The sequence below is a fragment of the Nicotiana attenuata genome, unplaced genomic scaffold (assembly GCF_001879085.1).
Source record: "Nicotiana attenuata strain UT unplaced genomic scaffold, NIATTr2, whole genome shotgun sequence".
In the NCBI taxonomy this organism is placed as follows: Eukaryota; Viridiplantae; Streptophyta; class Magnoliopsida; order Solanales; family Solanaceae; genus Nicotiana; species Nicotiana attenuata.
This window is the reverse complement of record NW_017674521.1, coordinates 32,922-93,892: the sequence shown is the minus strand read 5'-3', so window position 1 is coordinate 93,892 and position 60,971 is coordinate 32,922. Positions and strand designations below refer to the sequence as shown.

General features: G+C 44.0%; 1 pseudogene; it reads left to right on the top strand.

The window, feature by feature from the left end:
* Positions 1 to 502: 502 nt before the first annotated feature.
* On the top strand, positions 503 to 50,930 carry LOC109218809 (annotated as a pseudogene).
* The last annotated feature ends 10,041 nt before the right edge of the window (positions 50,931 to 60,971 follow it).

Sequence of the window (60,971 nt, the reverse complement as noted above, 5' to 3'; positions counted from 1 at the left end):
AGACACTTAGTCTCTTTAAGGAAGGTTTGGTTTGGAAAAGTCAACCGGATGTTGACTTATGAGTTAGAAGGCTCGGATGTGATTTTCGGTGATTCGGTTAGCTCCGGGGGATGATTTGTGACTTAGGAGTGTGATTGGAAGTGATTTTGGAGGTCTGGTGTAGAATTAGGCTTGAATTGGCAAAGTTAGCATTTTGGCGATATCTGGTTGATAGGTGAGATTTTGATCTGAGGGTCGGAATGGAATTTCGAGAGTTGCAGTAGCTTCGTTAGGTGATTTGGGATGTGTGTGCAAAATTTCAGGTGATTCGGAGGTGATTTCGTTGGGTTTTTGATCGAATGCGGGTTTCGGAAGTTTTGGAAGAACTTAGGCTTGAATCCGATGAGAATTGATGATTTTGGTGTTGTTTGTGGTGTTTTGATGATTGGAACAAGTTTGTGTGATGTTTTGGGATATGTTGGTGCTTTTGGTTGAGGTCCCGGGGGCCTCGGGATGATTTCGGATGGATAAACGGGAAGATTTGGACTTAGAAATGCAGCAGAAAAATGCGGCAGCAGTGCAGGGTGATTTTGTTCTTCGCGATCGCGGAGGTCTCTCTCGATCGCATAGAAGGTTTTGGGTGTCTGAGATTTTTCTTTACGCGTTCGCGGTCAGGGAGGTGCGTTCGCGTAGGTTCGAGACCTGGAGCATTGCGTTCGCGGGCTTGCCTCGCGTTCGCATAAGAGGGATTTAGGACCCTTGTCATTTGTTCTTCGCGTTCGCGTAGCAGAGCCAGCTGAAGGTCCGCGTTCGCGGGTTGGTCACCGCGTTCGCATAGGGGAAATTTGGGTTATTGAGATTTTGTTCATCGCGAACGCTGAGGTTGGACCGCGTTCGCATAGAGTAAATTAGAGCTGGGCAGAAGGGTTTTATTAAACATTTCCTCCGCGAAGCTTAGTCTATTTCCACCATTTTTGAGCAACCTTGAGAGCTTTTTGACGAGGATTAAAGAGGCTTTCGACTGGGTTTGATTGGAGGTGAGTCTTATGACCTAGAAACATCATTTAATTGAAGAATCAACACTTAAATTCATGGAAATTTGATGAAAAAGGGAAGAATTAGGGCTTGACTTTTTGAATGAAAAATTGGGATTTGAGGGAGCATTTGAGCTCGGATTTTGGAGCTTTTGATATGTATAGACTCGTGGCGAGATAAGGAGTCCATTGATATAAAAATTTCTGAGTTTCGAGAAGTGGGCCCGGGGCTCGGGTTTTGTCAATTTCGGATTTCTTGATGTTTTTCGACCATTTTCGATTGGGTATTATTCCTTTAGCATATTGTGACGTATTCGTTGTGGTTTGGTCAGATTTGACGCGCGAGGAGGTTGATTCGAGAGGCAAGGGCATAGCGAGCTAGACTTTTGGCCGGCTCGAGGTGAGTAATAGATGTAAATGATGTCCTGAGGGTTTGAAACCCCGAAATTTCACATCGTAACGCTATATTGAGGCGAGACACGCGGTCTACGACGAGTGCGGGTCGTTTGTTATTGGGAATTGTGACTTGGTCCGTCCCGGGCGATGTTTTTACCATGTTTTGGCTAGAATTTAATTGAGAATCATCGTTACTTGGATTAAATTCTATATATTTGGGCTTCATGCCAATTATTTGAATCCTTCAGGGATTGATATCACTGTTTTCGCATATTTTTGCATATTATTTGATCTCAGTCCAAGGTTTTAAGTACTGTTTTGCAAACTCAGCCATCTTTCTAAGATTTGAAAACTTAAATGATATTTCTAAATGATATTTTGGGCTGTGAACTACTGTTTTACAAATGCCCGAGGGGCTTATGATGATTTCTGGACTGAGCATGGATCGGGTTGCGCGCCGCAGCAGTATTACACTGATATTGAGGCCGAGAGCCTGGTTGATTATATTGATATTGAGGCCGAGAGCCTGGTTGATGCCACGAGATGGCTTGATATTGCGTTTGGGCTGTAGGAGCCTCTCCGGAGTCTGTACACACCCCCAGTGAGCGCCGTTGACGATAAATAAATGGATAGCTCGGGCTGTACACCGCAGTGGGTACTAGATTGTACCATCATATGCATTGCATTGCACTCATGCATTTGTTCTTTATCTGTGATGCCTGCTTTAGTGTCTGTACTCGGATTTCATCGGCTTTTTGCTTCATTGTTAAATGTTCTGAACTACCAGTTATAGTTTACTTTGTATTATTCCATGATTTCTTATTCTCAGCCTTTATTTATCTTTATTACTCACTGGGTCGGAGTACTCACATTACTCCATGCACCTTGCGTGCAGATTCAGGTACCCCATAGGCTGAGTGAGGATTTGTTTAGCTGAGCAGCAGTATCCGGGAGTATCGAGGTAGCTGCATGGCGTTCGCAGCCTTGATCTCTCCCTTCTATCTCTATCTTTTATTCCGCATTTCTTAGACAGACTTGTAGTAGGTTGACATTCTGTATTAGAGGCTCATATTCGTGACAGCGGGTCCTATTTGGGACCATGTTGCAGTATTTTGTTAAACTTCTGCATATTTTATCATTATTCCTAGATTTTTAACATAATGGCTTAGAAATTTTCCCCTGTGTTCTATATCTATAATTTGTGGAGATTGGGAAATGTTGTTGAAAGGTCGGGCTTTCCTAGCAGTGTGTTTGGCGCCATCATGACCGGGGTTGGGTCGTGACAATAATGAAGTTTTTAATTTATAAACATATAATTTATATGAAACTTGGGCAACAGAATTATTTAAAAAACTCAACTTTAATTTTCATCCATTTATTTGCGTCTCTTTATATTCTCAAGTACATCATGTTTGTTATTTTAAAATTTTACTTATGAGTTTTTTTTTTGGTTACACATATCCAATTTTCATTCTTTTAAATGCATCCCTTTTATTCCAAATTCAGTTTTGCAATATACTTTTTCCTAAATTTGAAATTGGAAAACGGCTAACAATTAATATTTATACTTAAAATTTGAAGATGACAATATTGATGCTGATATACCAGGTATGTCCTTGAATTAACCACAACTCATAGTCATACATACAAGTTTATTAAATTATAATTTATTCATCAAGGCCATATGCAATCCAATGTACATATTCACGATGCAAATGAAGATGACGATGTTTTTGAAGGTATTCACATATATTAAATTTCGAATTTTACGCACTAATTATTATTATATTTAGAGGATGAAGTTGAGAGCTGGATCACCAATGAAGGTAAGTATGTCGTAATTTCAAGTTACATATACAACATACTTTTATTTTCTATGTAATAACTTCTTTAACTTTATCTCTTTATTTTACTCTCATACAACCAGAATACTGGGATTGGAGATGCCAATTATGAATGTGAATATTGTGGGGCTTATTTCTGGTTTGAGGAAAGAGTTGAGAAGAAGTATAAAAATAAAAAACCTGTTTTCACTTTATGTTGTGGTCGTGGAAAAATCGAGCTACCAACTCCAAAGGAGCCTCCTTCAATTTTGAAGAATTTATTGTTTGCATCAGGTTAATAAATAAATTCATTTCATTAAAAAGATTGTCACGACCCAATTCCCGAACCCGGTCGTGATGGCACCTCTCGTGAAGACAAGGCCAGCCAGAACAAATGAAACACCTCCTTTAAACAATTAATTAACATAAACAGAACTAAAACATGTTTAAGATAGCCATAATTACGGAAACAACGATAATAACAAGGAAAACCATCCCGACACAGCCCAAACCGGGGTGTCACAAGTCACGAGCATCTATTAGAGTATAATTACAACTACAAGGCCTAAAATATACAAAAGAGAACTGATAAACATAAGGAAGAAATTCGGTGCTGCGAACGCTAGCAGTCACCTCGCTAAACTCCGATAAACTTAGCCTCCGATCAACTCAAACCCGCTACCGGGTGAACAAATACCTGCATCTGCACACGAGGTGCAGGGAGTAAAGTGAGTACTCCAACTCAGTGAGTAATAACAATAAATAATGGCTGAAAGCATGAAAACACATAAATGCACAAGGCAATTCTATATCAGGCAATAAATTACTTAAAGCAGTAAAACCATAAAGAATCAAATGAAATATCCTTTTAAAAACAGGTAAATCAGGTAAAACAACAAGTAAATAGTGAGTAGTAATCTGCCCCTCGGGCCCAGTATCAATCGCTCAGAACAGTATCAGCCCCTCGGGCTCAGTATCAATCACTCAGCACATTATCAGCCCCTCGGGCTCACTCTCAGTTACTCAGCATAGTATCAGCCCCTCGGGCTCACTCTCAGATCATATGGGTACCCACGCTCACTGTGGGTGTGGAGACTCCGGAGGGGCCCCTTACGGCCCAAGCGCAATATCAAGTCACCTCGTCATATAACTTAAGGCCTGAAAGCCTTCTCACATCACACTCAAGGCCTGAAAGCCTCCTCACATAACACTCGAGGCTTGAAAGCCTCCTCACCTCACTCACATATATCCTCACATATGGCCCTCGGCCTCACTCAGTCCAGAAAATATCATAAGCCCCTCGGGCATCAATAAAATAGTAGTGCTCAGCCCAAACAACAGTGGAAATATCATTTAAGTCTCAAAGTTCAATTAAAGCAACTGAGTTTGTAAAACAGCATAATCAACAGGACTGAGTTCAAGTAGTATATCAAAATAGTGAGGAAACAGTGAGAAAAATCCGCAAAGGATTCAAGCAGTCGGTATGAAGCCCAAAATATGGCAATAGGCCCAAGTCATGTTGATAACAAATACATTTCAGTCAAATACGCGGTAAAAATATTAATCGGGACGGACTAAGTCACAATCCCTAGTAGTAAACAACCCTGCGCTCGCCATTAAGCGTGTGTTTCACCTCAATACAGCACTACGTTGTGCAAATCCGGGGTTTCAAACCCTCAGGACATCATTTACTATCATTACTCACCTCGATCCGGTCCAAAATCTAGCCCGCGATGCCTCTCCCGCACGAATCGACCTCCGGATGCTCCAAATCTAGCCACAATCAGTACATAATCATTAAAATATGCTAAGGGAGCAAAGCCCACTCGAAAATATCCAAGTTAACATCAAAATCCCGAAATTGCTCAAACCCGGCCCCCGGGCCCACGCTTCGGAATTCGACGAAACTCACAAAATCCGACAACTCATTCAATCACGAGTCCAACCATACCATAATTACTAAATTCCGATAACAATTCGGCCTCCAAATCTTCAAATCTTATTTTCAAATCCCTAGGTCCAAATCCCGAATTTACACCTCAAAAACATGTAATCTAGTCGGATTATTCGATGATAATTAAATATTATGGAGTAGAAATGATCACAAGTGACTTACCTCAAGATTTCCCATGATTTCTTGCTCAAAAATCGCCCAAAACCGTGTTCTTTCAAAAAAAAACGTCAAAATGAGCAAAAAAACAGAACAGCACTAATACACCCGAATCTAGTCGCTAAAAGCCAAATCTGGTCGCTAAAAGTGCCAAATCTGGTCGCTAAAAGGTGCACACCTGATCTGATGCACCAGCAATCTTTAATTTCACTAAAAATGCTCTAACTCCATCATACAAACTCGGAATTCGATGATTCTTGTTCCTATGAGTCACAAATAATAATACAAACATAGCCCTTCAATCCAAACTCAATTCGGAGCTCATTTGCTCAGTCTGATACCCATTTCGCTCGTTAAACAATTAACTCATGTTTCGCGTCAAAAACCCAATCGCAACTTGATGAAATTAAACCAAACTTTCCAGATCACTCCTATAATTCATTGTCAAAATTCCGGAAGTCTCGAAATCAAATTTCGATCTCTAGAACTAAAAATGGACCTTTGGATCATTTCATGCTTATGCTCAAAACAGCAAAATCTTCCAAAAACTCCTCCAAAACATATCCGAGCCTCATGGGACCCCGACCAAACATGCCAACACACCCCATAACATCATTCAAACTTGTTCCAACCTTCAGAACGCTCAAAACAACATCAAAACATCGAATCACCCTCGGATTCAAGCCTAAGAATTCCAAAACTTCCGAATTACTCTTTCGATCAAAAACCCGACCAAACGACGTCCGAATGAACTGAAATTTTGCACACACATCAAAAATGACATAACGAAGCTACAGCAACTCTCGGAATTCCATTCAGATCCTCGGATCAAAATCTCACCTATCAACGGGAATTCGCCTAATTACTAACTTCGCCAATTCAAGCTGAATTCTACACCGGACTTCCAAAACCAATTCCGATCACGCTCCTAAGTCACAAATCACCTAACGAAGCTAACCAAATCATAAAAACTCCGATCTGAGCTCATAGACAAATAAGTCAACTCTTGGTCAAACCTTCCAAATTCAAAGCTTTCAACTGACACTGTTCTTTCAAATTCATACCGATTCCCGTGAAAACCAAAACCAATGATCTGCATCAGTCATAAAACATCGTACGGAGCAAGTCATGCCCGAGAACTGGCGATCAAGGTGCAAAAGTTCAAAACGACCAGTTGGGTCGTTACGTCCTCCCCCACTTAAACACACGTTCGTCCTCGAACGTTCCCAGAGTTGTTCTAGAACCCAACCAATAGCTGAATAACCTTACCAAGCATATATCCGGGGGTGATCCCACGTCACCCTATCTTATATAGGTCCGATAACACATTTTAACTAAAATCACACAATCCAGTCTAGCCCATAAATCATAGAACCACATTTTACTTACCGAAATCGTTCACAAGATCAGAACCTCACATCTATATTCAGAATAAGTCTGAACCCGCTGTAATACCCCATACCTGCAACCTCAGGTGCAATCATATGATATACCACATAACTCAAACACTCGAAATGATAACTTCTATTCACAGCAGCTATACACAACACCCGAGTACCGGTAGAAAACCTCTTATCAACTAACGTCTTATTCCAACACTTCTATATACTGCTAATGATAAATGAAACATGCAATAAACCGTAACCATCTCTCAAGTCAACCATTCATGAAGTCACCTCCCTTTGGCTAATACCACAGCAGATTTTCGAACCGAACCTCGAGTTTATCCTTCCAACAAGCTGAAATCAAACCCGTTCGTACTCATTAATGACCCCAACGATCACCTCGAATCCAACACACCACTCTGGTGACATGATACATCAATACAGGCCTAAGCCACAACTTGCATAATTATTACTATAATATGAGGTTGTTTATGGTGTGTATTGTTAGATTTTCAGGTAAATGATGCTACGAAATGATTTGAATTGAATTGAAGTGGAATTGAGCAAAAGAGGGTGAAAATATGCAAAAGTCTCCAGTGAATTCCGCATCTGCGAAACAGTGATCGCAGAAGCGACCTCGCTTCTGCGGATAGAAGCACGCATCTGCGGTAGAAGACAATTTCCCAGGAAGCGCATCTGCGGTAGGATTTTCGCTTCTGCGATGGCGCATCTGCGCTTGGTGAACCGCATCTGCGGTGGCAGTGTTCATTTGGATTTTCGCTTCTACGTTTGAGTTCCGCTTATGCGGAGCCGCACCTGCGATGAGTCTTCCGCAGGTGCGGAAATCGTGCATTAGACCTGGGCAGAATTGGCATTTCACAAGTTCTCACCCCAAATCGTTTTTATACTCGTCCAAACAGATCTTTTAGGAGATCTTTGGCTTATTTTCAGTTCTTAGGGCTAGAGAGAACAAGTTTTGGAAGCTAGGGCTTTGCACACACACTTTGGTCTTGAAGATTGAAGCTTTTGGTTGAGAATTTCTTACCCATTTATGTTGTTTTCTTCATTTCCTTGCTTTGTATTGTATATCTAAGTGTGTAGTATTTTATTCAACACTTAAATCTTGTTTATGGAAATATTCATGTTTAAAGTGTGGATTAAATACCTTGTTGTGCTTATGTATTGAATGATTTTTATTTATTTATGAAGTGAGTTGTTGTTACTTTAATTATTCTTGTTCTTTAATGTTTCCAAAGGGATTAGCTAACCCTAGGACTCGCCCATTAACTCCGAATTAATTTTGGAAAAGATAATTTGGGGTTGGGAAAGATTAATTAACAAGAACTTGAGGTGTTAACCCTCATTTTTTAGATTCTACCTTGGGATAGGATTGAACTACTTGTAGCCATTCCGGGTGTGCTTAATCTCTTAATTGTTTTAGGGATAATTCAATTAGGAAGTCTTTTTAGTCTTCGGAAGAAGCTAATTAAGAATTATTACCCGTGGCTAATTAACATAAACTCGCTCATATTTGTAAAATCATGAAATACATTGGATCGTTACTTGAGTGTAATTCCCGATGCAACCTTACTTGTAGCCATTGATCATTTTACTTGCTTTCTAGGTTAGTTTACATTTCCGCATTTAGATATAAAACATTTTCAAAACCAAGTTCTTATTGTTTGGCATTGCGCGATAAGCGATAATTTTCTTACATTCCTAATCGCCTACACATTGTTCCCTGTGGGATTCGACCCCGACTCATAGTTGGGTAAATTATATTGCATGCGACCGTGTCTATTACTTTTTAGTAGTGGATTTGGACGTCATCAGAACGCGAAGAAGGAAAACTGGGGGGGTCCAGGGGCAGGCCTACGCGAACGCGAGGGGGTTAGGACGCGAACGCGGTGGAGGGGGAATAGAACTACGCGAACGCGGGAAGGGGGCCGCGAACGCGTAAGAGCGAAACGATAAAGCACTGCGAATGCGAGCCTGAGGCCGCGTTCGCGAAGAACAAAATACCTGGGCAAAAATTGCAGAAAATCTGCCAACTTTCCTAAGTTCAAAAACACCCCGAACCACCTCCAAATCACTCCCGAGCCCTCGGGGTTCCTAACCAAACACACACACTAACTCAATAACATCCTACGAACTAACTCGAGCGATCAAACCGCCAAAATAACATCAAAATCATTGAATCAAACCCCAAAATCATCATTTTTCATTCTAACTTCATAAACTTCAAACTTTAGATATTTAGGTCCGAAACACGTCAAATGACGTCCGATTTCGACCAAACTTTACAGAAAGCGCTTAACACATATTTAAGACTTGTTCCGACCTTCGGAACAAAAATACGAGCCCGATACCATAGTCTTTTAATCAATTTTCATTTCCATTTTCCTTCATAATTCCAGAAAAACAATTTCACAGAAAAATTCTTTTCCTCGGGTTCTAGACCTCGGATTTCGATTCCGGGCACATGCCCGAGTCCCATATTTTTCTACGGACCCTCCGGGACCGTCAAATCACGGGTCCGGGTCCGTTTACCAAAAATGTTGACTGAAGTCAACTTTAATAATTTTAAAGCCACATTTTGAAATTTTTTATAGAATTTAACATATAATCTTTCCGGCTACGCGCCCGGACTGCGCACGCAAATCGATGCAACTAAAGGTGAGTTTTCAAGGCCTCGGAAGCACGAAAGAAGAGAGAAATCCGGTGATGACCCTTTGGGTCGTCACATTCTCCACCTCTAAAACAACCGTTCGTCCTCGAACGGACAAAAGAAAGAAGTACCTGAGTCGGGAAATAGATGAGGATAGCGGCTCCGCATATCAGACTCGGACTCCCAGGTCGATGCCTCGGGAGGCTGACCTCTCCACTGGACACGCACTGAAGGAAAACTCTTCGACCTCAACTATCGAACCTGCCGGTCTAGAATGGCTACCGGCTCCTCCTCGTAAGACAGGTCCTTGTCCAACTGGACAGTGCTGAAATCTAACACGTGGGCTGGATCGTCGTGATACCTCCGAAGCATAGACACATGAAACACTGGATGCACGGCTGACAAGCTGGGCGGCAAGGCAAGTCTGTAAGCCACCTCTCCCACACGATCAAGGATCTCAAATGGGCCAATAAATCTAGGGCTAAGCTTGCCCTTCTTCCCAAATCTCATCACGCCCTTCATGGGCGACACTCAGAGCAAGACCCACTCACCAACCATGAAAGCTACATCTCGAACCTTACGATCCGCATAACTCTTTTGTCCCGACTGAGCCGAACGAAGCCTGTCCTGAATGATCTTGACCTTATCCTAGGCCTCCTGAACTAAATCTGTACCCAATAACCGAGCCTCTTCCGGCTCAAACCATCCGATTGGAGACTGACATCGCCTACCATACAACGCCTCATATGGAGCCATCTGAATGCTGGACTGGTAGCTGTTGTTGTAGGCGAACTCTGCAAAAGGCAAAAACCGGTCCTACGAGCCTCCAAAATCAACGACACAGGCTCGGAGCATATCCTCCAATATCAGAATAGTACTCTCGGACTGGCCGTCCGTCTGAGGATGGAATGCTGTGCTCAACTGAACCTGGGTGCCCAACTCCTACTGAACTGCTCTCTAGAAGCGCGAGGTAAACTACGTACCCCGGTCCGAAATGATAGATACTGGCACCCCATGAAGGCGAACAATCTCTCGGATGTAGATGTAAGCTAACCTCTCCGATGAATAAGTGGCTGCAACCGGAATAAAATATGCTGACTTGGTTAGCCTATCAACAATGACCCAAATAGCATCAAACTTCTTCCGAGTCATCGGAAGTCTAGTAACAAAATCCATGGTAATCCTCTCCCACTTCCACTCGGGAAGCTCATCCTCTGAAACAAACCATCAGGCCTCTGATGCTCATACTTGACCTGCTGACAGTTTAAACACCGAGCCACATATGCAACGATATCTTTCTTCATCTTACGCCAACAATAATGCTGCCGCAAGTTCTGGTACATCTTCGCGGCGCCCGGGTGAATAGAATACCGAGAACTATGGGCCTCCGCTAAGATCAACTCTCGAATCCCATCGACATTGGGCACACACACTCGTCCCTGCAACCTCAAAACACCATGATCATCTAAGGTCACCTTCGTGGCACCTCCACGCTGCACCGTGTCTCTCAGGACACACAAATGGGGATCATCAAACTGCCGATCACGGATACGTTCCAACAATGAAGAACGAGCGACCGTGCAAGCTAACACTCTGCTAGGCTCAGAAATGTCCAACCTCACCAACCGATTGGCCAAGGCCTGAATATCCCAAGCAAGCGGTCTCTGGCTGACCGGAACATAACCAAGACTACCCATGCTGGCGGACTTCCTACTCAATGCATCGGCCACCACCTTGGCTCTCCCCGGGTGGTACAAAATAGTAACATCATAATTCTTCAATAGCTCCAACCACCTCCGCTGTCTCAAGTTCAACTCCTTCTTTTTGAACAAGTATTGCAGACTCTTGTGATCAGTGTACACCTCACACGACACACCATATAAGTATGCCTCCAAATCTTCAAAGCATGAACAATGGCTGCCAACTCTAGATCATGGACCGGATAATTCTTCTCGTGGATCTTCAATTGCCTCGAAGCATAAGCAATGACTCTGCCATCCTGCATCAATACCGCACCAAGCCGAATACGGGAAGCATCACAATAAACTGTATAGGGTCCTGAGCCTGTGGGCAAAACCAATATCGGTGCCGTAGTCAGAGCTGTCTTGAGCTTCTGAAAGCTCGCCTCACACTCGTCTGACCATCTGAACTGGGCACCCTTCTGGGTCAATCTGGAAAAGCCAAGGTCACGGTCTTGGCGTGACAATCCAAGATAGCATGATACGGGGACAACCAATCCATCCCTAATATAATGTCGAAATCCACCATGTCTAAAAGCAATAAATCAACACGGGTCTCAAGACCCTCAAACACTACCACACAGGAACGATGAACTCGGTCGACCACTATAGAATCACCCACCGGTGTAGATACATAAACAGGGATACCCAAAGCATCACTAGGCATAGCCAGGTAGGGTGCAAAATAAGACGACACATATGAATACGTAGACCCAGGGTCAAATAGCACTGAAGCATCCCTATCACATACCAGAATAGTACCTGTAATAACAACATCTGAAGACTCAGCCTCTGGACTGGCTGGCAAAGCATAACACCGGGGCGGGGCCCCACCTCCCTGAACCATATCTCTGGGACGATCTGCTACTGGCTGACCCCTACCTCTGCCGGTCCGAGCTCCACCTCTACAGTCTCTACCTCCACCTCTATGATCCTTACCCCCGCCCCTAGCTGGCTGGGCAAGCTGTGTATCACCTGGTGCCTGAATCATGGGGCGAGGACCCTGCTGCTGAGAGCTATCCGAGGCTCGAGGGCAAAATCTGACAATGTGACTCGGGTCACCACAACCATAACAAGCCCTCGGCTGCAGAGACTGCTGGCCCTGACGACCTGTATGTCTCCCCGGAAATCCTGAACGTGCGGTGCACTGATGGGCTGCTGATCAGAATAATGCTCCTGGGAACCACCACCGCCTGGAGTACCATGAGAAACCTGGAGTGCTGACTGAAGGGGTCTCGGTGAATGGCCTCTACCATAAGAATCCCTACCTCCAGACGAGGTACCACTGAACCTACCAGAATGACGAGGCCTCTTATCCGACACCTGACCACCTCCTCGTGCAAGAGCCATCTCCATTCTACGGGCCGCATTGGCCGCCTCCTGAAAAGAAATCTCACTACCAGGTCCCATAGCCATCTGGAGACGGATCGGCTGAATCAATCCATCAATAAATCTCCGCACCCTCTCTCGCTCTGTGAGGAGTATAACAATAGCATGGCGTGCCAAATCAATGAACCGCGTCTCATACTGGGTGACTATCATGGAACCCTGCTGGAGGCGCTCGAACTGCCTGCGAAGAGCCTCTCGCTGACGGATCGGCTGAATCAATCCATCAATAAACCTCCGCACCCTCTCTCGCTCTGTGGGGTGTATAACAATAGCATGGCATGCCAAATCAATGAACCGCGTCTCATACTGGGTGACTGTCATGGAACCCTGCTGGAGGCGCTCGAACTGCCTGTGAAGAGCCTTTCGCTGAGTAGCTGGGAGAAACTTCTCCAAAAACAACTTTACAAACTAATCCCATGTCAATGATGGTGACCCTGCTGATCTGGATAAACAATAGTCCCTCCACCAAGTCTTGGCGGATCCTGCAAGCCGAAAGGTGGCGAAGTCGACCCCATTGGTCTCCACAATACCCATAGTCCGAAGGATCTCATGGCAGCTGAATAAGAAATCTTGTGGATCCTCTGAAGAAGCACCGCTGAAAGTGGTGGTGAAGAGCTTGGAGAACCTATCAAGTCTCCACAAAGCATCCAAAGACATAGTCGCTCCATCACCGGCCTGGGTCGCAATACCTGGCTGAGCTGCCACAACTGTCTGAACCGCTGGAACATGAGCCTGGGGAGCTACATGCTCCGGAGTACGTGTGGCAGGAGTCTGAACTCCTCCTCCAGCCTGAGAAGTGGTTGGTGCTGCAGGAAGCAAACCCTCCCTAGTGACACTCTCCATAAAGCCTGCCAGTCTGACTAAAGCATCCTGAAGATCTGGGGGACCATGACCCCTCCTGGGACCTGAGTTGGGCCCACCGGAGCTGCTGGGGCTGGAACCTCCTCATCATAGTCAATATGAGGCTCCACCTCTGGGACTGCTGCCCAGGGCTGAGCACTGCCCCTGCCATGGCCTCTGGCACGGCCTCGGCCTCCGCCCCTCACAGGAGCTGCTGCTGGGGGCTCGGGCTGCTGCGCGGTAGAAGAGGAAGCACGTGTTCTCGCCATCTGCGAAAGAATAGAGTAGAAAGACAATTAGTATTTGAGAGGCAGAATCACACGACAAGAAAGAAAAAAAGTGAAACTTTTCCTAACTCCGTAGCCTCTGGGGATATATACAGACGTCTCCGTACCGATCCCTCAGACTCTACCAAGTTTGTCCGTGAGTAGCGAGACCTATGTAACCTAGAGCTCCGATACCAACTTGTCACGACCCGGATTTCCCACCATCGGGAGTCGTGATGGCGCCTACTATCGGAGCTAGGCAAGCCAAACCTTTTAAACATTCCCTGATTTAACCTCAACAAGAACAATATAAATATAACGAGTCATTTAAATTAAAGCGGAAGTCTTTAAAACATAGATAACTGAAAACTCAAAATGCGGAAGTTTAACATTTCTCTACCCAAGACTGGTGTCGCTATCTCACGAACTACTAAAGAGTGCTACAAACAAGTCTGAATAGAAATACATAAATGTCTGTCTCGGTACAATGAAAACAAACTGAAAACATAGAACGGGACTCCGGCATGCGAACGCCAGCTAGGCTACCTCGTAAGTCCTTGGACTGAAGTCAGCTCCCGATTAATATCCTACTGCTGTGGTCCAAAAGCTGCTGTGGTACCGTGATCTGTGCAAAAGAGCACAGAAGTGTAGCATCAGCACAACCGACCCCATGTGCTGGTAAGTGCCTGGCCTAACCCCGGCGAAGTAGTGACGAGGCTAGACAGGACTACCAAACCAACCTGAGCAGTTCAATATATATATATATATGCCATAAAAGGAAAGAACAAAGAAATTAAACAGTTAAGAGGGAGGGGAGCATACTATGGGGGAAATACAGTCCGGATATAAAGTCAACAATTTAAGTAAGCGACAGGGCAATAACAATAATTAATGAGAGCAGGAAAGTCAACAGTTGCATGGCATCAACCTTCGTGCTTTTACTCTCATCCTCACCAAAGGTAATCAAGTAAAGTGCAGGGCATCAACCTTCGTGCTTTCCCTCTCATACTCTCAAATCATGGCTTCGTGCAAATATAATCAAAACATGGCACGGAATGACCCTTCGTGCAAATATAATCAAAACATGGCACGGAATGACCCTTTGTGCAAATATAATCAAAACATGGCACGGAAGGACCCTTCGTGCAAATATAATCAAAACATGGCACGGAAGGACCCTTCGTGCAAATATAATCAAAGCATGGCACGGAATGACCCTTCGTGCAAATATAATCAAAGCATGGCACGGAATGACCCTTCGTGCAAATATAATCAAAACATGGCACGGAATGACCCTTCGTGCAAATATAATCAAAACATGGCACGGAATGACCCTTCGTGCAAATATAATCAAAGCATGGCACGAAATGACCCTTCGTGCAAATATAATCAAAGCATGGCATGGAATGACCCTTCGTGCATTATCACTCTTCCTCACCCAAACAGTAATCACAACCAAACGGGGCGAGGGGATAAACAAATAATAAGAAATGTCCCGGCAAGGGAATTACACAATTAACAGCTAAATCCCGGCAAGGGAGCAACAACAATACTTTCACATCCCGGCAAGGGAGATAATCAATATACTCAAACCATCCCGGTAAGGGATTAATCACATCTCTTTCTATTTCCTTCATTTCTTACTCAATAGTCTTTTTATCGTTCGAGCCAACGCTCCAAAGAATTTACAATTCATAATTAGTCTTCATACTCTTCACATTGCATAGAATTCACCAATTAACATGGAAGAGTCATAACAATATCAGGATAAGTACATACAAGGACCCACGGTCATGCTAGACACCGGTGTATAGATACTCGTCACCATGCCTATACACCGTACTCAACATTTAGCAATTAGCAAACAACACTCTAATCCTATTCCCTCAAGCCAAAGTTAGATCAAGCACTTACCTCGGTCCAAAGAATAGCAATCAATCCTCAAATACCGCCTTTCCTCTACAATCCCACTCCGAAACAATGATATCTAGGCATAATTAATTCAATAATATCAATAAAGACTCAATGGCAACATCCCATAGCCTAGATATGAATTTCCTAGCATTCTTCCAAAAATATCAAAATTCGACACCAGGCCCACATGGTCCAAACACGAGGCTCGGACCAAAACCCAATCACCCATAACCCCACGAGTTCAAATATGCAATTTGTTTTAAGATTCGACCCCAAATTGAGGTTGAATCACCCAAAATTCTCAAAACCCTAACTCTACCCAAAACCCCTAATTTCTACTTTGATTTCATGTTTTAGGCCTAGGAATTCACTAATTAATGAAGAAAAACGAAGGAATTAGGTGGGGAATTACTTACCCAAGTGACCTTGAAGAAGGGAGGCTTCAATGGGGTCCTAAGGCTTGAAGGAGAAGGGAGCTCGTGAGGAAAAAGTGAAGAAATCCCGTATGCTACTGTTCTGTTTTAAAAAAAAAATCACTGAAGGATTTAACCCTATGCGATCGCGACACAGGGGACGCGTTCGCGATGAAGAGGAACTGGGGGCATCGCGTTCGCGATGGGGAGATGCGAACGCGAAGAAGGAAAACTGGGGGGGTCCAGGGGCAGGCCTACGCGAACGCGAGGGGGTTAGGACGCGAACGCTGTGGAGGGGGGGAATAGAACTACGCGAGCGCGTAAGAGGGTAACGACAAAGCACTGCAAGAGCGAGCCTGAGGCCGCTTTCGCGAAGAACGAAATACCTGGGCAAAAATTGCAGAAAATCTGCCAACTTTCCTAAGTTCAAAAACACCCCGAACCACCTCCAAATCACTACCGAGCCCTCGGGGCTCCTAACCAAACACACACACACTAACTCAATAACATCCTACGAACTAACTCGAGCGATCAAACCGCCAAAATAACATGAAAATCATTGAATCAAACCCCAAAATCATCATTTTTCATTCTAACTTCATAAACATCAAACTTTAGATATTTAGGTCCGAAACACGTCAGAAAGCGCTTAACACATATTTAAGACTTGTTCCGGGCATCGGAACCAAAATACGAGCCCGATACCATAGTCTTTTAATCAATTTTCATTTCCATTTTCCTTAATAATTCCAGAAAAATAATTTCATAGAAAAATTCTTTTCCTTGGGTTCTAGACCTCGGATTTCGACTCCGGGCCCATGCCCGAGTCCCATATGTTTCTACGGACCCTCCGGGACCGTCAAATCATGGGTCCGGGTCCATTTACCAAAAATGTTGATCGAAGTCGACTTTATTCATTTTAAAGCCACATTTTGAAATTTTTCATAGAATTTAACATATAATCTTTCTGGCTACGCGCCCGGACTGCGCACGCAAGTCGAGACAACTAAAGATGAGGTTTTCAAGGCCTCGAAAGCACGGAAAAAGAGAGAAATCCGATGATGACCCTTTGGGTCGTCACACACCAGTTGAAGATCAGGGATTCGGATATTCATAAGACGGCTTTCAGGACCCGATATGGTCATTATGAGTTCTTGGCGATGTCTTTTGGGCTGACTAATGACCCAGCAACGTTTATGCATTTGATAAACAGCGTGTTCTGGCCTTATCTCGACTCTTTTGTCATAGTCTTCATTGATGATATTCTGGTATATTCGCGTACTCAAGAGGAGCACGCGGAGTATTTGAGGGTTGTGTTGCAGAGATTAAGGGAGGAGATGCTTTATGCGAAGTTCTCCATGTGTGAGTTTTGGCTCGGTTCAGTGGCATTCTTGGGGCACGTGGTGTCCAGTGAGGGTATTCAGGTTGATCTGAAGAAGATAGAGGCGGTTCAGAGTTGGCCCAGACCATCCTCAGCCACAGAGATTCGTAGCTTTCTTGGTTTGGCAGGCTATTATCGCCTGTTTGTTCAGGGATTCTCATCTATCGCATCGCCCTTGACCAAGTTGACTCAGAAGGGTGCTTCATTTGTATGGTCGGACGAGTGTGAGGAGAGCTTCCAGAAGCTCAAGACAGCTTTGACCACAGCTCCAGTGTTGGTTTATCCATCAACTTCAGGTTCATATACCGTGTATTGTGATGCTTTGAGGGTTGGTATTGGTTGTGTGTTGATGCAGGAGGGTAGAGTCTTTGCGTATGCTTCTCGTCAGTTGAAACCCCAGGAGAAGAACTACCCCGTTCATGATTTGGAGTTGGCTGCCATAGTTCACGTGTTGAAGATTTGGAGGCATTACTTGTATGGTGTGTCGTGTGAGGTGTTTACTGATCATCGCAGTCTTCAGCACTTGTTCAAATAGAAAGATCTCAATTTGAGGCATCAGAGGTGGTTGGAGTTGCTTAAGGATTATGATATTACTATATTGTACCATCCGGGAAAGGCCAATGTGGTAGCCGATGCTTTGAGCCGAAAGGCGGTGAGTATGGGGAGTTTGGCATATATTCCAGTTGGGGAGAGACCTCTTGCAATTGATGTTCAGGCCTTGGCCAATCGGTTCGTGAAGCTGGATATTTCGGAGCCCAGTCGTGTGTTGGCTTGTGTGATTTCTCGGTCTTTCTTATATGATCAAATCAGAGAGCGCCAGTTTGATGATCCTCATTTGATTGTCCTTAAGGACAGAGTCCAGCACGATGATGCCAGAGATGTGACTATTGGTGACGATGGGGTGTTGAGGATGCAGGGCCGGATTTGTGTGCCCAATGTAGATGGTCTTCGGGAGTTGATTCTGGAGGAGGCCCATAGCTCGCGGTATTCCATTCATCCGGGTGCCACGAAGATGTATCATGATTTGAGGCAGCACTATTGGTGGAGAAGAATGAAGAAAGACATTGTAGGATTTGTAGCTCGGTGTCTCAATTGTCAGCAGGTGAAATATGAGCATCAGAGACCGAGTGGAATGCTTCAGCGGATGGATATTCCAGAGTGGAAGTGGGAGAGGATCACTATGGATTTTGTAGTTGGACTTCCACGTTGAAGAAGTTCGATGCTATTTGGGTGATTGTGGATTGGCTGACCAAGTCCGCGCACTTCATTCCTGTGTGTACTACCTATTCTTCGGAGCGGTTGGCAGAGATCTATATCCAGGAGATTGTTCGTTTGCATGGTGTCCCCGTTTCCATCATTTCAGATAGGGGCACTCAGTTTACTTTGCAGTTTTGGAGGTCTGTGCAGCGAGAGTTAGGTACTCAGGTTAAGTTGAGCACAGCTTTCCATCCTCAGACGGACGGGCAGTCCGAGCGCACTATTCAGATATTGGAGGACATGTTTCGTGCTTGTGTCATTGATTTCAGAGGGTCATGGGATCAGTTTCTACCGCTTGCGAAGTTTTCTTACAACAACAGCTACCAGTCGAGTATACAGATGGCTCCATATGAGGCTTTGTATGGGAGGCAGTGTAGATCTCCAGTTGGTTGGTTCGATCCCGGTGAGGCTAGGCTATTGGGGACAAACTTGGTGCATGATGCTTTGGAGAAGGTGAAGGTGATTCAGGAGAGGCTTCGTACAGCGCAGTCGAGGCAAAATAGGTATGCTGACAGGAAGGTTCGAGATGTGTCCTACATGGTTGGTGAGAAGGTTCTGTTGAAGGTTTCGCCCATGAAGGGTGTTATGAGATTTGGGAAAAAAGGGAAATTGAGTCCGCAGTTCATTGGGCCTTTTGAGGTGCTTTGGAGGATTGGGGAGGTGGCTTATGAGCTTGCTTTGCCACCCAACTTGTCGAGCGTGCATCCGGTATTTCATGTTTCTATGCTCCGGAAGTATATTGGGGATCCGTCTCATGTTCCGAATTTCAGCACGGTTCAGTTGATGATTTGACCTATGATGTGGAGCCAGTAGCTATTTTGGGTCGACAGGTTCGGAAGTTCATGTCAAAGGATATAGCTTCAGTGAAGGTGCAGTGGAGAGGTCGGCCCGTTGAGGAGGCTACCTGGGAGACCGAGTGGGAGATGCAGAGCAGATATCCTCACCTGTTTGAGGCTGCAGGTATGTTTCTTGACTCGTTCGAGGATGAATATTTGTTTAAGTTTGGGAGGATGTGACGACCCGGCTAGTCGTCTCATGAGTCACCGCTCCGTTCCCTCCCCCCATTTCTGCTTCTTTATTCTTTGTTTATCCGTGTTATGTGGTATCGGGTTGGTCGTATTGAATCCGGAATGATTTTGGTAAGGTTTGAGACATTTAGTCTCTTTGGAGTGAGTTTAGGTTGGAAAAGTCAACCGGATGTTGACATGTGTGTTAGAGGGCTCGGAGGTGAGTTCCGATGGTTCGGTTAGCTTCGGGAGGTGATTTGAGACTTAGGAGTGTGATCGGAATGGGTTTTGGAGGTTCGGAGTAGATTTAGGCTTGAATTGGCGAAGTTGATATTTTGGCGATTTCCGGTTGGTAGGCGAGATTTTGATATAGGGGTCGGAATGGAATTCCGAGAGTTGCAGTAGTTCTGTTAGGTCATTTGGGATGTGTGTGCAAAATTTTAGGTCATTCGGACGTGGTTTGGTTGGGTTTTTGATCAAAAGCGGAGTTCGAAAGATTTTAGAAAGTTTGGCTTGAATTCGATGTGTTTTGGTTGATTTGATGTTGTTTGAGGTGTTTTGAAGATTGGTAAAAGTTTGAATAAGGTATTGGGATACGTTTGTGCTTTTGGTTGAGGCCCCAGGGGCCTTGGGCTGATTTCGGATGGTTGACGGGGAGTTTGAGACTTTGTTGTAGGTGCTGAACTTTTGCTGCTTCTGGTATTTCCGCACCCGCGGATTGGGGACCGCAGGTGCGACACCGCATGTGCGGGCTATTAGTCGCAGAAGCGAAAGGGGCTTGAAGAGCAGTGACCGCAGAAGCGGTTAGGATGACCACATCTGCGATGTCGCAGATGCGGGTAGGGGACCGTAGATGCGGACTAAGGGGAGTTAAGTGATTTCCGCAGAAGCGGAGGAAGAACCGCAAATGCGGTACCGCAGAAGCGGATATTAAGCCGCAGATGCGAAAATGTCTAGGCAGAAAGAAAAAAATTGTGGCCTTCGGGATTTTGAGCTATTTTCACCATTTCTACTTCGGCCTTGAAGCTTTTTGGACGATTTGAAAGAGGGATTTCAAGGGAACTTCATTGAGCTGAGGAATTTGGACTTAAAACTCGTTCCTATGCAATTATTTCATGGATTAGAGTTAAAAATTATGGAAATTAAGGGTTAAAATTGGGGAAACTAGGGCTTGGAAACTTAGACCTTTGCTTGAGGATATGAAGGACCATTTGAGGTCGGATTTGAGAACTTTTGATATGTACGAACTCGTGGGGAGATAAGGAATCTATTGATGTAAAAATTATCGAATTCTGAGACGTGGGCCCGGGGGTCGGGTTTAGGTAATTTCGGGATTTGTGTCGTATTTTGATTATTTTCGCTTGGGCTTCGTTCCCTTAGCCTATTTTGACGTCCTCGTTCTGATTTTGGATAGATTCGACGTAAGTAGAGACCGATTCGAGGGACAAAGGCGTCGCGAGCTAGAGATTTGACCGGTTCGAGGTGAGTAATGATTGTAAATGATGTTCTGAGGGTTTGAGACCCCGGATTGTGCATCGTTGTGCTATATTGAGGTGACGCACACGCTTGATGACGAGCGTGGGGTCGTTGTCACGACCCGGATTTCCCACCTCGGGGGTCGTGATGGCGCCTACTCGTAGAAGCTAGGCAAGCCACACTCTTAGAATAAATAAGTACTTTTGTTTTAGATCCATTTTTACCAATTAAATTAGTAGGAAATAAATAATTAAACAACAGCGGAATTCGAAATTTAGCGAAAGACTTAAACGAAATAAGCCAAGATAATAAGGAAGATCCACATATGCCTCTACCCAGAACTGGTGTCACAACATTCACGGACTACTAAGATTTACAACAAACAACCGTTTGAAAGAGAGGAACATTTTCTGTCTCGAATACAAGAGTTAACAGAACATAAATAAAGATAGAGGAGACACCGGGCCTGCGGACGCCTGCAAGGCTACCTCGGTGTCTCGGAGGACTTAAGGCTGGTTCCCGAGCCACTACTGCTGTTCGGTACCTGGATCTGTGCAAAAGAGCACAGAGTGTAGTATCAGCACAACCGACCCCATGTGCTGGTAAGTGCCTAGCCTAACCTCGGCGAAGTAGTGACGAGGCTAGACAGGACTACCACATAAACCTGTGCAGTTATATAATGTACAGCGGAAAGTAAACAGGAATAAGCAAGTAAGGATGGGAAGGGGAAACATGCTTCGGGGAATAACAGGTAAAACATAATATCAAGAGTACCATAAAGGAATCAAAATCCAACCACTAGCAAGAATAAGGAAAACAAAGGCAGATTTCACTTTCTTTTCACATCTTGTTGCAGGCGTGCAACCCGATCCATTTCATTAATATCTCGTGGTAGGACGTACCACCCGCGCCTCCATTTCATCTTAGATCTCGTGGTAGGCCGTACCACTGCTCCCATTTCATTAAATCTCGTGGTAGGCGTACCACCGCTCCCATTTTATTGGATCTCGTGGTAGGCGTACCACCTGCTCCCATTTCATTAGATCTCGAGGCGTACCACCGCTCCCATTTCATTAAAGCTCGTGGTAGGCGTACCACCCGCTCCCATTTATTAGATCTCGTGGTCAGCCCAACCACCCGCTCCCATTTGCATTTAAAAACAACAGTTCTTCCAAATGAAATTTACTCCAACAAACACAACAATTAATACGAATTCATAAGACAACAAGTACACAATAATTATGACTCACTGAAGAAAAACAAGTAAAGACAAGGAGCAATTAATTATGGTTAAGGAGAAAATATGCAATTTAATATTTAGTATGCTAAATGTCAAGTAGCAATTAAATCACATAAACCTGTAGCAATTATAGCATAATTTCAAAGCATACTGTGGCGCAAGGATACCTCGAGCCAATAATAACAAGTAACACAATAAAGGAAAATGTCAACACAAAGAATCACAGTAATAGTGGAATAAGACCATTAATGCGCTTGAACCGATAACAACAAGAAAATCAATAAATAGAAGTAAAGGACAACATGACTCAATTATAAGCAAAAAATCAGGAAAATCAAAGACAAGTGCACGGCATCACCCTTCGTGCTTTTACTGTCGTCCTCACCATGCAATTAGAATAATAAAATGTGCACGTCATCACCCTTCGTGCTTTTACTCTCTTTCCTCACATATAATCAATAGAATTGGCATGGAATTGTACATCGTGCGGCACGGCATCACCCTTCGTGCTTTACACTCTTTCCTCACAATAGCAAACAATGCACGGCATCACCCTTCGTGCTTTACACTCTTTCCTCACAATAAACAAACAATGCACGACATCACCCTTCGTGCTTTACACTCTTCCTCACCCAAAAAACAATCACAAACAAGGGGCAAGGGAATAAACAAAATAATAATTGAAATCCCGGCAAGGGAACACAATTAAACAATTAAATCCTGGCAAGGGTACAACATCAATAATCTCAACGTCCCGGCAAGGGAAAATAATCAATAAGTAACAATATCCCGGCAAGGGAACAATTTAAATACTCTTTCTCTTTCTTTTACTTTTATTTCATATCTCACTTTACCACTTGAGCCAATGCTCCAAAGGGTTTAATCATTTCATATACTTTCACATTTGTAATATAACTTGAGCCAATGCTCCTCGATGTTCATAGGTCACAATTTCCAGTCACAAGCTTTTCACAACAAATAGGAATCATCACCAAGGTAAGAGGAATACAACGAAATCAAGATATTCACAATTTAAAGACTCACGGTCATGCTAGACACCAACATATAGATACTCGTCACCATGCCTATACGTGGTACTCGACAAGAAGCAATTAGCAAATAAGACTCAACTCCTAGTCCCTCAAGCTAGGGTTAGACCAAATACTTACCTCAACTTCCACGGCCAAATGAATCCATAACAACCGCTTTTCCTCTCGAATTCGGCTCCAATTCAATCAAATCTATACAATAATGGCCTCATAGTATCAATATATGCTAAACAAATCAAACCCAATGCCTAATTATAGATTTCCAAGCTTTCTTCCCAAAATCCCAAAAATCGACCCCGGGCCCGCTTGGTCAAAACACGAGGTTCGGACCAAAACCATATCACCCATTCACCCACGAGCCCGAATATGTAATTTATTTTCAAATTCAACCCAAAAACGAGGTCTAAATCAAGAAAAATCAAAAAGCCCTAATTCTACCCAAATCCCCAATTTCTACCCTAAATTACATGTTTTAGGCTTAGGAATTCAATAGATATTGATGGAAAATAAAGAAAACGAGTTGAAATTTACTAACCCAAGAAGTTTTGGTGAAAGGAAGCTTCAATGGACGCCTAAGGACCTTGGAGAAGAAGGAGCTCGTTAAAACTTTTGAAAAATCCCGTAGCTATTGTTCTGGAAAATAAAATATAACTGGGCAAAAATGGTCACTGCGATTGCGGACATTTGATTGCGATCGCATAGGGTAAAATTGTTGTGCACTGCGATCGCGGACAATACCACGTGATCGGATAGAAGAAAGATGAAGGCTGGGACTTTACACATTGCGATCGCGGAAGGAAGAATGCAATCGCATAGAACGAATTATGAACTTCCAGAATTTACCCTTCGTGATCGCGGAGGGACTTATGCGATCGCGAATAACAAAAACAGGACCCCCTGAAGATTACTCTATGCGATCGCGGGCCTACTTATGCGATCGCATAGTACAAATCACTGGACACCAAAAGCTGCAGAAAAACCAGATTTTTCCAAGTCTAAAACACCTGGCACCTATCCAAAACTCACCCGAGCCCTCGGGACTCCAAACCACATATACACACAACCTCAAAAGCATCCTACGAACTTATTCGTGCGATCAAATTGCCAAAATAACATCATGAACATCGGATTAATCCTCAAAATCAAAGAATTTTCTCAAACTTCATCAAGTATCAAATTTAGCAATTCAAGTCCGAATCACGTCAAACGACGTCCGATTTTAACCAAACTTTACAGAAACATCTTAAATCATATATAAGACCTGTACCGGGCGCCGGAACCAAATTACAGGCCCGGTACCAACACGTTCTAATCAAATTTCATTTTAATTTTCCTTAACAATTTCAGAAAAATAATTTCTTTTAAAAATTCATTTCTCGGGCTCGGGACCTCAGAATTCGATTACGGGCATATGCCCAAGTCCCATATTTTCCTACTAACCTCCGGGACCGTCAAATCACGGGTCCGGGTTCGTTTACCCAAAACGTTGACCAAAGTCAAAGTTATTCATTTTAATATCAAAACTTAGTATTTTTCACAGAATTTCATATTTAAGCTTTCCGGCTACGCGCCCGTATTGCGCACGCAAATCGAGGAAACTCTAAATGAGGTTTTCAAGGCCTCAAGGGACATAGAATTCAATTAAAAACAGGTGATGACCCTTTGGGTCGTCACATTCTCCACCTCTAAAACAACCGTTCATCCTCGAACGGACAGAAGAAGGAAATACCTGAGTCGGGGAAAAGACGAGGATAACGGCTCCGTATATCGGACTCGGACTCCCAGGTCGATGCCTCAGGAGGCTGACCTCTCCACTGAACACGAACAGAAGGGAAACTCTTGGACCTCAACTGACGAACCTGCTGGTCTAGAATAGGTACCGGCTCCTCCTCATAAGACAAGCCCTTGTCCAACTGGACAGTGCTGAAATCTAACACGTGGGCTGGATCGCCGTGATACCTCCGAAGCATGGACACATGGAACACTGGATGCACGGCTGACAAGCTTGGCGGCAATGCAAGTCTATAAGTCACCTCTCCCACTCGATCTAGTACCTCAAATGAACCGATGAATCTAGGGCTAAGCTTGCCCTTCTTCCCAAATCTCATCACGCCCTTCATAGGCGACACTCGGAGCAGTACACGCTCACCTACCATGAAAGCCACATCTCGAACCTTGCGGTCTGCATAACTCTTTTGCCTGGACTGAGCTGAACGAAGCCTATCCTGAATGATCCTGACCTTGTCCAAGGCCTCCTGAACCATATCCGTACCCAACAACCGAGCCTCCCCCGGCTCAAACCATCCAACCGGAGACCGACACCGCCTACCATATAAAGCCTCATAAGGAGCCATCTGGATGCTCGACTGGTAACTGTTGTTGTAGGCGAACTCCGCTAAAGGCAAGAACTGATCCCACGAACCTCCAAAGTCAATGACACAGGCTCGGAGCATGTCCTCCAAAATTTGAATAGTCCGCTCGGACTGCCCGTCCGTCTGGGGATGAAATGCTATGCTCAACCCAACTCGCGTGCCCAACTCTCGCTGAACTGCTCTCCAGGAGCGCGGGGTAAACTGCGTACCCTGGTCCGAAATGATAGATACGGGCACACCATGAAGACGAACAATCTCACGAATAAAGATCTCAGCTAACCTGTCGGATGAATAGGAGACTGCCACAGGAATGAAATGCGCTGACTTCCTACTCAAAGCATCGGCCACCACTTTGGCCTTTCTCGGATGATTTAAAAATGGTGATATCATAATCCTTCAACAACTCCAACCACCTCCTCTGCCTCAAATTCAACTCCTTTTGCTTGAACAAATACTGAAGACTCTTGTGATCCGTGGACACGTCACATGCCATGCCATACAGATAGTGCCTCCAAATCTTCAATGTGTGAACAATGGCTGCCAACTCCAAATCATGCACTGGATAGTTCTTCTCATGAATCTTCAACTGCCTCGAAGCATAGGCAATGACCTTGCCATCCTGCATCAACACTGCACCAAGCCCAATACGGGAAGCATCACAATAGACTATATAAGGCCCTGAACCTGTGGGCAAAACCAACACCGGTGTCGTAGTCAGAGCTGTCTTGAGCTTTTGAAAGCTCGCCTCACACTCATCCGACCATCTGAACTGGGCACCCTTCTGGGTCAATCTGGTCATCGGGGCTGCAATAGATGAAAACCCCTCCACGAACCGTCGATAGTAGTCTGCCAACCCCAAGAAACTCCGAATCTCGATAGCTGATGCTGGTCTAGGCCAGTTCTTGACTGCCTCTATCTTCTTTGGGTCAACCTGAATACCCTCTGCTGATACGACATGACCAAGGAATGCAACTGAACTTAACCAAAACTCACACTTCGAAAATTTTGCATATAGCTGACTATCCTTCAGAGTCTAAAGAACCACTCTGAGATGCCGCTCGTGCTCCTCCTGGCTGCGGGAGTATATCAAAATATCATCATGAAGACTATCACGAACGAATCCAAATAAGGCCTGAACACTCGGTTCATCAAGTCCATGAAAGCTTCTGGGGCATTTGGCAACCCAAATGACATGACCAAGAACTCGTAATGCCCGTACCGAGTGCGGAAAGCTGTCTTAGGGACATCGGATGCCCTAATCCTCAACTGATGGTAACCAGATCTCAAGTCAATCTTGGAAAATACCCTGGCACCCTGAAGCTGGTCGAACAATTCATCAATCCTCGGCAGTGGATATTTATTCTTGATCGTAACCTTGTTCAATTGCCGGTAATTAATACACATTCTCATTGACCCATCCTTCTTTTTAAAAATAACACCGGCGCACCCCAAGGCGAAACATTGGGCCTAATGAAGCCCTTCTCAAGAAAATCTTGCAACTGTTCCTTTAACTCTTTCAACTCAGGTGGGGCCATACGATACGGCAGAATAGAAATGGGATGAGTGCTCGGAGCCAAATCAATGCAGAAATCAATATCCCTGTAGGGTGGCATACCCGGCAGGCCTGAAGGGAAACATCAGGAAACTCACGAAACACAGGCACAGAATCAATAGGGGGAACCTCAGCACTGGAATCACGAACATAAGCCAAATAGGCCAAACACCCCTTCTCGTCCATACGCCGAGCCTTCACATAAGAGATAACGCTACGGGTAGAACGACCAAGAGTCCCTCTCCACTCTAAACGAGGCATACCCGGCAGGTCTAAGGTCACAATCTTGGCATGACAGTCCAAGATAGCGTGGTAAGGTGATAACCCGTCCATCAGCAATATAACACCGAAATCATCCATGTCCAGAAGAAGCAAATCTGCACGAGTCTCAAAACCTCCAATAACCACTATACACGAACAATGGACGCGATCCACCACAATAGAATCACCCACCGGCGTAGACACATAAACAGGGGCACTCAAGAATCACTAGGCATGACCAGATATGGCGCAAAATAAAACCGAAGCTTCTCTACCACCAACCAGAACAATACATGCACCTCCACCTCTAATACCTTTACCTCCACCTCTAGCATCTCTACCTCCACATCTAATACCTCTACCTCCACCTCTAGCTAATCTCCTCAATGAACCTCCTCACTCTCTCTCACAGTGGGAAGTATGACAAGAGCATGACGAGCCAAGCCGATGAATCTAATCTCGTACTGAGTAACAGCCATAGAACCCTACTGGAGACGCTCAAACTGCCCCTGATGGGCCTTTCTCTGAACGATGGGGAGAATTTTCTCCAAAAATAGCTGCGTGAACTGTCCCCAAGTCGAAGCTGATGACCTAGATGGTATAGCCAATCAATAATCTTTACAACAGGTCTTGGCGGATCCAGACAAGCGAAAAGTAGCAAGATAGACCCCATTGCTCTCCACGATCCCCATGTTCCTGAGAACCTCATGACAACTGTCTAGAAAATCCTGGGGATCCTCAGAAGATGCACCGCTGATGGAGTAGTGAAGAGCTTGGGAAACTTATCCAATCCCTAAAAAGCCTCCGATGACGTGGCTGAGCTATCACCGGTCTATGCTGCTGCTCGGCTAAAGAAGCGGTACATGACCTCGCCATTCGCGAAAGGACAAGAGTAGAAATTCAATCAGCGTTGAGAAGCCAAACCGCACGACAAGAAAGAACAAATGTGAAGCTTTTCCTAACTCGGTAGCCTTTGGGGGATAAATACAGACGTCTCCGTACCGATCCCTCAGACTCTACTAAGCTTGTCCGTGAGTTGTGAGACCTATGTAACCTAGAGCTCTGATACCAACTTGTCACGACCCGAATTTCCCACCCTCGGGGGTCGTGATGGCGCCTACTCGTAGAAGCTAGGCAAGCCACACTCTTAGAATCCATTAGTACATTTGTTTTAGATCAATTTTTACCAATTAAATTAGCAGGACATAAATAATTAAACAACAGCGGAATTCGTAACTTAGCGGAAGACTTAAACGAAATAAGCCAAGATAATAAGGAAGATCCACATATGCCTCTACCCAGAACTGGTGTCACAACATTCACGTACTACTAAGATTTACTACAAACAACCGTTTGAAAGAGAGGAACACTTTCTGTATCGAATACAGGAGTTAACAGAACAAAAATAAAGATAGAGGAGACACCGGGCCTGCAGACGCCTGCAAGGCTACCTCGGTGTCTCGGAGGACTGAAGGCTGGTTCCCGAGCCACTACTGCTGTTCGGTACCTGGATCTGTGAAAAAGAGCACAGAGTGTAGTATCAGCACAACCAACCTCATGTGCTGGTAAGTGCCTAGCCTAACCTCGGCGAAGTAGTGATGAGGCTAGACAGGACTACCACATAAACCTGTACAGTTATATAATGTACANTTTACTCCAACAAACACAACAATTAATACGAATTCATAAGACAACAAGTACACAATAATTATGACTCACTGAAGAAAAACAAGTAAAGACAAGGAGCAATTAATTATGGTTAAGGAGAAAATATGCAATTTAATATTTAGTATGCTAAATGTCAAGTAGCAATTAAATCACATAAACCTATAGCAATTATAGCATAATTTCAAAACATACTGTGGCGCAAGGATACCTCGAGCCAATAATAACAAGTAACACAATAAAGGAAAATGTCAACACAAAGAATCACAGTAATAGTGGAATAAGACAATTAATGCACTTGAATCGATAACAACAAGAAAATCAATAAATAGAAGTAAAGGACAACATGACTCAATTATAAGCAAAAAATCAGGAAAATCAAAGACAAGTGCACGGCATCACCCTTCGTGCTTTTACTCTCGTCCTCACCAAGCAATTAGAATAATAAAATCTGCACGGCATCACCCTTCGTGCTTTTACTCTCTTTCCTCACATATAATCAATAGAATTGGCACGGAATGGTACATCGTGCGGCACGACATCACCCTTCGTGCTTTACACTCTTTCCTCACAATAGCAAACAATGCACGGCATCACCCTTCGTGCTTTACACTCTTTCCTCACAATAAACAAACAATGCACGGCATCACCCTTCGTGCTTTACAATCTTCCTCACCCAAACAACAATCACAAACAAGGGGCAAGGGAATAAAAAAAATAATAATAGAAATCCCGGCAAGGGAACACAATTAAACAATTAAATCTCGGCAAGGGTACAACATCAATAATCTCAACGTCCCGGCAAGGGAAAATAATCAATAAGCAACAATATCCCGGCAAGGGAACAATTTAAATACTCTTTCTCTTTCTTTCACTTTTATTTCATATCTCACTTTGCCACTTGAGCCAATGCTCCAAAGGGTTTAATCATTTCATATACTTTCACATTTGTAATATAACTTGATCCAATGCTCCTCGATGTTCATAGGTCACAATTTCCTTTCACATGTTTTTCACAACAAATAGGAATCATCACCAAGGTAAGAGGAATACAACGAAATCAAGATATTCACAATTTAAAGACTCACGGTCATGCTAGAAACCAACGTATAGATACTCATCACCATGCCTATACGTCGTACTCGACAAGAAGCAATTAGCAAATAAGACTCAACTCCTAGTCCCTCAAGCTAGGGTTAGACCAAACACTTACCTCAACTTCCATGGCCAAATCAATCCACAACAACCGCTTTTCCTCTCGAATTCGGCTCCAATTCAATCAAATGTATACAATAATGGCCTCATAGTATCAATATATGCTAAACAAATCAAACCCATCAATATATGCTAAACAAATCAAACCCAATGCCTAATTATAGATTTTCAAGCTTTCTTCCCAAAATCCCAAAAATCGACCCCGGGCCCGCTTGGTCAAAACACGAGGTTCGGACCAAAACAATATCACCCATTCACCCACGAGCCCGAATATGTAATTTATTTTCAAATTCAACCCCAAAACGAGGTCTAAATCAAGAAAAATCAAAAAGCCCTAATTCTACCCAAATCCCCAATTTCTACCCTAAATTACATGTTTTAGGCTTAGGAATTCAATAGATATTGATGGAAAATAAAGAAAACGAGTTGAAATTTACTAACCCAAGAAGTTTTGGTGAAAGGAAGCTTCAATGGACGTCTAAGGACCTTGGAGAAGAAGGAGCTCGTGAAAACTTTTGAAAAATCCCGTAGCTACTGTTCTGGAAATTAAAATATAACTGGGAAGAAATGGTCACTGCGATCGCGGACATTTGATTGCGATCGCATAGGGTAAAATTGCTGTGAACTGCGTCGCGGACAATACCACGCGATCGCATAGAAGAAAGATGAAGGCTGGTACTTTACACATTGCGATCGCGGAAGGGAGAATGCAATCGCATAGATTGAATTATGAACTTCCAGAATTTACCCTCGGCGATCGCAGAGGGACTTATGCGATCGCGAATAACAAAAACAGGACCCCCTGAAGATTACTCTATGCGATCGCTGGCCTACTTATGCGATCGCATAGTACAAATCACTGGACACCAAAGCTGCAGAAAAACCAGATTTTTTCGAGACTAAAACACCCCGACACCTATCCAAATCTCATCCGAGCCCTCGGGGCTCCAAACCAGATATACACACAACCTCAAAAGCATCCTACAGACTTATTCGTCCGATCAAATCGCCAAAATAACATCATGAACATCGGATTAATCCTCAAAATCAATGAATTTTCTCAAACTTCATCAAGTATCAAATTTAGCAATTCAAGTCCGAATCACGTCAAACGACGTCCGATTTTAACCATACTTTACAGAAACATCTTAAATCATATATAAGACCTGTACCGGGCGCCGGAACCAAAATATGGGCCCGGTACCAGCACGTTCTAATCAAATTTCATTTCAATTTTCCATAACAATTTCAGAAAAACAATTTCTTTTAAAAATTTATTTCTCGGGTTCGGGACCTCGGAATTCGATTACGGGCATACGCCAAGTCCCATATTTTCCTACGGACCCTCCGGGACCGTCAAATCTCGGGTCCGGGTACGTTTACCCAAAATGTTGACCAAAGTCAAATTTATTCATTTTAATATCAAAACTTAGCATTTTTCACAGAATTTCATATTTAAGCTTTCCGGCTACGCGCCCGGACTGTGCACGCAAATCAAGGCAACTCTAAATGAGGTATTCAAGGCCTCGGGGACACAGAATTCAATTAAAAATGGGTGATGACCCTTTGGGTTGTCACAGTAGTGCACTGATAGGGATTTTGACTTAGTCTGTCCCGAATGACTATTTTACCGCGTATTTGACTTAAATCTATTTGCCATCATCATTGTTTGAGCTGAATGCCATATTTGGGCCTCGTGCCAACTATTTGGACCCTTCGGGGATTTATATTGATATTTTCTCACTGTTTTGACTTTATACTTGAACTCAGTTATGTTATTTTCTACTATTTTCATACTCATCCATGTTTACTCCGTTTTTAATACTTAAATAATCCTTTTAAATGATGATTGGGCTGAGAATCACTATTTTACTGTTGCCCGAGTGGCTTGTGAGTATTTTCGACTGAGTAAGGCTGAGGGCCTATGATGTGAGGGAACATTGATCATGATTTGAGGCCGAGGGCCTGAGATATGTACGCCACGAGGTGGCTTGATTGATATGAGGCCGAGAGCCTAGAGTTGATGCCACGAGATGGCTTGATATTGCGCTTGGGCCGTAAAGGGCCCCTCCAGGAGTCTGCACACCCCCAGTGAGCGCGGGTACCCATTGTGATGTGAGATTGAGCCCGAGGGGCTGGTATTGTTCTAAGATGTTGCCCGAGGGGCGGTTTGTTGATACTATGCCCGAGGGGCGAACCTTTATGTGTTTACTTTCCTTAATTGCCTGGCAATTACCTGCTTAATTGTTGAAAAAGGTCTTTTCATGAAATTACATTTGAGTTAAAGGATTTTTACCTATTTTTCACTGATTTACTGTTTTTAAATGGTTTTACTGCTTCATTATAGAATGCTTTGTGACTCACATGATTTCTTGCTTTCAATCTTTATTTACATTTGTTACTCACTGAGTTGGAGTACTCAGTTTACTCCCTGCACGTTGTGTGCAGATTCAGGCGCATCTGGTCCCCCTCCCGAGTGCTAAGCATTCCCAGCCAGGCGGATCCGAGGAGTCTCTAGGTAGCTGTTGGCGTTCACAGCCCGGAGCTCTTCCTTATCTTATTTCATCATGTTCTTAGTTTTTGTATTAAACTCTGTAGTTTGATTTGGAGTATTTCAGATTTGTTTAGATGCTCATGACTAGTGACACCCCGGTATTGGGCTGTGTTGGGTTATTTCCGCGAATTATGTTATTATCTGCTTAAACTCTGGTTATTTAATCATGCTTTAGACTGATTTCTTACTGTTTAACTGTTTAATATTGAAATGGGAATAGTTGACTGGCGTTGTCTTCACGAGAGGTGCCAGCACGACCGGGTCCGGGTTTAGGATCGTGACAATGTTACCGCTAGAAAATAATTTAACTCCAATCCTAATCAATACAATCTCTAAATTCAATTTCAATTCTGATTAATCCAATCTCTAGTTAAAAAGCACGTGAATCTATATTTTGTAAGTTCTAACTAAATATATAGAAGGTATCGAAGAACTTTCCAAATATCCTATCGTGAAAGGAAAAAATACCTCTTCAAGTCCATCATGATATTTTAGTTGAAGGAAAAATATTGGTATTTATAAAAAAAAATTCCTAACACGTAAATAAAAACAAATCACTTTTCAGGAATGAATGAAATTTATATGAAGTTCCTTACACAATAGAAAGGTAAAAAAGAGTTCTTAAAATTCATAATGTGAATAAGAAAGAAAAAAAGTTCTCCAAGAAGGAATCTCCTATCCTCCCACTAAAATTACGTACTTGTTATAATTAGGAACAACAATTTTTTTTAACAGAAAATTATGGACATGCCTTTCTAGTCTAAGTAGAATTAACTTTATAGGGTTAGAGTATGTGTAGTTTAAATTGAAAAAGAATTTTATCATTTGATAATTTACAATTAGACCCTTAAATTATACAAATACTTAAGGGAAAAAAAGCCGATCAATATTTTGGGGATATTTTAGTTGTTCAACATTTAGCCTAAATTATTCGTGCTTTTATAATAATACTAGTGTAAATCTTTAGTCAAAACTTTGATATGAAAGAACAACTAACTAAATTTAGTAACAAATTATTTCCAAGAGGAAATAATCATTGTTGCTTTATCGTATACAAAGCAATAAAATATCAAATATACAAATGTTATGATAAATCAAGTCCATGATTAAAGATTTTAGAGAAGTATATATTTTCAATTGCTTCTGAAAATAATAGCATATAAATATATTTTTGGTATATATGTGAATTTGTATATAGTATACATATTTTATATACTATTTCGCTAACTAATATAATTATTACAAAGCGATTAATTTTGAATTTTGCCTGGACTTAAGCATTGTATACTCCATGATTATTTAATAAATTACAAAGGATTTCGATTTTTGTACATTTTTCACTCTAAATATAAGATTAGTTTTTAAGATGAGTGTTTTTTAAAATTTAATAAATCACTGCTCCTTAAAATATAATAAAAATAATAGTCACAACCATGCAAGAAAAACAATTACATGTGACACCTATTAAGATGAGTTTTTTTAAAACATATAACATAACATTATTGAGAAGCTTTTTCACAGTTTTTTAAACATATGTATGAATAATAAAATACACGATTAATCACATAATTGCGTCGAGTTCGTACCTTTTTACTTGAAAATGTTATCAAAAATTATGAAGAACTATAGGATAATTTTGAAACTCATTTTAATCGTTTGAGTTAAAACAATTTAATAATTTTGGATAAATCTCCACTATTTAAATATGTAGTATCGAAAATAATCAAGAATTATGTGGACATGAAGAATAGATATATTAAAATGGATTATATTACTCTAATACTCAAAATATTCCTCAATAATCAGTACAAACATTTATTTTATAAAAAAATAAATATTTATTATCTAGAGTAAGGTAAATATGAAAAAGATAGATAATTTGAAAAACAAAACTTAAATTCATAAACTCAATATCCTTAGAACAATACACAAAGATAAAATCAATACCTTATATTATACAAGCTTCCTATTTGTTTGAAAAGTTCCAGTGGATTTTTACATTCTATATTGAACATCGTAATATATTTTTGTTTTTGTAACAGAGCCATCCAATCATATATATATATATATATATATATATATTTTGCTTTTTATTTTAATATAAATTGATGTAACATTAAATTGGATATATCATATAATTTAGTTTTACATTTATACGAACTATAAAAATTTAGCTTTATATGAACTATAAAAATTAACTTTAAAGAATAGTACGAATTTTTCAATTTGTTTAAATGAAAAAATATTTGTAGAGCATAGTACTAAAATTTTCATTTAGTACGTTCCTTGTTTCCTTGTTTGTTATAGAGAATTGTAATTAGGAACAACAATTTTTTTGGATAGAAAATTATGGACGTGCTTTTCTTATTCAAGTAGGATCTACGTTGTAGGGTCCGCAATATGTGTAGTTTAAATCGAAAAAGAATTCTATTATTAGGTAATTTACTATTAGATCCTTAAATTATACAAATATTTAAGGGCATAAAAGTCGATCAATGTTTCAGGGATATTTTAGTCGTTCAACATTAGCATAAATTATTCGTGCTTTTATAATAATATAGTGTGACGACCCGACCCGTCGTCTCATGTGTTACCGCCCCGTTTTTCCCGTTTATTGCTTCTTCATGTTTCATTATCGGCATTTGGTGAGTCAGAGTTGAATTGGTTTGGTTTTGGTAGAAAATGAGACACTTAGTCTCTTTAAGGAAGGCTTGTATTGGAAAAGTCAACCGGATGTCGACTATTTAGTTAGAGGGCTCGGATGTGATTTCCGGTGATTCGGTTAGCTTCGGGGGATGATTTGTGACTTAGGAGTGCGATCGGAATTGATTTTGGAGGTCCGGTGTAGAATTAGGCTTGAATTGGCGAAGTTAGTATTTTGGCGAATTCCGGTTGATAGGTGAGATTTTGATCCGGGTGTCGGAATGGGATTCCGAGAGTTGCAGTAGCTTCGTTAGGTGATTTTGGATGTGTGCAAAACTTCAGATCATTCGGAGGTGTTTTGGTCGGGTTTTTGATCAAATGCGTGTTTCGGAAGTTTTGAAGAAACTTAGGCTTGAATCCGATGTGATTTAATGGTTTTAGCCTTGTTTGATGTGTTTTGATGATTGGAGCAAGTTTGAATAATATTTTAGGATGGGTTGCTGCTTTTGGTTGAGGTCCCGGGGGCCTCGGGGGCCTCGGGGTGGTTTCGGAGGGTCAATCGGACCATTTTTGGACTTAAGATTGCAGGCTTCAGCTGTTGGTGTTGCAGAAAAATATTGTTCATCGCGTTCGCATGGGTGTGTCGCGAACGCGTAGAGGAAACTTGAGGGCAAGGAATTTTGGCCTACGCGTTCGCGTCAGGGGGCCTCGCGATCGCGTAGTGGAAGTTGGTCAGCCATCGCGTTCGCGTGAGGGAGGTTCGCGTTCGCGTAAGATGAAGGACCCAGGCCTTCGCGTTCGCGTGGATGCAACCGCGTTCGCCAAGGGCATTCTTGGCAGAGTTAAAATTTGGTCATCGCGAACGCGGGAGGACCCTCGCGTTCGCATAGAGTAAAATACCTGGGCAGAAGGGTTTTTATTGAATATTTCATCCGCGAGTCTAACCATTTTTCCTCCATTGTTGAGCACCTTGAGAGCTTTCTGGGAGAAACTGAAGAGGGTTTCGATGGGAATTGGTTGGAGGTGAGTCTCGTGACCTAGAAACATCATTTTATTGAAGAATCAACCTTTAAATTCATGGAAATTTGAGTAAAAATTGGAAGAACTAGGGCTTGACTTTTGAAATAAAAATTTGGGATTTGAGGGGGCATTTGAACTCCGATTTTGGTAAATTTGATATGTATGGACTCGTGGCGAGACGAGGAATCCGGTGATGTAAATTTTGTAATTTTTTGAGAAGTGGGCCCGGGGCTCGGGCTTTGCCAACTTCATGATTTTCGATGTTTTTCGAGTCTTTTCGATTGTGTCACGACCCAATTTCCATACCCGGTCGTGATGGCGCCTCTCGTGAAGACAAGGCCAGCCAACTAACCCAATCCGTTTCTTTAACAATTATTAAACATAAATGTATAGATAAATATAGCTTAACGACAATAATAACCAGTATGTGCAACCCAACACAACCCGACCGGGGTGTCACAAGTCACGAGCATCTAAAGAAACCTGAACACAACTACAGGGCCAATAATAATATATAAGGAAAAATCCTAGAAATCAAAAGACAACATCCGGTGCCGCGAACGCTGGCGGTCACCTTACTCAGCTACAATAGCCATACCTTTAATCAGCTAATAACCCGCTACCGGGTGAACGATACCTGCAACTGCACGCGAGGTGCAGGGAGTAAAGTGAGTACTTCCAACTCAATGGTAATAAGAGTAAATAATAACTTAGAGGCAAGAAATCACGTAAGAGCACTCCATCACGCTATATAGGACAGTACAACTCTCTCAGAAAAACAATGAAACCGTGAAAATCCTTTAGAAAATATCTGACTCGGTTTAAAACCTCTTTTGAAAACATCTTTTTCCAACAATCGAGCAAATGAATGCGTAATCAGATAGTGCAAGTCCGCACATAAGTCAGCCCCTCGGGCACAGCACTCCACAAACAATTAACACCAGGGCGTCTGGTAAACAGTACAAGCAATAGCATGGATGCCAATGATATGAGAGTGCTAAATGTCATGACACGTAGTACAAACAGGAACCAATGCATGAATGCAATGCAATGCATATGACCGCTGCGGCGCGCAGCCCGATCCATTTGGGTACCCGCGCTCACTGTGGGGGTTCAGACTCCGGAGGGGCTCCTACAGCCCAAGCGCAATATCAATATCACACCGCTGCGGCGCGCAGCCCGATCCATCCTCAGTCCAGAAATGCACATAAGCCCCTTGGGCAATAGTAAAATAACAGTCTCAACTCAAAATGTCAGTAAAATATCATTTAGGTTTTCAAGTCTTAGAAAGATAGCTGAGTTTGCGAAACAGTATTTTAAACCTTGGACTGTGATAAAATAATATGCAAAGTAATGCAAAAACAGTGATATCAATCCCTGAAGGATTCAAACAATTGGCACGAAGCCCAAATATAGCAATCAAACCAAATAATGATGATAACAAGTAGTTTCAGTCAATTACGCAATAAAACCAACAACCGGGACGGACTAAGTCACAATCCCCAACGGTGCTCTACCCCACGCTCATACCTGGCGTGCAAGTCACCACAATACAGCACTATGATGTGCAAATCCGGGGTTTCAAACCCTTAGGATATCATTTACAAGTATTACTCACCTCGGACCGGTGAAATCCCTAGCTCGCGACACCTTTGCCCCTCAATCGGCCTCCACGCGCGTCGAATCTAACGAAAACCAGAGCGAATACATCACAATATGCTAAGGGAACAATACCCAAGCAAAAACAATCAAAATATAGCAAAAGTCTCGAAACTAGTAAAACCCGAGCCCCGGACCCGCTTCTCGATAAATTACGAAATTCACATCACCGGATTCCTCGTCTCGCCACGAGTCCATACATATAAAATTTACCAAAATCGGAGTTCGTTTGACCCTCCAAATTCCATTTTTACATCATAATTTTCTCAAACCCTAACTTCCATTTTTAACCTTTAATTCCTGGGATTTTCAGTGTTAATCCATGATTTTACACCATAATATCATAATCTAAGTCTAAGAATCCATACCTGATGATATCCCTCGAAACCCTCTTCAAAAATCGCCCAAAATCTCCTTAGTCTTAAGTCCAAAATGTTGTTCTTTCAAAAATTCGCGAAGATGATTAATTTCACTTAACTGCCAGGCATTTCGCTTCTGCGGATCCAGTACCGCTTTTGCGGCTTCCGCTTATGCGGTCAACGTCCGCTTTTGCGGACCTTTCACTTAAGGCAACCTTCCGCTTCTGCGGTCCCCAATCGCATCTGCGGGACCGCTTAAGCGATCCAATGTTCCGCTTCTGCGGAACCTGACCAGGGTTCCAAATTCCGCTCCTGCGAGGTCTAGCTCGCTTCTGCGAGGCCGCCTATGCGGTCCTCCTTCCGCTCCTGCGGAATCTGGCAAGGGCCAAGACTTCCGCTTCTGTGCATCTTCCAATCGCTTCAGCGAGACCGCACCTGCGGTCCCATAACCGCAAGTGCGAAACCAACAGATACCAGCAAGGTTGAACCTGCAATTAACTCCAAAAACCTTCCGTTTAACCACCCGAATTCACCCCGAGGCCCCCGGGACCTCAACCAAAAACACCAACACATCCTAATACCTTATTCATACTTGTTCCAATCCTCAAAACACTTCAAACAACGCTAAAACCATCAAATCACATCGGATTCAAGCCTAAGTTCTTTAAAAATTTCCGAAACTCGCATTCGATCAAAAACCCAACCAAGCGACGTCCGACAGACCTGAAAATTTGCAGACATATCCAAAATCACCTAACGAAGCTACTACAACTCTCGGAATTCCATTACGACCCTCGGATCAAAATCTCACATATCAACCGGATTTCGCCAAAATGCTAACTTCGCCAATTCAAGCCTAATTCTACACCGGACCTCCAAAACCAATTCAGATCACGCTCCCAAGTCACAAATCATCTCCCGAAGCTAACCGGATCATCGGAAATCACATCCGAACCTTCGAACTCATAAGTCAACGTCCGATTGACTTTTCCAATTTAAGCCTTCCTTAAAGAGACTAAGTGTCTCATTTCCTATCCAAACCAATTCAATTCAACTCTAACTCACTCCTTGCTGATAATGAAACATGAAGAAGCAATAAATGAGGAAAACAGGGCGGTAATACCTGATACGACGGGTCGGGTCGTTACAGATTGGGTTATGTTTCCTTAGCCTATTGTAATTTATTCCTTGTGGTTTTGATCAGATTCGACGCGCGAGGAGGTCGATTCGAGAGGAAAAGGCGTAGCGAGCTAGACATTGGGCCGGCTTGAGGTGAGTAATAGATGTAAATGATGACCTGAGGGTTTGAAACCCCGGAATATCGCATCGTAACGCTATATTGAGGCGAGACACGCGCTCTATGACGAGTGCGGGGTCGTTTGTGATTGAGGATTGTGACTTAGTCCATCCCGAGTGGTATTCATACTGTATTTTCGACTAAGACTTGTTTGATAATCATCCTACTTGAGTTTCATTGATACATTTGGGCTTTGTGCCGATTATTTGGATCCTTCAGGGATTACTATCACTGTTTTTCACATTATTTGACATATTAATGGATTTCAGTCCTAAGTACAAATATTGTTTTGAAATACTCAGTCATTTTCTAAGATCTGAAAACAACAATAATATTTTATTGACATCCTGAGCTGAGAACTACTATTTGACATTGCCCGTGTGGCTTGTGTGAATTTCTGGACTGAACATGGATCGGGCTGCGCGTCGCAGCGGTATTATGTGAATATTGGTGCCACGAGATGGCTTGATTATTTGTGCTTGGGCTGTAGGAGCCCCTCCGGAGTCTGTACACACCCCCAGTGAGCGCCGTCGACGTTAAACGGATCGGGCTGCACTCCGCAGCGGGTACTGGAATGTACCGTTCTTTGTGTTGCATTGCATTAATGTATCATTACTTATCTGTTTACCAGTCATGGTTCTTTCTGTACTGTTATAGCATCGACTTGTTGTTTTAGTGTTAAATGTCTGGGCTACCGGTTATAGTTTACCTTGCATTATTTTCGTGATTTCTTATCTTCAGCCATTAGTTATGTTTATTACTCACTGGGTCGGAGTACTCACATTACTCCCTGCACCTTGCGTGCAGATCCAGGTGCATCACAGGCTGAGTGAGGACCATCTAGCAGGACAGCAGTATCGGAGAGCATTGAGGTAGCTACATGGCGTTCGCAGCCTTGATCTCTCCCTCCTATCTCTACTCTTTATTTCTGTACTTTCTTAGACAAACTTGTATTAGGTGAATACTCTGTATTAGAGGCTCATGATCGTGACACTGGGTCCTAGTTGGGTATTATATTGCAGTATTTTGTTAAACCTTCAGTTCATTTCACTGTTATTTCCAAGATTTAGATGAAACATTTTAGTAATTATTACATGTGCTTGCATCTAATGATCTTTTTTAGTCGGGAATATTGTTGTAAGGTCGGGCTTGCCTAGCAGTGTGTTGGGTGCCATCACGACCGGGGGTTGGGTCGTGACAAGTTAGTATCAGAGCCTAGGTTACTTGGTCTCGCGAATCATGAGTTGGTTTAGTAGAGTCTCGCAGATTGGTACGGAGACGTCTGTATTTATCCTCGAGAGGCTGCAGAACCTTTAGGAAAAACTTCATATTCTTGATATTCTTGTCGTGCGACTTTGTTGATCCGAGAACTAAACTTTTGTATTCTATTCTCTCGCAGATGGCGAGAACCCGTGCTACCGGACGCGACGGACGACCACCAGTACCACCCACTAGAGACCATGGACGTGGTCGTGGTCGTGGTCGAGGTAGACCAGCGAGGGCAGCACCTGTTGATCCACCAGCTGCCCTAGTTCAGGACCAGCCTCCAGCTGTAGATGCTCCAGCAGCACCTGTGCAGGCACCAGCAGTGCCCATTGTGATTCCGGGTCTCCAGGAGGCCTTGGCTCGGATACTATCTGTTCGCACTGGCCTGGCTCAGGCAGTCTCAGCCACTACCGCAGGAGCTACTTCACAGCCCGGGGGAGGCCATCAGACCCCCGCTACTCGCACACCTGAGCAGGTTGTTCAGGGATTGCAGACACCGGGAGCAGCCCCAGCTCAGCCGGTTGCACCAGTTGCACCAGTTGCACCAGCTCCAGATTATGTGGTTCCAGCTATGCCAGACGATGAGCAGCGTCGTCTTGAGAGGTTCAGTAGGATCCAGCCTCCGACATTCAGTGGTGCTGAGGGCGAGGATGCCCAGGGATTTCTTGACAAGTGTCAGCGTATGCTTCGCACCGCAGGGATTTTGGAGTCGAGTGGAGTGGCTTTTACTACTTTCCAGTTCTCAGGGCCTGCATTTACCTGGTGGGAGGATTTTGAGAGGCGTAGGCCTGTTGGTGCAGCGCCCCTCACATGGCAGCAGTTCTCCACTCTCTTTCTGGAGAAGTACGTAGCGCAGTCTCGCAGAGAGCAGCTGCATCGTCAGTTTGAGTGGCTGGTTCAGGGGGACATGTCTGTGACCCAGTACAAGATGAGATTTTTGCAGCTAGCTCGGCATGCTACTTCGATGATCCCGACAGATCGGGAGAGGATTAGGAGGTTCGTGGATGGCCTCAACTATTCACTCCGCATTTTGATGACCAGAGAGAGGGTTTTGGGTGCCTCGTTCGAGGAGGTAGTTGACATTGCTCGTGATATTGAGACGGTTCGCCGCAGGGAGCGTGAGGAGAGGGAGGCCTCGAGGTTCAGGCAGTTTCAGTGGTGCTCCGTCTAGGGGCCAGTTCCAGCGTGGTAGAGGTCGTTCCTTCAGGCCTCCTCAGTCAGCTCGCCCAGAGTATAGTGGGGCTTCTTCAGGCCGTGGGCATCAGGGATTCCAGCAGGGCCAGCCTTCACTTAGTGCCCTTCCCGCACAGAGCTCTTCTCATGCCTCTTCAGCCCTGGGTTCTTTTGCAGCGAGGGGTTCCCTTCAGTCCCCTTCTCCAGTACAAGGCAGTTGCTACGAGTGCGGTGAGTTTGGCCATACGAAGAGGAAGTGTCCTCGGCTTCATGGTAGTCGGTCTCAGCAGAGGGATCAGCCCTCGTCTTCTACTCCATCTACTTCAGCACCCTTCCAGTCAGGTAGGGGTGGGGGCCAGGCAGCCAGGGGTCGCCCCAGGGGTGGAGACCGATCTGGCGGTGGCCAGGCTCGATTCTATGCTCTCCCAGACAGGAGGGACGCCATTGCATCAGATGCTGTTATCACAGGTATTATAGGGATGCCTCTGTCTTGTTTGATCCCGGTTCTACCTATTCTTATGTGTCTTCATATTTTTCCCATCATCTGGGTACGACCCGAGGGTGTCTTGCTTTACCTGTGCACGTATCTACCCCGGTGGGTGATACTATTGTTGTAGACCATGTGTATCGGTCTTTTCTGGTGACTATTGGGGGTCTGGAGACCCGAGTTGATTTGTTACTGTTGAGCATGGTAGATTTTGATGTTATTCTGGGCATGGATTGGTTATCTCCGTGCCATGCTATTCTGGATTGTCATGCTAAGACAGTCACGTTGGCTATACCGGGTGTTCCGAGGATTGAGTGGCGTGGTATGACTGACTATGTTTCTAGCTGGGTGATTTCTTTCCTAAAGGCCCAGCGGATGGTTGGGAAAGGTTGTCTATCGTATTTGGCTTTTGTGAGAGATGTCGGAGCTGAGACTCCTAGTCTTGATTCTGTTCCCGTTGTGAGGTACTTCCCTGATCTGTTTCCAGCAGACCTGCCGGAGTTGCCACCGAACAGGGACATTGATTTTGGTATTGATCTGGTGCCGGGCATCCAGCCCATTTCTATTCCTCCGTATCGCATGGCACCAGCGGAGTTGAAAGAACTAAAGGATCAGCTTCAGGAACTCCTAGATAAGGGGTTCATCCGTCCGAATGTGTCACCGTGGGGTGCACCGGTCTTATTTGTGAAAAAGAAGGATGGCACAATAAGGATGTGCATTGACTATAGGCAATTGAACAAGGTGACAGTGAAGAACTAGTATCCCCTGCCCCGTATTGATGATTTGTTTGACCAACTTCAGGGGGCAAAGGTATTCTCCAAGATTGACCTCCGTTCAGGCTATCACCAACTGAAGATTAGGGATTCAGATATTATGAAGACTGCTTTCAGGACTAGATATGGGCACTATGAGTTTTTGGTTATGTCCTTCGGGCTGACTAATGCCCCAGCCGCGTTCATGCACTTGATGAACAGTGTATTTCGGCCGTATCTGGATTCATTTGTGATTGTTTTTTATTGATGACATCCTGGCGTACTCACGTAGCCAGGAGGAGCACGCACAGGACTTGAGAGTGGTATTACAGAGATTGAGGGAGGAGAAGCTTTATGCAAAGTTCTCCAAGTGTGAGTTTTGGCTTGGGTCAGTGGCTTTCCTGGGGCACGTGGTGTCCAGCGATGATATTCAGGTAGATCCTAAGAAGATAGAGGCGGTTCAGAGTTGGCCTAGACCGTCTTCAGCCACGGAGATTCGGAGTTTCCTCGGTTTGGCGGGTTATTATCGCCGGTTCGTCCAGGGTTTTTCATCTATTGCTTCGCCTTTGACCAAGTTGACGCAGAAGGGTGCACCATTTGTATGGTCGGACGAGTGCGAGGAGAGCTTTCAGAAGCTCAAGACAGCTTTGACCACAGCTCCAGTATTGGTATTGCCATCAGCTTCAGGTTCTTACACTGTATATTGTGATGCTTCGAGAGTTGGGATCGGATGTGTGTTGATGTAGGAGGGTAGAGTTATTGCATATGCTTCTCGTCAGTTGAAGCCCCATGAGAAGAACTACCCTGTACACGATTTGGAGTTGGCTGCTATAGTTCATGCTTTGAAGATTTGGAGGCGCTATTTATATGGCGTATCTTGTGAGGTATTCACTGATCATCGCAGTCTTCAGCATTTGTTCAAGCAGAAGGATCTTAATTTGAGGCAGCGGGGGTGGCTTGAGTTACTCAAGGACTATGATATTACCATTCTGTATCATCCGGGGAAGGCCAATGTAGTGGCCGATGCTTTGAGCCGGAAGGCGGTTAGTATGGGTAGTTTGGAGTACATTCCAGTTGGGGAGAGACCCTTTGCAGTTGATGTCCAGGCTTTGGCCAATCGGATGGTGAGATTAGACATTTCGGAGCCTAGTCGGGTGTTGGCTTGTGTGGTTTCTCGGTCTTCCTTGTATGACCGCATTAGAGAGCGCCAGTATGATGATCCGCATTTGCTTGTCCTTAAGGACAGGGTCCAGCATGGTGATGCCAGAGATGTGACTGTTGATGATGATGGCGTGTTGAGGATGCAGGGCCGGATTTGCGTGCCCAATATGAATGGGCTTCGGGAGTTGATATTAGAGGAGGCCCATAGCTCGCGGTATTACCATTCATCCGGGTGCTGCGAAGATGTATCAGGATTTGAGACAGCACTACTGGTGGAGGAGAATGAAGAAAGATATTGTGGGTTATGTAGCTCGGTGTCTCAACTGTCAGCAGGTTAAATATGAGCATCAGAGGCCTGGTGGTGTATTTCAGCGGATGGATATTCCAGAGTGGAAGTGGGAGAGGGTTACTATGGATTTTGTGAGTGGCCTCCCTCGTACCTCGAGGAAGTTTGATTCGATTTGGGTGATTGTGGATCGGCTGACCAAGTCCGCGCACTTCATTCCGGTGTGTACTACCTATTCTTCGGAGCGGCTGGCAGGGATTTTCATCCGGGAGATTGTACGGTTGCATGGGGTCCCAGTTTCTATCATCTCAGATAGGGGGTACTCAGTTTACTTCCCAGTTTTGGAGGACTTTTCAGCGGGAGTTGGGTACACAGGTGGAGTTGAGCACAGCGTTTCATCCTCAGACGGACGAACAGTCCGAGCGTACTATTCAAATATTGAAGGACATGTTGCGAGCTTGTGTTATTGATTCTGGAGGTTCTTGGGCTGAGTTCTTTCCACTTGCAGAGTTTGCTTACAACAACAGCTATCAATCCAGTATTCAGATGGCGCCGTATGAGGCCTTATATGGGAGACGGTGTAGATCTCCGATTGGTTGGTTTGAGCCCGGCGAGGCTAGATTATTGGGGACAGAGTTGGTCCAGGATGCCTTGGAGAAGGTGAAAGTGATCCAGGAGAGACTTCGTACAGCTTAGTCGCGTCAGAAGAGTTATGCAGACCGGAAGGTTCGAGATGTATCCTATATGGTGGGCGAGAAGGTCTTGTTGAAGGTTTAGCCCATGAAGGGCGTTATGAGGTTTGGTAAGAAAGGGAAGTTGAGTTCGCGGTTCATTGGGCCTTTTGAGATACTTAGGAGGATTGGGGAGGTGGCATATATGGCTTGGCTTTTTCCGACCCGTAGCTTGTCGGGGGGTTTCAGTCCAGTCATCCGGTATTCCATGTTTCCATGCTCCGGAAGTACGTTGGGGACCCGTCTCATGTGTTAGACTTCATCACGGTTCAGTTGGATGATGATTTGACCTATGATGTGGAGCCAGTGGCTATTTTGGGTCGTCAGGTTCGGAAGTTGAGATCAAAGGATATAGCTTCGGTGAAGGTGCAGTGGAGAGGTCGGCTCGTGGAGGAGGCTACCTGGGAGACCGAGCAGGAGATGCGGAGCAGATATCCTCACCTATTTGAGACTTCAGGTATGTTTCTTGACCCGCTCGAGGACGAGCGTTTGTTTAAGTTGGGGAGGATGTGACGACCCGACCCGTCGTCTCATGTGTTACCGCCCCGTTTTCCCCGTTTATTGCTTCTTCATGTTTCATTATCGGCATTTGGTGAGTTAGAGTTGAATTGGTTTGGTTTTGGTAGAAAATGAGACACTTAGTCTCTTTAAGGAAGGCTTGTATTGGAAAAGTCAACCGGATGTTGACTATTGAGTTAGAGGGCTCGGATGTGATTTCCGTTGATTCGGTTAGCTTCGGGGGATGATTTGTGACTTAGGAGTGCGATCGGAATTGATTTTGGAGGTCCGGTGTAGAATTAGGCTTGAATTGGCGAAGTTAGCATTTTGGCGAATTTCGGTTGGTAGGTGAGATTTTGATCCGGGGGTCGGAATGGGATTCCGAGAGTTGCAGTAGCTTCGTTAGGTGATTTTGGATGTGTGTGCAAAATTTCAGATCATTCGGAGGTGTTTTGGTCGGGTTTTTGATCAAATGCGTGTTTCGAAAGTTTTGAAGAAACTTAGGCTTGAATCCGATGTGATTTAATGGTTTTAGCGTTGTTTGATGTGTTTTGATGATTGGAGCAAGTTTGAATAATGTTTTAGGATGGGTTGGTGCTTTTGGTTGAGGTCCCGGGGGCCTCGGGGTGGTTTCGGAGGGTCAATCGGACCATTTTTGGACTTAAGATTGCAGTTTCAGCTGTTGGTGTTGCAGAAAAATATTGTTCTTCGCGTTCGCATGGGTGAATCGCGAACGCGTAGAGGAAACTTGAGGGCAAGGAATTTTGGCCTATGCATTCGCGTCATGGGGCCTCGCGGTCGCGTAGTGGAAGTTGGTTAGCCATCGCGTTCGCGTGAGGGAGGTTCGCGTTCGCGTAAGATGAAGGACCCAGGCCTTCGCGTTCGCGTGGATGCAACCGCGTTCGCGAAGGGCATTCTTGGTAGAGTTAAAAATTTGGTCATCGCGAACGCGGGAGGACCCTCGCGTTCGCATAGAGTAAAATACCTGGGCAGAAGGGTTTTTATTGAATATTTCATCCGCGAGTCTAACCATTTTTCCTCCATTGTTGAGCACCTTGAGAGCTTTTTGGGAGAAACTGAAGAGGGTTTCGACGGGAATTGGTCGAAGGTGAGTCTCGTGATCTAGAAACATCATTTTATTGAAGAATCAACCTTTAAATTCATGGAAATTTGAGTAAAAATTAGAAGAACTAGGGCTTGACTTTTGAAATAAAAATTTGGGATTTGAGGGGGCATTTGAACTCCGATTTTGGTAAATTTGATATGTATGGACTCGTGGCGAGACGGGAATCCGGTGATGTGAATTTTGTAATTTTTCGAGAAGTGGGCCCGGGGCTCGGGTTTTGCCAACTTCTTGATTTTCGATGTTTTTCGAGTCTTTTCGATTGGGTTGTGTTTCCTTAGCCTATTGTAATGTATCCCTTGTGGTTTTGATCAGATTCAACGCGCGAGGAGGTCGATTCGAGAGGAAAAGGCATAGCGAGCTAGACTTTGGGCCGGCTTGAGGTGAGTAATAGATGTAAATGATGACCTGAGGGTTTGAAACCCCGGAATATCGCATCGTAACGCTATATTGAGGCGAGACACGCGCTCTATGATGAGTGCGGGGTCGTTTGTGATTGGGGATTGTGACTTAGTCCGTCCCGAGTGGTATTCATACTGTATTTTCGACTAAGACTTGTTTGATAAACATCCTACTTGAATTTCATTGATACATTTGGGCTTTGTGCCGATTATTTGAATCCCTCGGGGATTACTATCACTGTTTTTCACATTATTGACATATTAATGGATTTCAGTCCTAAGTACAAATACTGTTTTGAAATACTCAGTCATTTTCTAAGATCTGAAAACAACAATAATATTTTATTGACATCCTGAGCTGAGAACTATTATTTGACATTGCCCGTGTTGCTTGTGTGACTTTCTGGACTGAACATGGATCGGGCTTCGCGCCGCAGCGGTATTTTATGGATACTGGTGCCACGAGATGGCTTGATTATTTGCGCTTGGGCTGTAGGAGCCCCTCCAGAGTCTGTACACACCCCCAGTGAGCGTCGTCGACGTTAAACGGATCGGGCTGCACGCCGCAGCGGGTACTGGAATGTACCGTTCTTTGTGTTGCATTGCATTCATGCATCATTACTTATCTGTTTACCTGTCATGGTTCTTTCTGTACTGTTATAGCATCGACTTGTTGTTTCACTGTTAAATGTCTGGGCTGCCAGTTATAGTTTACCTTGCATTATTTTCGTGATTTCTTATCTTCAGCCATTACTTATGTTTATTACTCACTGGGTCGGAGTACTCACATTACTCTCTGCACCTTGCGTGCAGATCCAGGTGCATCACAGGCTGAATGAGGACCATCTAGCAGGACAGCAGTATCGGAGAGCATTGAGGTAGCTGCATGGCGTTCGCAGCCTTGATCTCTCCCTCCTATCTCTACTCTTTATTTCCGTACTTTCTTAGATAGACTTGTATTAGGTGGATACTCTGTATTAGAGGGTCATGATCGTGACACCGGGTCCTTTTTTGGGTATTATATTGCAGTATTTTGTTAAACCTTCAGTTCATTTCACTGTTATTTCCAGGATTTAGATGAAACATTTTAGTAATTATTACTTGTGCTTGCATCTAATGATCTGTTTAAGTCGGGAATATTGTTGTAAGGTCGGGCTTGCCTAGCAGTGTGTTGGGCGCCATCACGACCGGGGGTTGGGTCGTGACATATAGATAGATAGATAGATAGATAAATAGATAGATAGATAGATATAGATAGATAGATAGATAGATATAGATAGATAGATAGATAGATAGATAGATAGATAGATATAGATAGATAGATAGATAGATATAGATAGATAGATAGATAGATAGATAGATAGATAGATAGATAGATACAGATAGAAATAGATATATATATATATATATATATATATATATAGATAGATAGATAGATAGATAGATAGATAGATAGATAGATAGATAGATAGATATAGATAGATAGATAGATATAGATATAGATAGATATAAATATAGATATAGATAGATATAGATGGATAGGATATGTAACAAATTTGTTACCTTTTCCATATTCCTTATATATATATATATATATATATATATATATATATATTGAGGCCTTTTGGGTTGGGAAAACACTGTGAGGCACCAAAGATCGGACCAAAGCGGACAATATTTTGGCAGTTGAGCCTGGGTCATGAAAGATAAACTAATCATATAGTTATTTACTTTATCAATACCATGCATAATATTGATTTTGTTGGTGCCGCTTACAGATCCACTTTACTGGCCAACATTTGTAGCGGCTGTTGTTGCGGCCATTATTGTGAGTCAAGCAATGATATATGGAACTTTTTCTATTGTGGCTCAGGCCCAAAGTCTAGGTTGTTTCCCAAGGGCGAAGGTAATTCACACATCTGCAAAGCACGAGGGTCAGGTTTACATCCCCGAGTTGAATTACTTCCTCATGGTTGCATGCGTTGTAGTTATTCTCAGCTTCAAAACCACAGGAAATTTGGGGAATGCTTATGGAATTTGTGTGGTTAGTGTTGAGCTCATAACCACAAATATGGCGACATTAGTAATGCTTCTTATATGGAAAATTAGCATATGGCGGATTATCTTATTCTACGGGGTGTACGTTACCATAGAATCTACATATTTATCCGCTCAGCTGACAAAGTTCGTGCAAGGTGGTTTTCTACCTTTGGCTTTCTCATTTGTGCTCGTGATCATTATGGGGATTTGGCACTATGTTCAAAAACATAGATAGGAATTCGAGCTCAAGAACAAGGTTTCAAGTGACCATTACGGACTTAGCCAAAAATCCAGACATCAAAAGAGTACCTGGAATAGGACTACTCTACTCTGAATTAGTATAGGGGATTCCACCAATATTTCCCCACTTTGTCTCCAATATTCCGTCGGTCCATTTTGTTATAGTCCTGGTGTCAATTGAATCCATTCCTATAAAAAAAGTAGCGCTGGAGGAACGGTTCTTGTTCGGACATGTTCGGCCTAGAGAATACAAGGTGTTCCGATGTGTAGTTAGGTTAGGGTACAGCGATCAACTTGGGAAACCAGAGGAATTTGGAAACCAATTGGTGGTACGTTTGAAAGAGGTCATTCGAGATGAATACTACATTCTTGCAGCACATGCTGATCAAGTTGCAGATAGAGAAATTGAACCTGCAGTATCTGCCCAACTAGTGGCTGGAAATTCATCCCCGGTCTACATGGAGGAAGAGCTGGAGCAACAAGTAGATTCTAGAGTTTCATCAACTGGTTCGATTCGATCAATGAACACTTCAGCAGCTCAGTCAAATTCATCAAATAGAATGCAAATGGTCTCACCAAGTTTGGAAGAAGTAGAAGTGATGCAGTTTGTGGAAAAAGCAAAGGAACAAGGAGTGTTCTATCTCCTGGGAGAAGCAGAGGTGATCACTAAACAAGATTCTTCATTCTTCAAGAAATTTGCTGTCAACTATTCCTATAATTTCCTGCGCAAGAACTTCAGGCAAGGGGAGAAAGTTATGGCTATTCCTAGGACTAAGCTGCTAAGGGTCGGCATGACTTATGAATTATAATTGTGACATATCAGACAGTAATAAACTTACTACCAAATACTCTCATAACAAACAAACAGAGCGAAAGATCTCTGCATTTTTAGTAAAACTTTATTTTTATCCTTTAATACAGTGTGCAGAGCAAATATTGGACTAGGGGTGGGCATATATCGGGTAAAACCGATAACCCGAACCGTTAATTATTTATTGGGTTATCGATATTGGGTTATTGGGTTAACGGTTTGGTAACGGTTTAGAATTTTTTCATTATTGGGTTATCGGTTCGGGCTCGGTTTGGCAATTATGTTATTGGGTTAACCGATAACCCAATAAGGATTAACGAACTTACTACTTTACCCTTAAGTATATAAATACTAGGGTCATTCTTTCCCCATTCTTTCTCAGCCTCAGCCCGTCAGCCGCATTCTTCGGAGTTCAGACTTCACCCTCTTCACTTCACTCTTCAGTCGCATTCTTCAGCTTCATCCATTATGCGTATATGTTTTTAGTTGCTTCGTCTTCATCTTCGGTTGCCTACTTGCCTTCATTTTCATCTTCAGTTGATTCAATCTTCGTGTTGATTTTTGAGGGAATTATTTATTTTTGCCTGTTGATTCACTTAACTATTGTGTTGATTCACTTCATTATTGGGTTATGCTTTGTTTATATTTGCCTTGATTCAATCTTCGTGTTGATTTTTGAGGGAATTGTTTATTTTTGCCTGTTGATTCACTTCTCTATTGTGTTGATTCATTCACTATTGGATTTTTGTGGGAATCGTTTATTTATCTGTTTTATGCAATTATCTGTTTCGCTAAAATGACTTGAGGTCTGATTTTAGTTCTGCATAGTTTTTATCTCCAGCTTTTTCCTCTACTCTAACTGTTCTGTTCTGTTACTTTTCTTTCTTCGTTTGTTTTTGTCCTATTTGTTGGTGTCAAATTATTAGCATAAAGTTCCTCATTTAAAGGTAAATTAGATTTAAGAATGAAATCACAAAGAAAGTAGAATCAGCTTTAAGAATTTAAACTCACTGCTTGAACTACTAGTTAACTGTTTCTATTGTTTTATGTTGCAGATTTCATGTCACGACCCGGATTTTCCACCGTCGGGAGTCGTGATGGCGCCTACTAATAGGAGCTAGGCAAGCCAATTAATCATTAACTTTTTAGGCAAACCTCGACAATATTAAGGCAATGAGACATTTAATATAAAAGCGGAAGTTCTAAATATAAATNCCAGAGCCAGATCAATACAAAAATCAATATCCCTGTCGGGCGGCATACCCGGCAAGTCTGAAGGGAAAACCTCGGGGAACTCTCGAACAATAGGAACAGAATCAATTGAAGGGACCTCTGTGCTGGAATCACAAACATACGCCAGATAAGCTAGTCACCCCTTCTCGACCGTGCGTCGAGCCTTCACATATGAAATAACACTGCGGGTGGCATGACCTGGGTTCCTCTCCACTCCAATCGGGGCAAATCCGGCAAAGCCAAGGTCACGGTCTTGGCGTGACAATCCAAGATAGCATTATACGGGGACAACCAATCCATCCCTAATATAACGTCGAAATCCACCATGTCTAAGAGCAATAAATCAACACGGGTCTCAAGACCCTCAAACACTACCACACAGGAACGATGAACTCGGTCGACCACTATAGAATCACCCACCGGTGTAGATACATAAACAGGAATACCCAAAGCATCACTAGGCATAGCCAGGTAGGGTGCAAAATAGGACGACACATACAATATGTAGACCCAGGGTCAAATAGCACTGAAGCATCTCTAATACAACTCAGAATGGTACCTACAATGTCTGCACCTGAAGACTTAGCCTCTGGCCTAGCTGCTGGATGGCCTCTACCTCTGGCGACCTGAACTCCACCTCTAAGACCTCTACCTCCACCTCTAACACCTCTGCCACCGCCTCTAGCTGGCTGGGCAGGCTGTGGAACCTCCGGTTCCTGAATCATAGCACGAGAACTCTGATGCTGGAAGCTGCCATAAACTCGAGGGCAATATCTGACAATGTGCCTCGGATCACCACAAGCATGGCAAGACCTCGTCTGCTGCGACTGAGTACCCCTCAATATCGGGCAAACCCTCCTGTTGTGACCATACTCACCACACTCATAACACCTACACGAACGCTGCAGCTGAGGGAACTGAGGCTGACCCTGTCGACCTGAATGACCACCTGAAGTACCATGAGTGACCTGGAGAGCTGACTGAAAAGGCCTAGGAGGATGGCCTCTACCATAAGAACCTCTACCTCCTGATGAGGTACCACTGAATCTGCCTGCATGACGGGGCATCTTATCCGACCTATGACCACCTCCCTGTGGAAGAGTTATCTCAACTCTACGGCCCACATTGGCCGCCTCCTGAAAAGTGATCTCACTCCCGGCCTGAGCCACTATACCCGGCTGACCTGCCGCCGCTGGCGGAACCACTGGAAGCAAACTCGCACGAATGACACCCTCTATGAGGCCTACCAATCGGACTAGAACGTCCTGAAGAACTGGGGTGGCAATAAACCCTTCTGGGACCTGAGCTGGGCCCACCGGAACTGCTAGGATGGAAACCTCCTCCTCAAAATCAACCTGAGGCTCCGCCACTGGGGCTGCTGCTGGGGTCTCGGACTGCTGAGCGGTAGATGAAGAAGCGCGTGTTCTCGCCATCTGCGAAAGAACAGAGTAAAAATTCAACCGGTGTTTGAGAAACAGAACCGCACGACAAGAAAGAACGAATGTGAAGTGTTTCCTAACTCTGTAGCCTCTGGGGGATAAATACAGACGTCTCCGTACCGATCCCTCAGACTCTACCAAGTTTGTCCGTGAGTTGTGAGACATATGTAACCTAGTGCTCTGATACCAACTTGTCACGACCCGGATTTTCCACCCTCGGGAGTCGTGATGGCGCCTACTAATCGGAGCTAGGCAAGCCAAGTATTAAAACATTGTCCGATAACATCTGAACAATATAAATAAAATGAGTCATTTAAAACTAAAGCGGAAGTCTTAAGTATAAATAAACTAAAAACAAATGCGAAAATTCAATTTCAACCTCTACCCAAGACTGGAGTCACTAACTCACGAACGTCTATAGAATACTACATACAAAGTCTGAACAAGGTACAATACTATTTGCTTCGGTACAAGTGATAACAAACTGAATAAAATAGGAAGGGACTCCGGCCTGCGGACGTCAGCAAGGCTACCTCGAATGTCTCTGGACTGAAGTAAACTCCCAGTCAACTACTGCTGTGGTCCAAAAGCTACCCCGGTACCGTGATCTGTGCAAAAGAGCACAGAAGTTAGCATCAGCACAACCGACCCCATGTGCTGGTAAGTGCCTGGCCTAACCCCGGCGAAGTAGTGACGAGGCTAGACAGGACTACCAAACAAACCTGTACAGATATATGCAATAGAAGGAAAATATACAGAACTTAAACAGCTAAGAGGGGGGGAAGCATGCTATGGGAGCTGTAACAGTTTAAAATACAAAATCAATAAATAAGGAATGAAACGGTACAACTACAATAGTCAACGAGAGTAATAATCAAAACATGACACGGGATGTCCCTTCGTGCATTAATAATCAAAACATGGCACAGAATGTTCCTTCGCGCATTAATAAGCAAAACATGGCACGGAATGTCCCTTCGTGCATTAATAATCAAAACATGGCACGGAATGTCCCTTCGTGCATTAATAAGCAAAACATGGCACGGAATGTTCCTTCGTGCATTAATAAGCAAAACATGGCACGGAATGTNTGAAGGGAGGATTAAAGCTACGCGAACGCAGGGACTGAGCCGCGAACGCGAAGAAGGGAAAGCCCAAAGGTACGCGAACGCGGGCTGAAGGCCGCGATCGCGAAGAAGGAAAAAGCTGTGCAAAAATTGCAGAAAATCTGCTACATCTCCTAAGTTCAAAATACCCCGGAACACCTCCGAAACACTCCTGAGCCCTCGGGGCTCCTAACCAAACTCACAAACTAACAAAACAACCTCCTACGAACTTAACCGTGCGATCAAATCACCAAAATAACAACATATACATAGAATCAAGCCTCAAAACACATGATTTTCTTCTAAGTTTCATAAACTTTCAAATTTGGAACTTATAGTCCGAAACACGTCAAACGACGTCCGATTTCAGCCAAATTTTACAGGAAGCGCTTAAATCACATATAAGACTTGTACCGGGCACCGGAACCAAAATACGAGCCCGATACCACAGTCTTTTAATAAATTTTCATTTCCATTATCCTTAATAATTTCAAAAAAATAATTTCACAGAAAAATTCATTTCTCGGGCTCTAGACCTCGGAATTCGACTCCGGGCATATGCTCGAGTTCCATTTTTTTCTACGGACCCTCCGGGACAGTCAAATCACGGGTCCGGGTCCGTTTACCCAAAATGTTGACCAAAGTCAACTTTAATCATATTAATATTAAAATTCATCAATTTTTACACAGAATTCATATTTAAGCTTTCCGGCTACGCGCCCGGACTGCTCACGCAAATCGAGGCAAGTAAAAAAAAATGAGCTTTTCAAGGCCTTGGAAGCGCGGAATGAATGAGGAAACAGGTGATGACCCTTTGGGTCGTCACATCCTCCACCTCTAAAACAACCGTTCGTCCTCGAACGGACAAAAGAAAGAAGTACCTGAGTCGGGAAATAGATGAGGATAATGGCTCCGCATATCAGACTCGGACTCCCAGGTCGATGCCTCCCGAGGCTGACCTCTCCACTGGACACGCACTGAAGGAAAACTCTTCGACCTCAACTGTCATACCTGCCGGTCTAGAATAGCTACCGCGCCTCCTCATAAGACAGGTCCTTGTCCAACTAGACAGTGCTGAAATCTAACACGTGAGCTGAATCGCCGTGATACCTCCGAAGCATGGACACATGAAACACTAGATGCACGGTTGACAAGCTAGGCGGCAAGGCAAGTCTATAAGCAACCTCTCCCACACGATCGAGAATTTCAAATGGCCCAATGAACCTAGGGCTAAGCTTGCCCTTCTTCCCAATTCTCATCACGCCCTTCATAGGCGACACTCGAAGCAAGACCCACTCACCAACCATAAAAGCTACATCCCGAACCTTACAATCTGCATAACTCTTTTGCCGCGACTGAACCGAACGAAGCCCGTCCTGAATGATCTTGACCTTATCCAAGGCCTCCTGAACTAAATCTATACCCAATAACCGAGCCTCTCCCGGCTCAAACCATCCAACTGGAGACCGACATCGCCTACCATACAACGCCTCATATGGGGCCATCTAAAAATTGGACTGGTAGCTGTTGTTGTAGGCGAACTCTGCTAAAGGCAAAAACTGGTCCCACGAGCCTCCAAAATCAATGACACAGGCTCGGAGCATATCCTCCAATATCTGAATAGTCCTCTCGGACTGGCCGTCCGTCTGAGGATGGAACGCTGTGCTCAACTCAACCCGTGTGCCCAACTCTCACTGAACTGCACCCCAGAAACGCGAGGTAACTGCGTACCCCGATCCGAAATGATAGATGCCGGCACACCATGAAGGCGAACAATCTCCCGGATATAAATCTCAGCAAACCTCTCGGATGAATAGGAGACTGCTACAGGAATGAAATGAGCTGACTTGGTCAGCCTATCAACAATAACCCATATCGGGTCGAACTTCTTCCGAGTCAACAGAAGTCCAGTAACGAAATCCATGGTAATCCTCTCCCACTTCCACTCGGGAAGCTCAATCCTCTGAAACAAACCACCAGGCCTCTGATGCTCATACTTAACCTGCTAACAGTTCAAACATCGAGCCACGTATGCAACAATACCTTTCTTCATCCTGTGCCACTAATAATGCTGCCTCAGATCCTGATACATCTTTGCGGCGCCCGGGTGAATAGAATACCGAGAACTATGGGCCTCCGCTAAGATCAACTCTCGAATCCCATCGACATTGGGCACAAAAACTCGCCCCTGCAATCTCAAAACACCATCGCTATCTAAGGTCACCTTCGTGGCACCTCCACGCTGCACCGTGCAAGCTAACACTCTGGTAGGCTCAGAAATATCCAACCTCACAAAGCGATTGGCCAAGGCCTGAATATCCAAAGCAAGAGGTCTCTGGCTGATCGGAATATAAGCAAGACTACCCATGCTGGCGGACTTCCTACTCAATGCATCGGCCACCACATTGGCTTTCCCCGGGTGATACAAAATAGTAACATCATAATCCTTCAATAGCTCTAACCACCTCCTGTGCCTCAGGTTCAACTCCTTCTGCTTGAACAAGTACTGCAGACTCTTGTGATCAGTGTACACCTCACACGTCACACCATCTAGGTAATGCCTCCAAATCTTCAAAGCATGAACAATGGCTGCCAACTCTAGATCATGAACCGGATAATTCTTCTCGTGGATCTTCAACTGCCTCGAAGCATACGCAATGACTCTGCCATCCTGCATCAATACCGCACCAAGCCCAATACGGGAAGCATCACAATAAACTGTATAAGGCCCTAAGCCTGAACACTCAGTTCATCAACTCCATAAATGCTGCTGGGGCATTGGTCAACCCAAATGACATGACCAAAAACTCAAAATGCCCATACCGAGTGCGGAATGCTGTCTTAGGGACATCAGATGCCCAAATCCTTAGCCGATGGCAGCCAGATCTCAAGTCCATCTTTGAAAACACCCTTGCACCCTGAAGCTGGTCAAACAAATCATCAATCCTCGATAGTGGATACTTGTTCTTTATCGTCACTTTGTTAAATTGCCGGTAATCAATGCACATCCTCATCGGTCCATCCTTTTTCTTCACAAATACACCGGCGCACCCCAAGGAGAAACACTGGGCCTAATGAAACCCTTCTCCAGCAAATCCTGCCAGTAATCCTTTAACTCTTTCAACTTTGGTGAGGCCATGAGATACGTCGGAATGGAAACGGGCTGAGTTCCCAGAGCCAGATCAATACAAAAATCAATATCCCTATCGGGCGGCATACCCGGCAAGTCTGAAGGGAAAACCTCGGGGAACTCTCGAACAATAGGAACAGAATCAATTGAAGGGACCTCTGTGCTGGAATCACAAACATACGCCAGATAAGCTAGTCACCCCTTCTCGACCGTGCGTCGAGCCTTCACATATGAAATAACACTGCGGGTGGCATGACCTGGGTTCCTCTCCACTCCAATCGGGGCAAATTCGGCAAAGCCAAGGTCACGGTCTTGGCGTGACAATCCAAGATAGCATGATACGGGGACAACCAATCCATCCCTAATATAACGTCAAAATCCACCATGTCTAAGAGCAATAAATCAACACGGGTCTCAAGACCCTCAAACAGTACCACACAGGAACGATGAACTCGGTCGACCACTATAGAATCACCCACCGGTGTAGATACATAAACAGGAATACCCAAAGCATCACTAGGCATAGCCAGGTAGGGTGCAAAATAGGACGACACATACAATATGTAGACCCAGGGTCAAATAGCACTGAAGCATCTCTAATACAACTCAGAATGGTACCTGTAATGTCTGCACCTGAAGACTCAGCCTCTAGCCTGGCTGCTGGCTGGCCTCTACCTCTGGCGACCTGAACTCCACCTCTAAGACCTCTACCTCCACCTCTAACACCTCTGCCACCGCCTCTAGCTGGATGGGCAGGCTGTGGAACCTCCGGTGCCTGAATCATAGCACGAGAACTCTGACGCTGGAAGCTGCCATAAACTCGAGAGCAATATCTGACAATGTGCCTTGGATCACCACAAGCATGGCAAGACCTCGTCTGCTGCGGCTGAGCACCCCTCAACATCGGGCAAACCCTCATGTTGAGACCATACTCACCACACTCATAACACCTACACGAACGCTGCAGTTGAGGGAACTGAGGCTGACCCTGTCGACCTGAATGACCACCTGAAGTACCATGAGTGACCTGGAGAGCTGACTGAAAAGGCCTGGGAGGATGGCCTCTACCATAAGAACCTCTACCTCCTGACGAGGTACCACTAAATCTGCCTGCATGACGGGGCCTCTTATCCGACCCATGACCACCTCCCTGTAGCAGAGTTATCTCAACTCTACGGCCCACATTGGCCGCCTCCTGAAATGTGATCTCACTCCCGGCCTGAGCCACTATACCCGGCTGACCTGCCACCGCTGGCGGAACCACTGGAAGCAAACCCACTCGAATGACACCCTTTATGAGGCCTACCAATCGGACTAGAACGTCCTGAAGAACTGGGGTGGCAATGAACCCTTCTGGGACCTGAGCTGGGCCCACCGGAACTGCTGGGACGGGAACCTCCTCCTCAAAATCAACCTGAGGCTCCGCAATTGGGGCTGCTGCTGGGGTCTCGAACTGCTGAGCGGTAGATGAAGAAGCGCGTGTTCTCGCCATCTGCGAAAGAACATAGTAGAAATTCAACCGGTGTTTGAGAAACAGAACCGCACGACAAGAAAGAATGAATGTGAAGTGTTTCCTAACTCTGTAGCCTCTAGGGGATAAATACAGACGTCTCTGTACCGATCCCTCAGACTCTACCAAGTTTGTCCGTGAGTTGTGAGACCTATGTAACCTAGTGCTCTGATACCAACTTGCCACGACCCGAATTTCCCACCCTCGGGAGTCGTGATGGCGCCTACTAATCGGAGCTAGGCAATCCAAGTATTACAACATTGTCCGATAACATCTCAACAATATAAATAAAACGAGTCATTTAAATTAAAGCGGAAGTCTTAAGTATAAATAAACGAAAAACAAATGCGGAAATTCAATTTCAACCTCTACCCAAGACTGGAGTCACTAACTCACGAACGTCTATAGCATACTACATACAAAGTCTGAACAAGGTACAATACTATTTGCTTCGGTACAAGTGATAACAAACTGAATAAAATAGGAAGGGACACCGGCCCGCGGACGTCAGCAAGGCTACCTCGAATGTCCCTGGACTGAAGTCAACTCCCAGTCAACTACTGCTGTGGTCCAAAAGCTACTCCGGTACCGTGATCTGTGCAAAAGAGCACAGAAGTGTGGCATAAGCACAACCGACCCCATGTGTTGGTAAGTGCCTGGCCTAACCCCGGCGAAGTAGTGACGAGGCTAGACAGGACTACCAAACAAACCTGTACAGATATATGCAATAGAAGGAAAATATACAGAACTTAAACAGCTAAGAGGGGGGGAGCATGCTATGGAGGTTGTAACAGTTTAAAATACAAAATCAATAAATAAGGAATGAAACGGTACATCTACAACAGTCAATGACAATAATAATCAAAATATGGCACGGGATGTCCCTTCATGCATTAATAATCAAAACATGGCACGGAATGTTCCTTCGCGCATTAATAGGCAAAACATGGCACGGAATGCCCCTTCGTGCATTAATAATCAAAACATGGCACGGAATGTTCCTTCGTGCATTAACAAGCAAAACATGGCACGGAATGTTCCTTCGTGCATTAATAAGCAAAACATGGCACGGAATGTCCCTTCGTGCATTAATAATCAAAACATGGGACGGAATGTTCCTTCGTGCATTAATAAGCAAAACATGGCAGGGAATGTCCCTTCGTGCATTAATAATAAAAACATGGCACGGAATGACCCTTCGTGCAAATATAATCAAAACATGGCACGGAATGACCCTTCGTGCATTATCACTCTTCCTCACCCAAACAGTAATCACAACCAAACGGGGCGAGGGGATAGGAAAATAATAAGAAATGTCCCGGCAAGGGAAAACACAAGCAAATAGCTAAATCCCGGCAAGGGAGCAACAACAATAATAACTTTCAAATACCGGCAATGGAGATAATCAATATATTCAAACCATCCCGGCAAGGGATTAATCATATCTCTTTCTATTTCTTTCATTTCTTACTCAATAGTATTTTTATCGTTCGAGCCAACGCTCCAAAGAATTTACAATTCATAATTAGTCCCCATACTCTTCACATTACATAGAATTCATCAATTAACATGGAAGAGTCATAAAAATATCATAATAAGTACAAACGAGGACCCACGGTCA